This window comes from Anopheles stephensi, unplaced genomic scaffold (genome assembly GCF_013141755.1).
Source record: "Anopheles stephensi strain Indian unplaced genomic scaffold, UCI_ANSTEP_V1.0 ucontig6, whole genome shotgun sequence".
Classification (NCBI taxonomy): Eukaryota; Metazoa; Arthropoda; class Insecta; order Diptera; family Culicidae; genus Anopheles; species Anopheles stephensi.
The window spans coordinates 1-52,055 of record NW_023405427.1 but is presented as its reverse complement, the minus strand read 5'-3'; the positions used below and the strand labels follow the sequence as shown (position 1 = coordinate 52,055).

The window sequence follows — 52,055 nt, the reverse complement described above, 5'->3', positions numbered from 1 at the left end:
TATTTTCTTCAGTGATCGCTTGAAGGTATCCACAAATCGCTCTGCCTGGCCGTTGGACTGTGGATGAAAAGGCGGTGTGCGAACATGGTCGATGCCGTTACACTCACAGAACTCCTTGAAGGCCTCGCTGGAGAACTGGGTACCGTTGTCGCTGACCAATGTAACTGGCGGTCCAAATCTGGCAAATATTCCTCGCAAAATAGATATTGTAGCGAATGAGGTAATACTTGCAGTTTTAATGATTTCCGGCCACTTGGAGTAGGCATCTACCGCAATCAGGAAATAGGCTCCCTCCACAGGTCCAGCGTAATCGATGTGTACGCGGTGCCAAGGCCCAGGTGGCTTCGGCCAACATGATGGTATCTGGGATGGTGGTGATTTCGCCGCAGCCTGGCATGCTTCGCATGAAGCAACTCGATCGGCGATGTCGCTGTCCAATGATGGCCAATACACGAAACTGCGTGCAATCGCCTTCATTCGCTGGATGCCCGGATGCCCTTGATGAAGCTGTCTAAGGCATCTCTGCTGCAAAGCTGCGGGAATCACAATCCTCTCTCCGAAGAGGATACAGTCGCCAACGGTCGTCAGTGCTTCCCTTCTGTTGTGGAATTGGGCCAATTCCGCACCATAACTGACCTTGCCTGGCCAACCCGATTGGACGTAGCGGTACACTTCGCGCAGTAGAGGGTCCTTTTCCGTAGCTGCTGCAACTTCTTCGCGATCATGTACTCCTGCTCCGGTTTCGCGTGCTTGCTGATGAGCCGCGACAGCAGGTCTGCATTGCCGAATTTATCCGTGGGTATGTACTCGATTTCGAAGTCGTATAGCTGCAGCGCTAGAGCGAACCGCTGCAGCGGTTGGCAGTATACACAGGAATTCCTTTTTTGATCCAAAGATGCGCAGCAATGGCTTGTGGTCGGTTTGGAGGCGGAAATGCCTGCCATAAAGCATCTTGTGGAATCGGGTTACTGCAAAGATGATAGCCAGTCCTTCGCGGTCAATCTGGCTGTACCCCTCTTCTGCTTTCGTTAGAGCCCGTGACGCGTGCTGCACCCCTTTATTGATCCATCCGGAAACTTGTGGCTAATGGTGGCTCCGAGCCCAACCGATGAGGCGTCTGCGGCTACTATAATTTCAGCCGTAGGGTCATAATGTGTCAGAAGCAGATCAGACTTTAATATTTCCTTGAACTTTCTGAAGGCCTCTCCGCACTGCTTCGTCCATACAAACTGATTGCCATCTTTCAACAAGTTATCCAGGGGGTATCTCAATTCCGCATGTTAGGCACAAATTTCCGTAGTAATTAATGGCACCCAAAAACGAGCGGACTTCATTCACATTTGATGGCTGGTAGGTTTACAATAGCATAAATTTTCTTTGGATTCGGTCTAAGGCCAGTACGATCAATTATGTGCCCGAGTACTCTATCTGATGCGTCTTAAAAGCACACTTCTCAGCTTTGATAGTAAACCCAAATTCTTTAATACGCTGAAGCACCTTGTTGAGATTTTCATCGTGCTCTTCTTCAGTTCTTCCCCCGACAACAACGTCGTCCAGATAGCCAGAAGTGTAACACAATCCGGCGAGCATCGCATCCATTATCTGCTGGAACGCGGCTGGCGCAACCTTTAATCCAGGAGGCAGACGATTGTAAAGGTAAAGACCTCGATGCGTGTTGATCGTTAAAAGGGGCCTGTAACGCTCTTCAATCTCAACTTGCAAAATGCGTCTGACAAATCCACTTTGCTAAAAAATTTGCAATGGGCCAATCTTGCAAAAATATCATCGGGGAGCGGTAACGGATATTCATGCGGACGCAACGCATCGTTCAACCCCGTCGAATAATCGCCGCAGATTCGAATAGCTCCACTGCTTTTGCGTACGACGACTATTGGTGTCGCCCATTCCGAGTAATCAACAGGTGTGATCACATTCATCTTGACCGGCGATCGAGCTCTTCCTCTACTGTAGCCTGCATTGCGTATGCAACCGGTCGCTTCGGGCGGAACACTGGACGGCAATTATCCTTAAGCTGCAGCTTGATCTGCGCTTTCGTGCAAAGCCCTGTGCCACGAAAACTTCCGGAAAACGGCTCTGCAACTCCTTGCAGAGAATCTGAATCTGTGCGGTCGTCGAAACTTTGGCGCAAAACACATCCATTGGAACGGCGCTAAGAGCAAAAAGGTCAATCAAGTCTGCTCCCAGTAACAATAAATCGACTTGAGCCACACGGATGATCGCCGGCTTTGTAGCATTGCAAATGGCAACCTCTGCTCTAAACTCGCCAAGTAGCTCCAGCCTTTCATTAGAGGCAGTCTTTGCGCAAACGGTAGGCTGCACCAATGACGGCTTCCCTACTTTCTCCCACGCTGAACGACCTATGACCGATATATCTGAACCCGTATCTAGCTGCAACCGGATGCCAACTCCATTGATGGAAACTTCCACAAACTTGCGACTAGCCCGTACGCTGCACACCGTGACGGTTTTAGCAAATCGCGTTGGGCGATAAAACTTTCGGGCCAGCCCGATGCTTCTGCTTGCGGCAGCGTTCCTCCAGATGACCAACTTCACCGCATTCACGACACTTATGGTTAGTATGCGGACAATCTCCCCATGCAAAGCTCCACAGAACCAACAAGGGTTACTTGGTTTTCCCGACCGGTCATCACGATGTATGGGACGCGAGCGCAATCCTTTGCCGCGAAACCCATGATGGCTACGGCGCGCGCCATTTTGAATTGCCAACACTCGCTCCTCTTTTTCTCCAATGATCATCGCATTTGCTTCTTTAATGCCACCAGACGACTACACTCCGCCGATAATTGCTCGAGGGTGATTTCAGCATGTTCCTCGATACGCCGAGAGCAGCTTTACCCGAAAATCTCTATCCGTGTCTTCTTTCAGCCCACATACAAAAATCAGACACTTGAGCTGTCTTCACCCATGCGGTTCAGCTCAAAATCAACACATGCCCGATTGACCTCGACATGCGTAGGCCAAAAAATCCTCAGCTTTCGTTTTGACGATTTGCATGCATTTGTAGCGTTTAGTTAAAAGGGATTCTGCCTTGCCGAAAATGGCCTTCAATTTTTCCACGGTAGCCTCAAATGTTAAATCGGCGGGGATTACGGGGTAAAATGTAATTCACGTACCTCTCATGCTCCATTGATCTAGCTTCCGCATAAGCATTCGTACCTTGGCCGCATCGTCAATCCTGGCTGCATCACTGACGAACAGATCCTCGTAGCGCGAGTACCACGCCTCGAACGTTAGACCGGCTTCAGCCTCGAAGCGGAATTCGGTGATGTTTCTCGCCAGCGAGTCCAGGATTTGCTCCGGATTGGCTGGAGCTGACCGATGCTGCTGCTAGCGGTTGCGACGCGATTTCCGATACTAGTGGTTGCTGCTGTGATGCACTTGGCGGATGCACTACTGGTAGCTGCTGCTGCGATGCGTTTGTGGGCAGTGATGCTGGCGGCTGTTGCTCAATTTTGTCATTAATTGGCGTAGAAGCTGCATTATTTGATACATTGTTGGCTCACCGTTTTGTGACACGCCTGGTAGCGATGGCGGGTGCTGCATCGAAGCGGCTGGAGCGAGCGATGGCGGATGAAGGCTTGTGGGCGCTGATGATAGCGATGGCGAAAAATGTACCGGGACGCTTGAGATCCCTGCTGCTCGACCGCTGAGCGTTTGACGGGAGCGGTTGGCCGTATCCGGGTTGTAGTAACGCAGTACCCGGGGTTTCGAACTGCTGCGAGAGACGGCGCTTGCTCTTCCTCCATCGATGAGTCCGTACGACGGCGTTTGCGTGAGGAAGGAATTGTTGCTCTGCGTGTGTATCCACTTTTTTTTACCAAATTTCCTCGCCGCCACTTTTATGTTGGTGATATCGGGGGAGACAATGATGCCGGTACGCGGACGATTGCGGTTTTACAACAAATTAAAACTTATTTATTACATTACACTTATTACACTTATTACACACGCACACACACACACACGCTAAAACTTCGCTCGTCTAACGCGTCCTGTCTCGGCAGCGGCTGGATCAAGAAAGAGGCCGATCGGTCCCGAAGCCCGAACACGAAGGATGAACCGCATGGCACGTCGATCGCTGTCATCCGTTGACAGGACCGAGTAACGGCGTTACGGTCCGGGCCTCCGCTGCTTGGTCGAGTATACACTCAACACATTACGCTAGTTGTCTTCAAGTACAGCTTAGTTTACTCTAATTTACACGACAAATCGTAGTACAATTCTAGCAGTAATAAACTAAAGTAAATACCAAATTACCTAAACAGTGCGCCCAAAACATCATCCTATTAGTGATGTTGATTTCTGTTTACGCACGGCTCCAAACAATCAATCACGGCAATACACATACACCCGTGAAACTATTGCGCGCTATCGCCCAAAACACAACACCGATCGATCGATTGCTGTAAGCTTCACCCTAGACCCCCCTTCCTCGCCCCCCACCCCCCCTTCTCAGTCAACCCTACCCACGCTCCCGACCCAAACTTTTACGGGGTGCGTGCCACATCGGCCCAAAGCCGGCGTACCGGAGCAAACGTAAAACTTTTCCCATTTGCCTACCATAAACACGCCGGAATTACCCTTCGACGCTTCATTTAATGGGATAGTGAGACAAAACGACGGCCGTTGATGAAACGGAACAGGACACACACACACAAACGAAAACAACAACATAAACGGGGTAAGACAAACACGGGCAGCCGCGCTATGATTTCCAATCGGTGAAAACGATAAAAAAAACGGCAAACTATAAAAAAACGAAAGAAAGATCGTGCCAGCTGTGGCAGCAGAACGAACGGAGGGGGGGGCAAAACGCAAATCAACAAACTAACGGTGGTGAAAAGAGGGGGGGGGGGGCAGTATCACCGCTCCTCCTTCCACGAGGGAGTATCTCTTGTATTTTATTATTCCACTCTTATCTGATTGATTCGATACGGACGCTTCAAACTAAAAGATAGCGAAGCGCCGACGCAAGCGTTCGTTTGGCAAGCGATGAGGGACCACCAGGTGAGCTTTGGGCTTTTTTATTTTATTGACAATTTATTACCCTTTGTAAAGGAGTAATACGGTCCTCGCGAGGCGTTCAAAGATGACAAAAAGCATTGGTGTAAGAATTGGATAAAAAACAGGCAAAAATGAATATAAAACAGAGGAACGATGTAAACAATAAAGTAATATGCTAATTAAACCCATGAAGCAAAACGCACAAGGATTTTTACATTAAAGTTTGTACAAATTGATACTGTAAAAAAAAATGTGTGGAGCATCCTTCTAAATTCTAACCTCCATATGAATAATAAAGGCGCTTCAGCACTGTTGTTGAATAATGTATAAAAATATTGCACACACACACTAGGCAACAGATTTTTGTATCGATTTAACTTCCAGATATGCGTGTTTGTTTTTTTTTGTTACACACCGATCGAGACTTTTTTTTTGGTTCTATTCCAACGGATCATCCCCACCAGCACAGCCCATAGCGCGCATAAGTTGCATATGCACACAGTTGCAGCGGCGTGTTAGCATATTTTATTTCGCGCTGTTTGCGCGCTACGCAAACCACGCATTGTCGTCGTGCATTATTTAGCTCGCTAACCAGCAATAAACCGACCTGCACATGCAGGAGAGCTAAGGTTTCACACTGCAAACCACCAGCTATCGTGGTGCGGGCCAAGGCAAACCAACCAAAACGGACGACGGTGACGAGAGCGCGTGTGGCTAGTCGGTGGTTTTGTTCGACTGGTGGGTACACTCTGTTGCGCTTAGGACCGGAAATGGGGTCCGGGTTGTCTGTTTGTGTTTTTTTTTTTTTTTTTTTTTGACAAGCAACAAGTTCAACCGGGAATAGAATATTAGCGACCAGCACGATCGATGGTTGTATTCATGAGAAAATATGCTCACGTGTTTTAATGCGAAAAACTAGGAATTGGATTGGAATTTTATTAAAATACTTAAAAGTCGTATATGCGAGGTTCACTTATTTGATCAACCTTAGTTAGAGATTTCAATTTTTATTTCAAATAAGTAAGCGAACACGGGGTGGTCCTAGGCGATAGTGGCGCCGGTATTCACTATCCTTACAATCCTCGAAACCGCTCACGATCCAGCGCCTGCCAATCCATTATCTCGGCCGTTCTGGCGGGCGCTTCAACACCATCATTCCATCACAGTTTGGGCCTACCACGCCAACTCTTTCTGTGTGGACGGCCTAAAAGAACTTTACGGGCTGGGTCGTCCGGTGTCATTCTCATGACATGGCCAGCCCACCGGAGCCTGGTGAGTCTAATTCGCTGCACGATGGTGAGATCATCGTACAGCTCGTAGAGCTCGTCGCTGTAGCAGCTCCAAATTCCTTCAGAGCATCTTCCACTCGAACGCGGCTAAGATGGTTTTGGTCAGTTTTGGTCAGAGTCCGTATCGGCGTATGTGAGCAGTGGGGCTATAAATGTCGTGGATAAAATCGAATCAGAGAGTCGAGGATCTAGAACAAGATCCGCAAGGTCCATCCATTATGCTGGCCAGCTTCTGATAATAGGAACGGTAAATAAAAAAAACTCAGAACAAATCAGCTCCATTGACCCTTACCTGGATCGCTATACTGGTTGGTAAAGATAAAATCGTTCCCTGCAGAAAAAAGTATTATAATAATACAGTTAATGATAAAATGAACCTTTGATTAACACTCTGACAACGCATACTCTGATTAATTTCCGAAGGATGTGTTCAAATTCTGAAGAAACCCCTAAAGGAATCTTATACATTCATGTGGTCAAAATAATTATTTACTTCTCATACGTACGATTCTCAGAGGATCTCATAAGTAAATATAAAAGTCATGTTGTAGCTGACCGTTGCTACATTAGAAGCCACATCGATCGATCGTTGTACACGATCCTTCCTGTTAAACATAAGTACAGCACATAGTTCACCAACACAAACAACACTAGAAGCACCAGGTGTATGTGGCTAGAAACGAATCGCAAACTTACAAAAGTTTACGACAAAAAAACCTCCCAAAAAAGATCGAAATTGCCTCCGAAGTGGACCAATAAAATGGAAAGGTAAAGGTAAGGCAATTCGTGGTACGCTAAGAGCGTACGTCACCGAGGCACATCTTCATCCAATGCATTCCGCTAATGAACTAATTAAGCCCATTCGGTCTGCGTAGCCTTAATCCGGTTTGCGGAAAGGATTTGCGCCTTACGGTACGGTACGGTATAGAATATCATACATCAGCTTCCTACCACCGTTACCTTTTTCGGGACCGGCGGGGTCTGTTCCGTGCTTCCCACATCTCGGACATGTCATCTCGTTTTTTCACGTTACACACTTTAATTGGATTTTGAAGAGGTCGTTAGGCAATTAAAAGTTTTCTCGTGACTTTTTCATATCACTCGCAACAAAAAAAAAAACAGAACAGATCCATGGCTACCTAACCTACGAACATCGAACGTATGGCACATTAAACGGGACGGATGGAAAGATTTGTCTTGCTCAGAGAGAAGTGATGACCATGAAATAAAATCTGACTCTGACTTGTCTTTTGCTTTCTGTCTGACTTTTAAAGCTGTATGCCTCACTGTAAGTTCATCAATAACTTGTATCATTTACGTAAAATATCTCACAGCATCCCATCTCATTTTACCAGCGTACCTTGAGCGAAAAGTTTTAATGATTGTCGCCAGCGCACGCCGGTCGAAAACTATCGCGCAGCAGGCAACTAAATCGAACCCGTCAGCAACACAACAACGTACACACCATGGTCCAGAATTTGTTGATGAATAATAGCTTCTTGATCCAACGCTGGCGGCCATTGTTCATCCAGCTCGCCCATTTCCAGCGCCCAGTTTCGGATGGATGGATGGCGCCCGTTCATGCTGGCGAACATCGGGTATCTAATTTCGATTAACCGTCGTCTATAGCGAACCTCATTAAGAGTTTCCTGATCAAACACAGGGAACGTGAACTAGCGAGGTAATAGATATCTTGCATTAGCTCCTGTACCGGGCCGGTGCTACACGTGCCAAAAGGAAGCATAGGGAGTAGTGGAGTACCGTGGCTCAAACTTACCGCAGGAGCGAAACTGTTACTCTACTCGTTGATGGTAAAGTTACTTCATCGTGGTGGTTGTCAAAATAAAACTTTTATTTACACTTTACAGTACGTGGCGTTTAGCTGTTGTACTCGTAAAATGTTCTTCTAAAGCAGCTGGCTAACTGCCGCGTAATTCTAGCTTTTAAAATATTCACCTCAATTTAAAACGCTATCCGCCTAAATGTAGGCAAGCTCCGAACAGCCATCTCCCTGGCAACGCGTCACCATCCTTAGCTTAGCTTAGCAACAGAAAATTTCATTCCACAGTCAATCAATTTAAGTGAAGGAAAAACAGCTTCAAATTGTTAGCAAATTATTCCCGCCAACGTTTATTAAATCACAATCAAATGCCGTTTTTTTTTCTTCTTTGGGAGTGGGGGGACTCAAAAGCCATGGCTGTGTCACCCAGCAACACTAGTCGCTGCGCTCATTAGGCAGAAGCAAATCATCATTCCGTTATAACTTCCGGATCGGCTGTTGCCGATCGTTCAGCGTACTCGCTATTTATCAGCTCATCATCACCACGACCGATCTTAACCCTAGCCGGTTGATGAATACTCAAGCTTCCATCTAAAACCACTTACCAGAACTGCTCTGCTGTCCGCGCGCTCGAGCCGTGGAGCACGCGAATCAAATCCAATTTCGCCACAAAATCACACGAATCTGTGCCGGAGGAGATGAAATCGAAAAGAGGATTAGCGATGAGGTAAGCGACTTTTGGTAATGTTTCCTTTAGATTTGAGCGACAGATTGGCCCATTTCATCGGTAGTTTTTCGTTAACAATTTAAAATACTTATTTTTCCCCACGATAGACCGATAGAGAGCTTTCATTCCGATGAAACAGACCACCGTACAAACCCGTGTCGGCGAAACGGGCACTCTTTCTTGGAAGAACTATTTTTACCATCACCGACTCATCGGTTGAAGTTTCCACGTTTTTTCCCCGTTTTTCGGTGTAGGCTACATAAATATCTCAAGATGCAATACGCCCCTCGTGGGCTTCGGGGCGTGAGTGGGTTTTTCTCCTTGTGTGTGTGTGCCATCCCATCTTCAGCTGCAAAATCCTCTTTGCAAGCCGTGGAAGGTCGTGTGCGCGGAACCGGGGCGAGAAACGCAGAAACACTGCACCAAACAGAACGCTCCCCATGGACCAACCGATTGCCCGACGATTAATTATTAAACCGCACTTCAGCGAAGATTTGCTTTGCTTACGCCGGCAAACCGCAAAGCTTCTTACGGTTCCTTATTGTCCGCGAACGTCTCTCGTTTACCACGCGCCCCGACCCGGCCACGGTACGGTGAAAGCAGTTTTCTTTCCGAAACCGAAAAAACTGGCCATAACAACCTTCCCCAAACCGAGGAAGCTAATCACACAACGGACGGCAAGGCATGAGATGGGAGGAAAAAGGAAGACCGCGGGTGTATGATTACTTGCCACCATTCAGCCTCCCGACTGTCCGACGGGCCCGAGAAGTGTTTGCGAATGATGATTCTGCTCATCATCAGCGGCAAGCAGCGGACCTCGGAAAGGCCACGAACCGCCAGACAAAAACCCGGTGGTGTGCTCGTGGTGGTCATCAAACGTTTGGCTTGATTTCCGTGGGGATTTTGCTGGGTTTTTTGCTTTGACCGTTGTCTTTCTCTCACTTTCTTAACAGTCATCTTGAGGCTCGGCTGCGAGCTACCACCTACCACCCTTCGGGGTTTTCGGCCCTCGGTGTGGTTTCTCTTTTCAGGTACCGAGAGTGAAGTAGGTTTAATTTATTGACTCGAGGTTGGCTTCATTTTTCGCGCTAAATTCCAACCTTTCCTCCCATTGCGACGGCGAATCTGCCAGTCATGATCAAAGCGGCGACGAACTGTTGTGCTGCTCCCGCTCGGCTTTTATACTTGAAACGAATATCGTTCTAGATTGGGTAGCTGAAATGGGGCAAAGAAGAAAAAGAAATCATAATTGATAATGAAACACGTGGGCAGAAGAAGGCTCCCGCTTTGGTTGGGAAACTATTTGTACCTCATTTACCGTCAACTAGGTGGACGACACGGAAATTTTAGATAGAGAAATGTGTTTAATATACCAGGATCGTTTCCAAAACTTATCAGGGGAATAAAGAACCGTAAACATTACAAATATGAATTCAAGCTTATACAGAGTTTCTCAACTTATTTAGAATTATTGCTGAAGCGAATAGGTCGACGTCAGAGACGTAATCGACTCGACAAGCAGCTTCTAGAGGGATCCTAATAACTTAATGATACTCCCATTTTCGTTAGAAAATTTTGATAAAGCTCTATTTTAAGTATTAAATCAGCAAAAGTGTGTCACGGAAGTTTAGCTTCCAGAAATCATCTTTCCCATCTCACCTGAAATCAAATAAACGTCAGGGTGTTGGGAACTTTCGAAGCTGTTTCCTACTGAAGATAGCAATTCGATTTTAGCTTATGCTTATTTCATGAGCCTGTCATCTCATTTCAGCCAAGAAAGCCCTTAATTCGGTAGAAATATTTACTCATTGAAAATTCAGAAGAATTTAAGGTTGACCAATTCCTGAGAAACACGGGTAAGAATATAATCCAATCATCCAATGTTGAATTTGGATAATTAGTATAATTAATTAATTTGCATGAAAATATTTTGAATTGTTATTGCATGAAAAATAAACAACACTTGACAACACTACGAGCAGAGAGTATAAACCAGACGCCAATGTAAGAAAAGTGAACTAGAGTAATTGAATTATGTACAAATCTGACGGTTGAATAAACATTACAAAAGCAACTTCCAAACGCATAACACATATTCAATTATCCGCTCCAGTTTTAGAAATTCCCAAATATCACAAGTTTCCTCCCTTCACGACCGGTGTAATTTATACATTTGGTCCTTCGAACCGGATCGGTGAAAGGAAGCATTACGTGCAGTGAAACTTGCAGCAGGACACTACGTGTTCACAGATTTGGGAATAAACGGAACTACGTACCGTTTATGTACAGTGGTGATTCAAAGTGTGATATTTCTCCGTTTAAACCCGTTGTGTTTTTCATTTCCTTTGGTTGCCCCGCTATCACGGGCAAAGGAGACGTTTGTGAAGTGTTCGTGAAGATTACATCGTGTCACGAACAAGGAACAGAAAAGCGAGTGTGTAGTTCGATCGGAACGCGTAAGAAAACCGACGCCACCCACGCCATTTCAAATTTGGCACCCATAACTGCAACGACACCCATTGCGTTTTCAAATTTGCGCCATTCGAAATTTGGTTTTGCGTACAAGTTGCATCCAAGTTACAGTGAGATTATCCTACGCGCCAAAAATTCAAAGAGAAAATGGCGAAACAATTAAAAGCGTTTCAACTGAAAAAACGCCAAGCTGCCGAGCTAATTAAAACCGTGGAACAGTTCACCAGTGAATATACCGATGATAGAGTGAGTGAAGTATCAGTGTGTCTAGACCAGCTGGAAAGGTATTACGAAGATTTTCTCCAGGCAAGCGCGAAAGTTTCGGAGCTAGATGAGGATGGGGCGGAAACGTATGTGGCGGAACGTTGCGAAATGGACACGCGTTACCGACGCGTGAAGGGTTTCCTTCTACGAAGGCAACCCTCGAACCCGGGTGTGAGTGATTCGGTGTTGATCGCGAATTCAACGATGAATACTACGGGACGATCGAGTGCTGTGAATGTGCGTCTGCCGAAAATCGAATTACCTACGTTTGATGGTGATTCTACCAAGTGGCTTACTTTCCGGGACCGATTTGTAGCTATGATTGATTCTTCCGCGGACATTCCTAACATCATGAAGCTGCAATATCTGCTGTCGTCGTTAAAGGGTGATGCTGGATTGCTCTTCGAGCATACCACCTTAACAGCAGATAATTACGACGTGACGTGGACTGCCTTGCTGAAGCGATACGACAACCCGCGTACGCTTGTTCGCGAGTACTACCGGAAGATTCATCACCTACCGACAGTGAGCCGTGAAAGGGTGGATGAATTGGCGCAGCTCGTGGATGAATTCACGCGGCACGTGAACGGGCTGAAGAAACTCGACGAGCCCGTTGAGTACTGGGATACGCCGCTCGCCAACCTCTTGCTGATGAAACTGGACACGGCGACCATCTTGGCTTGGGAAAACCATTCAGCACAGCACACGAAAGATAAGTACAAGGAGTTAGTAGATTTCCTTCATAGTCGTGTCCGAATCCTTAAGTCAACGCGTGAGTTTTCCCATACTGAACTAAATACGAGAATGGTGGCCGGTAGCAAAAAAATATTCGAACATAGACCAAGGTTGGTGGGTAACACAGCGACGGCAGGAAGAGCAATACCGCATATGTCAGCGCCACAGCCACCACAACCACCGTGCATTTTTGGTTGCACGGAGGCTCACCATTTGCGGGTTTGTCCGGAATTCGCAAATAAGGACGTACCCCAACGGCGGGAAATCGCAACACGAGAACGGCTGTGTTGGAATTGCCTGAATCGTCATCACCAAGTGAGGGATTGCCGCTCGTCGTACCGGTGCACTACGTGCAAGGCACGACACCATTCACTACTACATGTGAATTCAGCGGTGACCATGGCTGCGCAATCCGATGAGGAAATGGTTCTTCTGGAAACGGTCCTTCTCCAGCTCGTGGATGATCACGGCAACACGTATGATGCGCGGGCACTTCTCGATTCGGGATCGATGTGCAATTTCGTTTCCGAAACCATGGCGCAGCGATTGCTAACACCGTTGTCAAAGGTAGACGTTGCCATATCTGGTATAGGGCAACAGATGCAGCACGTCAAGGGTTCCATTACAGCGGCCGTTCAATCGAAAGGGGCTGACTTCTCTACAACAATGGAATTTCTTGTACTAAAGACTCCGTCGGCAGATCTTCCAACCACACCGATAAACGTAGAGTCGTGGTTCCTCCCGAATATAAAATTGGCTGATCCTACTTTCCACGTCCCCGGAAAGGTAGATGTGGTTATTGGCGGTGATACATTTTGGGAACTACACACTGGAAGGAAGCGGTCACTGGGCGAAGGAAAACCATGGTTGTTGGAGACACCGTTTGGATGGGCGATCTCTGGGAATACTTCCCGTTGTTCTGGGCCCAATTTGCGGTTGTGTCACCTGGCAACCAATGAAGGTGACATTGCAGCTTCGCTACAACGGTTCTGGGAGGCTGAGAGCATTTTAGAAGGCCCTGCGTTGTCTTTGGAAGAAGACCTGTGTGAGAAGTATTATGCTTCCACGACTACGCGAAATGCTCAAGGTCGCTATGTCGTGTCGTTGCCGCGAAATGCCAAACCGGAGAAAGTCCTGGGTTTGTCAACCCGGCAAACAATTCGGGTCAGTTTGTAGGTGAGGGGTATGTAGAAATCGTGCGAAAATGGGTGAAACTCGTGGGGGGGCAATCTCGCTCGGGCGAACTAGCTGTTTTGCTCGTTGCAGCGCATGCGCTGTGCTGTCTTTGAATGTGTGCGTGCGTCAAAAGCGAGCAAAACGCCGCTGTGTCAAAAAATGTGTAAACAAACTCAGTTGGAGTTCAGAAAGTAAACATGCGCAATCCGCTTGGTTATGTGCAAAAATTCGTGAAATAATCTAAATATTCTTTATTTTGAACACATCGAAGCTATTACCGATATGTGCAGTGCCGTGGAATAACAAAAATTGCTTCAAAAAAGCTGTGTGTGTGGCTGATACTCCAGCATCTTCCCAATATGTGTGTAAACAACGCCAAGAGTATTACTGTTTTGTGATCATCATATTTGATTCGGATTGCACATTACCGGGCAGAAAAAGGTAACGTATTGTTTTCCATACTACTGTGTTCATAGCAACGCCTACTGTTATTTCATTTGCGCTCATATTACACCTTGTTTAACCTATTTTTTTCCTACCTCCACCCATAGCTTCAAGCAACCAATTTTGTACAGCATCCGCACGCTGTATGAAGGTGTAAAACAAATTTTCATCTGTAAGATGCTCTTCAAACCTGTCCAGTGACTCTTCATTGCTTATATATTGCATCGGGATGGTTTAAGCATTGCGTCGCACGCCTTTCATCGGGTGTATTGTGGCCACTACATCCAGTTTTAATAATGAACATTGTGAACAAAAATCGTGCCCAGGACAAGTTCTTTTTGCTTGAATTAACTCTGTGTTCTTATTTACATGAATAGATACGGTGGACGGATGAATGCTGCTTGCTGACGACTGCTCTTCGTGAAATGTTGATCCCGGTGATGAAACACACGGTTCCGGTGTCATGCTTGGTGACGGCTGACGGGAACCTTGATGCACGACAGTCGTTTTTGCCGGTCGCGCAAAGTCATGCGCGCATGAACCAGCAGCTGAAGCAACAGACGATTTCGGCGTCGCACTTGTAGTTGGCTGCGATCCTTGCATTTGTTCGTCAAACGATCCTAACGATCACGGAATGCCATCCACGGATCCAGCCGCACGCACTTGTGGTCAGCTGCGATCCATGCGAACGCTTTAACGACATTGTCGCTAGTGGAGCAACACGCACGGAACTAGCAGGCACAAGTATCGCTTTCGTTGAGGGCTGCGATCCTCGCTTTTGTTCCATCGATCCTGCCGGACGCGTAGCGATATCCACGGAACCAGCAGTGAGAGCAGTAGAAGATTCCGACGTCGCAGACGATCCTGCCGGCCGCGGAATGACACGCATGGAACCTGCAGCGGGAACAAATGCCGATCCTCGCTTTTGTTCCACCGATCCTGCCTGCGTAGCGATATCCATGGAACCAGCATCGGGGGCAAGAGACGGTTCCGGCGTCGGTCTTGATGACGTTCGCGGTCCAAAAACACGGACGATCGCTCCTGTGGAGCATAACACAGCCGAAGGCAGTTGTTGCAGTGCAAAAAGGCGCCCTTTCTTTGGTGGTTCCGACATTATATTTTGGCTGAAATAATCAATCGTTTTATTATTTTTTATGTAAGTATGATAATAATTTGATTCATTGTCATGCACTTAATCTTACTTACTTTTATTTATTTATTTTCCAGGTGAAACTGCTGAGTTGAATTTGAATGCTGCACGCTGAGTGTTTATGTTTTCAGCTGTGACTTTGAATAAAGGGTAACAATCACACGCACAATGCCACATTCATGCTAGATGACACGCACACACAGAAAGAAATCGCGACGAAACAGCCAAGGGGCGAAATGGAAGAAATGGGCGAAAAGCTGTCGAAATTTGAAAATCGTCATAAAACGCGTCTAAGTGATGGCTTTTATGACGGATTTTTGCTTCGGGATTTTTCCCCCATTTCGCTCGATTTCTACATACCCCTGGCCCTCAATCGTGCTAGCCGGGAAGGGATATAGCAGATCGGCGTTTGTTGGGAGTTGAACGGCGGCTAAAGGCCAATCCGGTAAAAGACTCGAGAAGGCCCCCCCTAGAATCTTTTGTGTGCAGCACTGTGGCCTGTCATTTTTGTTGTACAGTGGAATTTCTGTATGGTCAAAACCCATTTGATGTAAACATTGTGCATTGTTCCTTAATTCTGTTAATAGACAGCGAGTAGAACTTGATAAAATACATTGTAACAAGTGATTTGAGATTACGATATTCTTATGCTTCCTCTTTTGCTGAATATCAATGCAAGGTAACAAGTATTCATCGAATTACTGTTCCGTTACCGTCCGAGAACGCCTTGCATGTTTTAGGCCCGATTGTTCACCCCTAGTGCGACTGAAAACTAGTACGAAGCCCCTGTAACCCAAAATGAATGGTAGGGTTAGCGAAGAGGGGATTTTAATCATATAATAACAATATTTTATTCGACTTTCTTCAATCAATTTTGACCACACTGAAAGCACACTGAAAGCTCACTGTGAAGCTCTCGCAACGTGTACTGCGGATTGCATACCTTTAGGCGTAAATCCTACAGCGCCTAACAAATTTTGTCAGGGGGGGGCCTTCTCGAGTCTTTTACCATTAAATCATCTAATTCATTGCTAAGATTTAAGTCATTCACTCACTTCTGCCTCAATTTGCTCATCACTACTTTCGACTATTAGTTTAGGAACTGCCGGTGCCGTCTACACGAGGAAGGTGCTATTTTTGTTAAGAGTTACCTTTAGTAAGACAAAAACTTAAGAAACAGTAACATCTATCCTGGTGTTTTATTTGACCGTACTTTTCCTTCCACTAGTGATGAAAACAGTTAAATAAGATCGCGCGATAGGATCACCCAATTTCGTCCAATTTAGGGCAACATTCGGAGGTGTTTTCAATAAAAGTGTTTTGCTTGTTTCGGCATTCTTCTGCGTTGGAATGTGTTTACTAATGAACTCATAAAACTATCCACAAAATAACTTATAACACGCTATACCGAACAAATCAACCACGCGAAGGAAAACGCGAACCAAACATAGGAGAGAATATGAAACACGTTCCCATCCCCCATAACGCTGTCGGGATCTAACACTTTTCGACCGTGTCCGACCGACCAAGCAGCGTGTCCGTTCGCCCAGCTAATACTTCCGTCCCGGGTTTAGCACTTTGCAGAAATGCGGTAACGTGACGTGACAATCGACCTGCGTCCCGGGCCCACCGCCACTGCTGTTGGGCGAGGGCCGGGTCGAACGGGTGGGTCATTGGTGGGCCGGCTGCTCTGCCTCCCGGATGTAGTCCTGATGCCGGCGGACCACATCCGCCACGATCGGTTCCTCGATCTCCAGCCCGGACAGGGCCTGATCCTTCGTCAGCACGATCTCATAGTTGGTGCTGGGCGTCACGAACACGACACGGTTCTTGCGCGTCTGCAGTATGTTGGCGATCACCAGCTTGTGCTTGTACTTGTTCAGACTTTCGCGCGACTTGGCAATCAGCAGCGCTTCGTCCGTTTCCAGCTTGAACGACACGACGTACGCGTGCGGCACCCAGAGGCTGGCGAGCGGGGCCAGCATCTTCGGCACCAGCTGGAGCGATATCGTCGGCGCACCGTGACCGGACTGTATCTTGTGCGTGGGCATTTCGTCCTGCGGCACGTAAAAGTCGGAAACGGCCGCGGCCAGAAACAGTACCGCGTTCCGCTCGAACGGTGCCAACGATTCGCAGGCCGCCCGCAGCAGCCACATGTAGTCGACCACGCTGGTGAAGGTGATGTACAGCATCCGGTGCGTTTCTTGGGCATTCTTGTACTTGTCCAGTACCGGCGCCAGCACATCGACCGAGTCCGGTTTCACTGTAAATAATGTAATGGGGGCGGTGGGTTTGGAAAGTCCATAAGTAGTATGAATATTGAGTATTTCAGGCAGCATTACCGATCGGATGGTCGGATGTGCAGAAATAGCAATGAAGGAAAGCTTCATTAACGAGGCTGCTTCTTTGTGCGGAAAATACGCAAGAAAGGATGTTAAAAGAGTAAGGACATCGAGTAGACAAACTCAACAAGACTTTTTTCCCCTTATTCCATGTACTGTACGATAAACTTTAAATGCAAAACCCTCTCTCGCACATTCCTTTAGCATCTGCCATTAGTTTGTACCTAATAAACGTTGAGAAATACTCACTTGCTAGAAGTGCATTTTCCTACCGAGACAAACGGGAAATCAAACTTACCGGTGATTGTGGTGCTCATTCCTTCCTCGTGCAATTCCAGCATATCGAGCAGCTGCTGGCCGGTGAAGTGGCGCGAAAATGGCTCCAGTGATTTGGTTCGATGCATAAAGATAACGGCATACCCATGTTCCAGAAAGTACTCGGCCGAGGCGGATCCACGATTGCCGGCACTGAAGTTATCCACGAAGCGCACCGTATTGTGCTCCAATGGAACAGTCGTACCGCCGGACTGTAGCAGCACACAGGAGGATACCACGGAATAGGCGGAATAAAGTAGAAAAGAAAACAGAAAGGAAAATTATAATGACAGGGGTTTCAAAATACTTTAATGTTTTATATATGTTTTAAAGGTCCAACCACATTAATCGCAATGAAACGTATTTAAGAACAATTCAATGAAAGATTATTATTATTCTTCTTTGACCTAACGACCTCTCAGGAAATGCCTGCCATTTCTGGGTTACCCCGGTTAGAAGAAGGAATAATGAATCTATTAAAATTAAGCGAAATGTTTCTTCTTTTAAACTACAGAAAATAGAGCAAAGAAAGTAATATGAAAGGAAAAGATTTAAAAGTGAAATATTTTCGGTATTCCTATATGTAATGGATTGTGTTCAAACTTTCGTATATTTTTTAATCTTTGATTTTTGAAATTCACGACGCACTGAAAGCAATTTTTATCTCCAAAAAAGACTATTTTTCGTTACATTTATTTAGCTCCTGCATATGTTAGAGACACTGCACCAGAGATGTATATACATATATTGAAAGGCTTCATATTTAAAAAAATGACACCACCAGAAGCGCATGAAAAAAAACTAAAACTAAAACCAAATTTAAGAAATTTGGCATAATAACTCTAAAAATAGCATAATAAGGGCTAATTAAACATTTATCAAAAATCATTTTTACGTTATTTAGGAACTTTAGAACTACCTGTAGTTTTTACTGAATTTTCAAATGGTGATTTTCATGATAAACGATTGATTTTCGTAAGAGGCTTTGTAGTTAGGTTACATGAAGCAATTTTCTTCTTCTTCTTCTTCTTCTTCCTTGGCACTACAACCTCAAGAGGTCTTGGGCCTGCCATTTCTGGCTTTCTGTGACTTAATTTTACCCGCAGTAAAGTAGTCAGTTTTACGTCTGTATGGGATTTGAACCCCGGCCGGCGCCCCAAGCAATTTTTAACCCTATGAAAAAATAAGTTCTCTACAATTTTGCAGCAGATCATATTTGCCTATGTTTTAAACTTTTATAGTTATCTAAAAAAAACTAGAGGCCTTATTGTTCATTTACGCACTGTATCATTCCGATCAAGCGTAAGCTATTGAGAAATCATTTTACTAATAATCGATTTGCGTATGAAAATGTATGTAAATATACGAAAAAAAAATTAGCCATACGACCAGGCCGTCCTAAACGAATTAAAAAAATAAAATAAAATAATACAGTCGACAAATAGAGGAAGAAACACCTTTCAGCGTTTCTAAATGTCTGGAAGACCCCCCAACTTAAGTCCAGATCTCAGACCCCATCGAAAACTTATGAACATTTTCGATGCTGACGATGTTGGCAACACTAGAACTTATTGTTTGAGAAGATTTTTTTTGTTTGACCAAGGATACGAAAGCGCTCGCTGCAAATCATTACGTCCAAAGACCACTTCATATGAATGATTTAAGTGCTATTAGAATTGTTAAATGAATTTGTTTGTTTGAGTGTTAAAAAGTTGGCTTTTTTGTTTTGATTTGATAATTTAAACTCAACTATTTTTCTTAAAAACAAGCAAGTTTATTGGATAATTGTTGTTGTAACAGTGAAAAGTTGAAATATTCCGGTAAATGATTCAAACACATTCTCAAAACCCTGTATTACGCCCTAACGTTCACTAAAAGTAACGAACTAACTAAAAAAATAGTCAGAACGTCGAAAAACAAATCGATAAGAAAATAGGAAAGAATTCAAGTTCAACAGTCCATCCATCTACCGCAGCTAACCAAACCAGCCATCTGTCTAACCGAAGACACCTGTCCGCTAACTTGCCAACTGAATCGACAGGACTCGAGCGAGAGGTGGCAAACGTATCGACAGGAAACCGGATTGCAGTAAAAGCATTGCAACGTGCCGGACACAAGCCACACCACCAGGAAAACTTACGCGCCACACACACACACAAACTGTCCAACTGATGCAAAAGTTTTCCCTCCCTTTGCTAGTTACTAGTGTGTTTCTCGAGCGAAGAAGCAGAATGGCTTAATGCTTCATTTGGAAGTCAAATTAAGTTTCTACTAAGATGTTACTACGAAGGTAGGGGAAGATTTTCCACAGATTTTCTTTTTGGAAATTTCCACCACAACTGCCCAATTTTCTTACCCGACACAGTTAAGTAAACTGTATCGCCTGTACAAAGGTGCAAACCATTTTCCTTGCGCAATAGTTCGATAACATTACTCGTTCATCCTCCGGTCGAATGCGGTTCCTTTGGCCTGATGTATTGACAGAAATCCTTACCAATGAGCTGCCAAGCAGCAGAGCAGAAGGTATAATTTTCTTCAGCCGCACACCACCTGTCCCGAGCTACACCTGTCCTTTTCGTTCGCTTTTCGAGTCTCGAGTTGTTTAGTGCCAACGGCCAACGGCGCCACGGACAGAAAGGGACTGCCCTTAATGTGCCGCAATGAAAGTGAAGTGCTCGACAGGGAAGCTAACTTTATGTTTTATGCATAACACGGAACCGCCTACCAAAAATGGAAGAAACACGAAAATCTAATAAATCGAGCACTGTGGTGGGAAGGCTTCTCGCTTGGAAAATCGGAACAGTGCCACGAAAAAGATCAGCCAGACCCGGGAGTTGACTGGAAAAGGATTGGAACGCTATAAATCTAAAGATTTGGAAGTTTGCAAGGAAAACGCGATCCTTGTGTATTCATTAAAGTTCCACATTAACTGGTGCAGTTCTGGACACGGAAACCAAAGATCTAATTCGTGGACAGGGTCTCTATCTCTCTTATTGGCCCAACGACCTCTTAGGTCATGCCTGCTAGAGGATCTGGAGGATTACTAGACTTACTGATACCACATAGTTGAATAGTCAGTCCTCACTACGGATTTATGTCCATAAGACTACATGATACAGCCAATAGGTCCTCATTTTTGCCGAATTATCCTTCAGATTCGTTTGACCTTTGATTGGAGGCGTTAAAACATGACTTTCCATTTAGTCTTGAAGATTGAAGAAGACATTTTCCGGCCTTTGTGATCCCAAATATATAGATTATACATATATAACATTCTTCGGTGTAAAAAATAATGGCTGTGAAGGAAATGACTTTATAGTCCAGCCTTACCTAGGCTTAGATGGACATCCTGAATGTCCCCAACAATTGTTCGATTTCAAGGGGATTTTCGATTTTCGTTTGCTGCGCTGTGTATATTAATATTCAAATTTGCCTTCTGCTTCCTGACAATCATCATACTGCTGCATGCCATCAAAGTCAGAACAACAGCGTGATGGTTATTTCACCACCGACACCACCACCTGTTGATGTGAGCAATCGAAAAATGAATGTAGCCAAGGAGGACTCTTGATATAATTCAGTTACTGATTTTTTATGCAGATTGGCTCCCATCGCCATGATTATGGAAACACGATTAGTATGCTACATGCTATATGTAGGTAATTCGATTCTTTTACTTATTCGTGTACAGATGAGAATGTTACTATTAAAAAGGTCTCGTTTTCTTATTAGATTCATAATTTCTGCGTGTTACTGTGTAATGGACTGACAGTATCTCCATCAATCCATCATTGTTTGGTGGCCCCTCATTCCTTATGCAAGAACAATTAAGCCATTGCTACCTTATTCCACAATGCATAACACACCGCCATAGCTTAGCTTTGTGTTCTACAAAGCAAAGGGCGAAAGAACATTTAAAGCGCATTGATAATTACCGTAACCAGCACGATGTGGCTCTTGAGTTTGTAGTGTCGGTCGCAGAATTCCTTCAGCAGGGATCGATTGTCCTCGAAGCAGTTCGGCGGCAGATGTGTAGCATAAAAATCCTCCCAGTGCGACGTCATGGTCATGTGCCAGGTGATTTGGTTTTGTTGCTGTTGCACTAGCGTAGAAGAAAGGGTACAGCAGGTGTCGGCAGATTACTGTCGCGCGTCCGATAGAGCAGGAATCACAATATGGATAGGTGCTGGGCAGGCCTCTTTCCCCACGTTTGATACTATTTGCCGTGCGAGTTATGTTAACTACTGTTTACGCCTTTGCACATCCCCGTTTGTACTTTGCACCTTCTCTGTGCAAACCATTTCCTTTTCCAACACACGTCTCCCAACGGGGGAGTGCCTGAATCGCTCTAGGTCACTGGGTATCGTACCATGGGACAATATCGCCGGATTAGCAGCCCAACTATTAAGTGCTTCCAAGTACTAGCTTTTATGCACTCCGCTGCAACTCACGCACCGTTTGCAATCAATTATGTGTCCAGCAGGTGAGTGATGTTATGCTGACTGACTGGTTGGGCGCACACACACCATCCCTCAAGGTACAGCTGCAGCCGGGCGTAGCGTTATCGACGGTAACCGTGTATGCTAGCAATGCTCACCACACAACAACCGAAACATTTCACAATTCTCACAATAATCCACAGTTTCCACAGCGTGCACGGTCCTTCTTCCGTCCGGTGCTATTACATTTTTTACACTGCACTTACGATATTGCCGTATACATTACATGAGGCCGTGGTGTAGCGCATCGCGGAAGAATATTTTTGACAGCCGCCGTATGTGTCAATCATACGAACACAAACACATGTTTAAAGTGTGTGTGTGTTTTTGCTGTTTATGAACGAATTGTGTAATGTTTTAACACCATAAAGCTAATTAGCTGCAGTTTCCGGACTTTTCGCTCACAATTAAATAACATTGAGCAAAGAGATATGCATCTACTGCATTCGATATGACCACAGCTGCACAACGTGATCCAAAATGCCGCCAACTGTCAAAACAAGCTCAATTTTGACAACCGAACCATTTCATTGTGCTCCAATTCAGCACAATTTCAAAATGACCGTTTAGAAAGAAATATTTGAAATAAAATCGACAAAGAAAATCAAAGCGCACAACATCTCGTCATCGATGAAGTATTAATTCTGTAGCCAGCTTTTAGCTTACGTTTCTTCTTAAGACGAGTAACTCTTCTCACAGTAGTTTATTGCCGTACATGATAATGATCTTTGATGTCGTGTGGATCTTGATTCTTCCTCGAAACTTTCGCCATTGATCGAGCGTTTGAAGATAATGAACTGATTGATTGCGAATTTTATGATAAAATGTCCCAAAAAACTGCCTTCTCGCTCAAACTAACACCACCAATAATACATTATTCACAGGGTTTCTCCTTGTTTGTAGCAATGAGCCACAAAGTGACTTATTAGAGCGTGTATTGTAAGTCCCCACTTTTCGAAGCGCTGACGCGGAACTTCTGATGGAAGCTCGTAATTTAAAATACTTAACCACCGGTGGTTTTGCTTGCTCCTTTTACATGATTTTTGTTTTTTATTTCGTAGCAAGGAAAATGTACATACAAATGGAGAAATTAAACGAACATAAACGAACCTACAAACTACTTCAACCTCGCGCGCAGAGTGGGTGGTGCGGTGCAACAGCAACAGCATAAGGAAAAAGTCAACTACCCAACGCGGATGATAGACGACAATAAGGAGAACAAACTCAGGCAACGACCCATTTCGCGCAAAGCAAGCATCCTTAAGGTGTTCGCAGTGAGAGCATTGGAGCGAGGATGATCACAAGGCAAGCAACAGACTAAAGAAGTAAATGGAAAAGAAAATATTGTAGGAATAAAACCCATTCCGGACACACTCTTGTTTGAAGTAATAGATAGCTCAGTCACTAGGATGTGTTCCCGCATTATCCTCTCCCCCGTGTGCTAAGGGTGTAGCTTTCTGTCGCTTTATTTCGCTTTAATAACATCAGATGTAAATCACACGCACGCAAACGATTTTTATCGCTTCTCCTCCTTCAATCTGTTTCCTCCGTTGCTGTGTGTCAACATGGTTGCAAATCATTACAATTCCATTATCATTGCTCTTTCTAATAAGGAGGGTTTGCCGAATTTAAAAAAATTCTGCCTGCGTTTCTCCCAACAGCTCGCAAGCAGCTCCTCGCTTTACACGATGGTTGGTGGTGGAAGCACTGTATTTGTGTGTTCTCTCCTTACTACACAATCATCCTTGCAGCTTCCTCCCTCACACTAAGGGATCACTCTCCCCTGCTCTCTCTCTCCTCAACTATAAGTATCCGTTGGCGCTATTTGATGAGCGAGACTAAGGACGATACGCAATTTAAACAGATGCGCAGAGACAGGTGGCAGTGTATGAGTATGTGGTGTGTGTGTATGTATGTATTTTTTAAACAATACTTTCTTTATAAGTAGCTTTTTTGCTTCATTTAGCTGTCAGTTTTAACAATAAAGATGGCCTTTACAAGGCGCGCTAAATTAAGCTCAAACAGAACGCAAGCGCGTGGCGGCGCAAACGACCACTTCAAAACGCATTCCCGTATTTTTTTTTATAAATTGGATTGTTTCGCTGCAATCTTTCCGCACACACACTTCTGTTAAACCATTTTCGGTAGCAACAACAACAATAACACGACGGTTGAAAATGGTACACACAACAGCACGAGCGAATAGTTCGCAAGCGAGAAGGCAGTCAGGTTTGGGGCAGAGCCTGTAGAGAAAAATGCGTTGTTGAGAAGAAAAAAACAACACGAGAATATCATAATCCGAACCGTGCGAAAGCATCTAACCGAAACTATCCAAATTATAAAACAAAACCAACTGTAAGCTGCCTTTAAGTTCGTCCTTCCGATTGTTTTCCGACAACAAACACTATTGAAGTCACGGAATCGTTACACATTTCAATTCGTTTCGCAGAGCTTTGTAGAACAAATTGTAACAATCATGGTAATAATTTTTATACAAAAAAAAAAACAAACATTTAAACAAATTTTTACAACAAAAAAACAGACGTTAATGTATCATCGTAATAAAGCAAAATTTGTGCACGATTGCTTTATCATGATTTACATATATCATCAAAGAAACGGGCAACAGAATTGATGCAGGGTTTGATCGCGCGAATTTCACCCACCGCATTTGCTGAATAAGTCTTCACTCCGTTTTCCACCACCTAATATCGGAAAGTATGGGTTTAAATCATGGTTTAAAACCCAGAGACCCCGGGTGTATTATCCAACTATTTCGCCAACCTCCCGTCGAGCGGTGGTAGTTACAGTTAGTCCAACCTATTCGCACTTAGCAGTGTAAGGGGTGGGGGGAGCCGTATACGAAGTATGTATGCATTCTTTGTTGATTATAACATATTATAACTATCCAAAAAATAAACGGGCACCCACGGTAAATGGGTAAACACATTTAGCAAAGGAGCTAAATAGAGTCCTGCCTGCCTATTTCACCCCGATATACATACACGCGTACGATCCCATAGGCTGCGGGATCCATCATGCTGCATCCTTCTTTTTTTGCCTAATACAATTTCGACCGTGGAAAGAATCAAATTTTCTTACACGTTTTTGCAGACATTATTAAAAATAAAAAAAAAAACCCAATCGGAAATGGGAAAACATAACCACACCTGCTCACATTTACTTTTGGGGGATTCGGGGAGGGGGGGAGGTGGTGGTGGTTCGCCCGCCGCCGTTTCTGCTTGCTTTTTGTCTCTTTCGCGCACACACACACACACACACGTTCGTTTATACACACACGCATGTTGTATATTGTTTGATGTTTTTTTGTTGTTCTTGTTATCACTCTCTCTCTCTCTCTCTCTCTCTCTGGCTCACACTGTATCGAGATGATCCTTTACACATTATCGCCATAGTCTCGTTCGCCAACGTTCAGTCGATCCGGCGCAGCCGTAACGGAGAAGCCCAAAATTCGGCTATCGAGTTTCATCATCTTGTTTTTTTTCACCTTCTTATTTTTACCCTGCAAACAAAGAAGAATAAAGGAAGCACCATTATTATCTTGCCCATCTTGCTCAACGCTTTGCATGAAAATTGCCAGTGTTTTACGGCTCAATGCAAGGGTTTTTTGCGGAACGAAGTCAGGATGAAGTGGATTATTGGCAGGCAGAACTAGAATATGTCACCGTTTCTGCCAGAAACGTGATGTGCAAACTGAATCAGAATGAGTGAATGACTTAAATCTTAGCAATGAATTAGATGATTTAAATCATCACGAAGAGTTATTTCAACTCACCTTTGATTTAACTCTTCGTGCCGAATAACCACTTACTCACTGCGTTTTAACTCACTCATGAGTTAAATAACTCATTGGTGATTTAACTCTCCGTGCCGACTAACCACTCACCTACCTTGTTTTTACTCACTAGAGAGTTAAATATCGTATTGGCATATCGCATTGGTCACGATCACACGATGATTTAAGAAAATACAATAAGGTAACGAGCCGTAAGGATAGAGTGTTCATAAAAAAATATTTTAAAAGGGACATGTAGAACTTTCGCTTGTGTGTACGACCGCACTCAAATTTTCAACTATACTGGTCGTCAGTTGTTATATGATATCGAAGCGATCTTTGGGCAAAACCTTGTTAATGCATCGCAAAATGTTAATGAAGCAAAACAAAAATGTTAGTGAGCATCGGAATGAACTCGCGATATGCCAATACGATATTTAACTCTCTAGTGAGTAGAAACGAGGTGAGTGAGTGAAAACGAGGTGAGTGAGTTAAAACAAGGTGAGTGAGTGGATAGTCGGCACGGAGAGCTAAATCACCAATGAGTTATTTAACTCATGAGTGAGTAAAAACGCAGTGAGTGAGTGGTTAGTCGGCACGGAGAGTTAAGTTATTATTCAAGAATAAACTCTTAAAGAGTGAGTATAAGATGTAACTCACCATTATAACTCATTCACTCTGATTTAATTCACGCTACTGAGTGGTTATTCCCATCACTAGTTTCTGGACAAACGTCAGCTTAAGCTAGACTCTTGCTAGGGTGGAGGTCGAAAAGCCAGGCTACATGATGCGATATGCCAAAAAGATTTCTCTTAAAAGGGGCGCGCGAATTTTTTCCATCAAAATCATCTTGGTTCATCTAGCCGCGTTCATGCTATCTCTTTCTCTCTTCAACAGAAAACTACTATGGCAACGCATGGAAAGTGACAGAGAGGGCTAGAGAGAAGCGAAATCTTTCGGAGATTTCAGAGCTCAAGGAGGCGAAATCTTTTTGATGGACCCCCCTTTTTGGCGAAATCTTTTTGGCATCTCGCATCTTGTAGCTTTTTCCATAAGTCCTTCACAAAAACAAAAATTTGCTCACGACATTTCGAATGGAGCCGTGTAATACCCTGCAAATAATGCACCACCCCGAATAGTGGGTCCTTTTTGATGTTGCGCAAATGACTTTTGATGGGTTAATTTAATGGCAGCAGCCCCGCCGCTCGCTTACCTTGGTTTCTTGGAAATCATTAGACGATGGGTTTATAGCCGGTGCCGGTTTGCACATATCGTCGATGTGGGCATTCTTTTGGCGCTGCTGATTTTTGTACTTCGAGCGTCTTTCGAGGAACTGCTTCGCAAATTCCGAACACTCTTTGTTTTCACCTAAACAAAAACACAGTTAGAACCGTTTTCCACCACAATCGGAAGCCCTTGCGCGTTTGCTTACCTAAGTATAAGCGGATGTAATCCTTCACCTCGAACGGTGATTCGATGTCCTGTAGAAATCCGACAAATGTTGGAACTGAAACGAGATTGAGCAAAGCAGTGATGGTGAGAGCTTGTGGCGCAAGCAAGGTTTATCCTCGGGGCGGGAAAAGGCCACACTTACTGTCGACGTTGCTGTTTAATGAGCTGAGGGCGCGAGTACACCAGTCGGTAAATTCATTGGTCGGCTGCTGCTGCTCGTTCGGATGCTTCCGTTCGTCCTTTCGATCATTGTTGCCAGTCGCATTGCCATTTTTGCCGGCCGATTTACCACCGGCGGCGTTTGATGCGCTACCTCCTTTCGTTGCGCCCTGCTGCTGCTTCTGTTGCTTGGCGGCGGTCACAGTCGAGGATGAGCTCGTGGAAATGCTGCCCATCGTTTTACTCTTGCTCAGAAGCTGCTGCTGCTGCTGCTGCTGCTGTTTGCCTCCGGACGATGCGGTCACACCGGACGACTGCTTTCGGGCACCGGCGGCGCTAGCTTTACCGGCGGCAGCGACAATTGAAGCAGCAGTCACAACACTGGGCTGCGTCGGTTCCTCCCAGAAGCCTCCGGAGCTAACGCTATTGCTCAGCCCGGCACTTCCCCCACCGAGGATGCCGCTCGTATCGCCATCCCACGCTTTAGTCGACTTGAAGTACAGCATGTTGCTGGTGCTGCTGCTGCTGCTGCCGCCACCGCGCACCTGCCACACAGCCGAACCGGCAGCACTGCCAGACCCACCACCGCCCAGCAGGCTGGCCAAACTGTCCTCCTTCTTGGCGCCTCCGCCCTTGACCGTGCCCTGCGCCGCAATCGCTGCCACCGTCAAACCGGACGCGTTTGCATGCTTCTCGCGAGCGCGCTCGGCCGCCGCCGCCTCCTCCGCCTGTATCTCGGCCAACGGTTTCACCTTGGCCGGCAGCAGGTTCTGCGCATTCCACTTCAGCCTACCATCGAGCAGCTGCGACTGCATCTCGAGCAACTGCTGCTGCTCCTGCTGCTCCCGCAGGCTGTGCTCGCGGCGTGCCAGCAGCGCCCGCTCCGTTTTCTGGATCTCCGTCAGGCTGAGCTTGCTGTTGGCAATCTCAGCCATCGCGGCGGACCACGGTGCCGGCACTGCCTTCGGGACGGAGCGTTGCTGCTGCTGTTGCTGCTGCTGCTCCTGAATTTTCATCGCCTCGCGGCGCTGGGACTCTAGCAGCTTGGCCCGCTTCTGTGCTTCGAGCTCCTCGAGCACCTTTTTCTCCTCGGCCAGCTTCCGCTTCTGCTCCTCCTGCTGCTGCTTCTTCAGCTCCTTCTGGCGCTTCTTCTCCTCCATCTCTTTCTTCACGATGATAAACTCACTCTCCTCCTCGCTGGTGATCGTAGTAGCCTGACCGTTGCTACTGTTGCTACTGCCGCCCGTCCCTGCCTGACTGTTCTTCTGCTGCTTTTTCGCCGCCTTTTGACCTTGCTGCTGCTGCTGCTGCTGCTGTTGGCTGGTGCCAGTTTTGTCCTCCGCACCGTCAGCATGATTGTTCACTTGCTGCTGCTGCTGCTGCGGGGGCTGCTGCTTGTTGGTTTGCTTTTTAGCATTGCCGGACTGTTGCTGCGGCAATTCTATGGCAGTGCTGCTCTCCTTTTTTTGATTCTCTTTCACTTGCTTTTGCTGATTTTGTTGCTGCTGTTGTTGCTGCTGCTGCTGCTGCTGCACTTGCTGTTGCTGAATTTGTTGCTGCTGCTGCTGCTGCTGTTGCTGCTGCTGCTGTGTTGGTTGTTGTAATTGCAGTGGTTGCTGCTCTTGCTGCTGCTGCTGCTGCAATTGTTGCATTTGCTGTTGTTGTTGCATTTGCTGCATATGTTGATGCTGCTGCTGTACATTCTCCTGCACATGTTGTGATTGTTGCTGCAGTTGTTGCTGCTTTTGCTGCGCTAGCACATTCTCTTGGTGCATTTGTTGTTGCAGCTGTTGCTGTTGCAACAGCTGTTGTTGCTGCTGCTGTTGCTGCTGTTCTTTCTCGATTTGCTGCTGCTTCTCCGCTTGCTGGTGGTGCTTGAAGAGCGAAACAACCGACGGTGCCTGTGGTTCATTGGATCCATCATTCATTGGTCCACTGCCACCCAGCAGCAGCGGATGATGGCCGGCGAGTGCCATGTGAGGTTGCTGCTGTTGTTGCTGCTGCTGCATTATGGACGCAAACGAGGCACTCGTGGGAGGTGGCAGATCGCCCCAGCCGGAAGCCGCACCAACCATCGGACCACGCGGCACTAACCCAGCCAGCCCACCGGCGGTGGCCGTACCAGCGTTCGCGCCTTGCGGTTGTCCCGTTTGCATCCAGCCGGCCGGTGCACCCATCATGTCCGATTTTGGCGCTGGCTGATGATTTGGCAGCTGCTGCTGCTGGGACGCTTGCTGATTTTTGTGCAATGACAATTGCATGAACAGTGACTGTATGGGATCTTCTCCGCCCGGTTTGCCCGCCGCTGGATGCGGTTGTTGCGGCAGTGGTTGTTGCTGAGCAGGACCGCCTGCCCCCAGCAATCCACCGCGGTTCAGTAGAAGATTGTTCGGCCCTAGCGGACCAATGTTTTGTCCCGCCGCCTGATGGTTAAACCCAATGCCGTGCATCAACTGACTCGAGGCAGCCGCAGCCACAGCCGCTGCAGTCGTCGGATCAACGTTCATGTTACCTGCAAAAAAATGATACAGACAAATGCAAAGTTAATGCTTACGCCAGCCGTTTCCCCCTTGCTCCACCGCTAATCGGTCACTTACCTAACATTGGCCGCACACCGGCAGCTGGTGCTTGAGACACCTGATTAAATTCTGGCAAGTGCAGCTTCAAGAACGCATTGCTGTGCTGGTTGCCGGGTACCGATTTTTGCAGCTGCTCCATCATAACGTGTGCCGGCGGTGGTTGTTGCTGCTGCGGTTGTCCCTGCTGCTGCTGCTGCTGCATTTCCCGGAGCTTCAAGTTTACCAGCGCATCGGGCCCGGATGGCATACCACCGGCTGCTGATCCTCCACCACTGAAAATGCCAGCACCGGCCTGCTGCTGCTGCTGCTGCTGATGATGCTGGTTCGTTCCACCGGCGCTACTTGACCCCGCTGAGGGCGATATCATCCCGAGGCGTGTGGCTGCCTCCGAGCTTAGCAGCTGGTTCATTTGCTGCGTAATGATCATGTTTTGCTGCTCGGGTGAGAGCAGGTTCCAGCCTTCCAAGTTTTGCAGCTTCTGCAGCACTATACTTTGCTGGCGCAACAAATGGATGCTGGGCACGACGTTTGGCCCACCACCACCACCGCTTGCTCCACCAGCAGATGCTTGGCCGCTCTGCTGGCCCGGTCCTTGCTGACCGGCCGGTTGTTGCTGCTGCTGTTGGTTCGGTGAAGGCATCACGGTGTTTCCATTGGCGCCGGGAGCAATCTGCTGCTTCTGCTGACCACCCTGCGACGCCGACGCGTTGGGCTGTGGTGTTTGCTGCTGCAGCTGCTGTTGCTGCTGTTGCTGCGGCGAATGTTTCGCACCGTTCGCAGGCGCTTTGAACGGTTGTATGACGGACGAGTTAAGGAACGGCATACCACCGCAAAGCGCAACCAGCGTGCCGAGCGTGTTGTACACCTCGTCGCATTCTCGCCGCACCGATAGCGACTCGTCAAAGTACCCGGCCCGATACCATTCGGTCATTTCCGCGGCCTGAAACGGTCCCTGCACCTTGCCCTGCGGGTCACAGTAGTACCAGATGTCCATGCCGCGCGGCGGTCCCATTAGATGGTGCAGCTGCGCCATAGGATTCACGCCAGCGGCAGCAGCCGCAGCCGCTGCTGCCATCGCGGCCCGATTAGCCGCCACCGGATCGGAAAGCAGCAGCGGATTGACGCGCGACATGTTGCCGTTGCCGAACAGCTGCTGCATCGGTTGCAGCGCTTTCGGCAGCACCATGTTCATTGGCAGCCCTCCGGCGGAGGTCATCGACGTTGCTGCTGGGCCAGATGGACCACCACCACCGGCCGCAGACATGCCAAAGACCGGTGATTTGCCTACCAATCCACCGGTGCCGCTGGCAGCGATGGAAGAAATCACCGACGGATCGCCGTCCGTCGCGAGAAACTCATCATCCATAATTAGTTGAGCGACCATATCGTCGGCCACTTCCTGCATTCGATCGACACTCGTGCTTGAGGGCGACTTTTTCGGTTCATTCCGCTTCTCGTGCTGAGCAGGATGGTGGTGTTTTGCACCGTCGTTGGGATCGATGATTTCATTGCCAGTCTCGCGTCGTTCACCCGGCGCTGACGGCACCCGGTGCTGGTGGTCCGGAGTGTTTTTGGAGGAGGCTGACACTTCGTTGCCCTTTTGCCACGACGGAGAATTTTGTCGACCATCCCCACCGTCGGATGCGGTCGCGGCAGCAGCATTACCGGCTGCCGTTCCGCTGACCGTGGAGGAAACGGACGATTCGATCGACTCCCGGGAGGAAGATATTCCTTTCGTCGAATTCGATTGCGCGTTTGGCGCGGGTTCGCTCGGAGCTACCGTCGATTCGGAAGGCACAACACCCGACACCTGGTTTCCACCGTCTTTGCCCCCTCCGGCCTGTCGTTTGATTCGTTGCTGCTTCTGCTGTTGCGACGAATCGATCGCCCCCGTCGACGGCAGATTCTCGTCATCGTTCGGTTCGTTTCTATCAGCTAGGGACTCTTCCTCGGCTCGGCTGCTACCACTGCCGCCACCACCACCACCAACATGATTCATACCTTTTCCCGGCGTTTCCCCCCTTCCCTTGCCGGAGGCCACCGCAGCTCCCTCGCTTCTATTTCTGCCCAACGCCTCATCCGATCCGCCCCTACGCGATTCGATTGCTTCCCCGTCCTCCGCACGGCGTCGCATGTCTTTCAATCGATCATCATCCTTCGCATGATTAGTTGTCTTGGTACCGCCGTTCGTCTCATTACTAGCGTCGCCGCCGTATCGGTTAGCAACGTTGCCACCACTCTCGCCATCATTATCGGAATCATGAAATGCGCCGGTCGCATCGAAGCTGCCCCCAAAGTCGGACGGGTTCTCGGTTGCCCACTCGGGCAGCTCGTCGGTGTCCCAGTTCGGGCGACGCATACCGCCCGGACCTCCCATCGAGTGGCCGCCGGAACTCAAATCACCAATACCGCCGACGACGCCACCGCTACCGAGCCCACTGCCAGACGAAAGGCGCGATTTGTACGGTGGAATCATCCGGTCGCCTCCACCACCGCTGTTCAGTCCACGGTCAAGCCCGTGATGGGCGGCGCCGCTGTCCTCGTCGCGCCAGCTCGTCGATCTGGTCCACTTTTCGCGCACCAGACCCGTAATACTGCCCGGCGCGCCACCACCCGATCGCCAATCACCGACCCCCCCGTTGCTGATCACCCCACCGACACTCTCCTCGTCCGTGCGGGAACGACGCCAGCTTTCCATCGTGCTGCCGCCGGTTCGAATCACGCGCGTTCCGTACTCCTTCCGGGGACTGGACGATGAGTTATTCCACTCGATGTCGCCTCCAATGCCACCGGTTCCATTACGCTCCAGCCACGGTCGTTCGCCCTGGGTGAAGGGAACACAGAAAAACCTTGGTTAGCTTGAGGGTTCTTTTAAAAATACAACAACAACAAAAACGGATCGCCCCACTTACCCTTCCTACGCCCCTGGATTCATCTTCGTAGAAAGAGGACGACCGTTGGTAGCTGGTGTACAGACCTCGACCACGTCCACGGCCGCGATCGACTGATCCACCGCGTGCGCCACGGCCAGGAATACCGAGCGAAACACTTCTCGAGGGCCAAGGGCGCTACGGGACAAAATAAAACAGAAAATCTGTATTCTAGACAATCATCAAACAATCCACACTGCTTCTTACCCGTGATTCCGGTTCGACGATCAGCTCTTCCTCGGGGCAGGGCGTCAGCGCAAGCGGTGGTTGCGGTTTTTCCACAAACAGACGCTTATATTGCACCAATATTTCCGGCGCTTTAACCGTTCGCCCGTCGAACAGGGCCAGCATCTCCTCGCGCCCGTACCGAAACTCGGCCAACGGGTACCGAATCGCGGTAGCAGTGGTGGTGGTGGCGGTGGCGCTGTTGGCAGTCCCCGGCCCGGTTCCACCATTGTTAGCAAGCACGCTGCCACCGGCAAACGAACTATTGGAAAGGCCGCCACCGCCCGTACCACCGTTGCCACCACCGGCGACGCTACTACCACTGCCGCTCTGCGACAGACTATGCAGCGAGTGGTACGCAGAAGAGTGCGACGACGGCGACTGGTGATGATGCTGGTGATGCAATCCGACGCCGCCACCACCGCCAGCATTGTTGACGATGGTGGTGCTGCCACCGCCGCCGCCACCGCTATTGCTGTTCAGCATCGTATGGCTGCTGCTGGTGTGGTGACTGCTGCTGGCACTACTGTTCGTACTGTGATGGTTACTAGCGGTGTTACTATCGGACGATACCTTGCGTAACCAGGCGGGCCCAAAGTTGATTGCGTCACCCATCCTTGCGCGCGGACACACCGACGATACACACACGGCGGAGAACAAACCCCGGCTGGAACACCGAAGAGCGGCTTGTTTAGCTGGGCTGAGTGAGCGTGTAGTTTATGACCGCACAACCCCACACGGTTGCTAGCTTCTTGATTGATGGTTCAACAGCAGCAGGCAAGACTTTTCCCGTCAGACAGGAATACGCTCCTTTAAATCACTTCCGGATTCCGGTGTCAGAGACAGCGAGCGAGAGAGAGAGAGGGAGGGGAAGATGGCAATTTCCGTAGCGGTAACGGGAGCTGTTCCTTTACTGGTTAATTTTTGATTGCGGTCCGCGCCAACTGTAGCTATCAAAAGGATTCATGCATAGGAGAGAAAAGAGAGAGAGAGAGAGAGAAAGAGAGAGAGAAAACATACAATAAATATAAGTACAGCAATGTAGGTTCATTTAATTAAACTCTATTAAAATTTTGTTCCCCGATAGAATAGCTCTAGAACTCCAGAACGGTCAACCAAGCCGCCGCCAGCCAGCCAATCCACCATTGATCCCATTTCTTCAACCCAATAATTACGAAATCGAAAGAAAAGGGAGTAAGTGTGTGTGTGTGTGGCCCCCCCTCCACATCATCATCAGAACCTAATAGCCAGACTTCAACTCGACATAAATTACCACGACCGATTCCACCACACAGTCGACCGGCAAACCAATCAATTGAATGCAATTGTAAACATTAACATACTCGATCGCGTGATCGGTGGCGCTCTGTCCTAATAGAAAAGCGCAGCACACATTCAACGCACATCGGCCTGTGCGCACTACTCCACCCATTCTGCGCGGGGGGTTACACTTCAGCAATAAAATCGGGGACGTTGATATATTGAGGGGTTCAGAGACACTTACGACGACAAAAAAAGCCACGTTTCGGTTACACGTCTTTTTCACACGGTTTAAGTTAGAGGCAATGAGTTTATGTATTTTTATTTGTAAGTATACAATTTTAATGAACACACATGAAAACCCATTTCGTTGTTGGTCTATAAACATGCATCCAGTTTTGATTGGTCGTACTGTGTTACAAGTTCCTAGGCGACATGTTTCTTTTGCACATGGATTTGTTGGTGAACATAGGTGTTGTGTGCATTACTGCAAAACTTAGGGAGGTTTGCGTTTTGAACAAGCAATTTTTGAGCCTTTTCTGAATTCAATGCTCTACTCCATAGGGGCCAGAGCGAAAGCGGCGCCAGTCTTGGCAAGCACCAGAGTTCAAATACCATCAGAATAAAATCGGTAAAAGATCCCTCCCTGACAAAATTTGTTAGCCACTGTAGGATTTACGCCTGAATGTATGCAATCCGCTCCTCACGTTGCGAAAGCTTCACAGTGTGTTTTCAGTGTGGTCAAAAATGATTGAATTAAGTCGAATGAAATATTGCTCATTATTCATGCTCTACTCGCTGTCCAGTAACAGTATGGGGGTAACAATGCACAATGTTTATATCAAACGAGTTATGACCATACAAAAATCCCACTGTGCAATAAAAATGACAGGCCACAGTGCTGCACACAAAAGATTCTAGGAGGGGGCCTTCTCGAGTCTTTTACCGTAAAATCAATCACAGTACGGCAGAAATGGTTAGGCCAAGACCATTCGAGATTGTAGTGCCAAGGAAGAAGAAAATACTCTAGTCAGTATGATGTAGACCATATTCTCAGATAAAACTGGATTCTGGATTGGGCCATTCCTGAGACCTTTCGAGCTGAAGTAGAATCTTTAAGTCCATTTCTTGGTATTGAGGTGATCCTCTGGTGGCCGATGCGACATCGTCGCCAGTCTTCACACGGCCGAACCAGGGTTCAAATCCCATCCAGACCGCCTCCCCCCGTATGCAGAAGAGCGGTGACTACTTTGCTACAGGTTAAATTAAGTCACAGAAAGCCAGAAATGTGGCAGGTCGAGACCTCTGGAACTTGTAGTTCCAAGGAAGAAGAAGATTGCTGGAGTACCAGAAATTTCTGAAGAGATCCCCACTCTATTTTTAATGATGCCGAAAGTAAGTGCAACAGAGTCCAGTTCTACCTGGAAAGGGTCGATTAACAGAGTCCAGTCCAATCAAGGCTTAAACACAGCTTGTTCATCCGGAAAACCTGTGTCATGTTTTAAAAGTAAGGTTATACGTGTACAATTAAACACAAAATGCCTCTTCCCTTCATTTTCCGTCCTACATTCTAAAACTTACACATCGATGACTATTTCCTAACTAGGTAATAATGAACTCAAAATTACAATACAAACTAAGCCTTTATATGTAGTACCTCTCTCATACTATACTCGTAGAACTTACTGAACGATTTAGCCACGTTACATAGTACTGGGTGAAGTGTTTGATATCGTTTCACAGCTGGTTCTCTTCTGTTGTGGCTCTACCCACCGGCATTTGTTGCCAACGTCTGATACGGCATCAAGTAATGAAGTTTCACTGCCTTATCGAATGATTGAGTAGTCCCACAGCAGGCTGCAGCACACAAAAAGGAAACAATACACCACCCGCGAGCAATGATGTTGCGATAAAGCTGCTACTTGTGAGCAATTTTGTTTGCATACAAACGATTTCTCATCATCTTTCCCAAGTTTGAGGGCGATCCGTTCCGTGCATCCGCAGCTATCTCTAGCTAACCTTAGCTTAAAGTATGGTTTGTTTTTGTAAATTTATGGAATGTATTATCAGCTTTCAATGTATAGAGTTTCTTATACTACTTTCCCTTTGAGTCGAATAGTACTAACCCTCCCCCCTTTTGTATGTCAATCATTGCAAGCATCCAGGAAGTGCCGGCACAGTGAGCAGTCTTCGCTTATTTGAAACAAAGAATCTTTTGTAATGTAAACCCCCCCTTCAGCAATTAACGCACATGATCTTCCGCTAAGAAAGAGGTGCATTTGTCACGGGGTTTCTCTTATTTCATCGGCTGAACGAGTTGTTGTTGCTGTTGCAATATTAAAGAGTCTTTGGGCCAACTTGGATCTCTTGGTAGGATGGTGCGATGGTGCAGGAATAGGGATGAAGGACAGGTTGGGAGAGTTGAGGCTTTCTACTTTAGAAGTATCAGACTGTTTGAGGTAGTTGAGTCTACTTCTAACTAAGTATTTAAGTAGTTGATCTGATTGAATTGAGTAGGGGCGGTCCGGTGGCCGAGGCAATAACGGCGTCAGTCTTCACGCGGCAGGACCGGGGTTTAAATCCCATCCAGACCGCGCCTCGCCGTACGCAAGGCTGTGACCACTTTGCTGACGGGTAAATCACAAGTCACAGAAAGCCAGAAAATGGCAGGCCGAGGCCTCTCGAGATTGGTAGTGCCAAGGAAGAATAAGGAAGGTCAGATTGAATTAGCTTGATCAGTTAACACCGATGACCTTTTTTAATGGTGATCCCGATTCGGGCCTTAGCAAATGTCGAGTTGAACATTATTCAAAATTTGTTAGCAGCACCATAAAGGTGTTACAAATCCGCACACACACACATCCATCAGTCGCAGACGTGTACAAAAATAGTTTTCTCGAATTATGTCAACGGCACACAGATGGCGCGTCTAAAGAGTCACGTGAAAAAAATGTCTCTCCTCTTTTCACCAAAAAAAACCCGATCAGCCAAGCGTTAAGCCGAAGCAAACATGTGTGTTATATATGGGCCACATGATTACGGGAGTGTTTTTTTCTCACATCCCAAGTGTGTACAGCACCACATATTTGAATGCACTGCTGCTCTCCATTCATATGTAATCGGGTTTCCCCGTTTATTGTGCCGGAGGAGAGCCTATTCGACGACAGTGATTTTCAGTGGCGCGTACTAGAAAAAAAGACATCTGGGGCACTATAATAAACCAACTACAAAAGAATTGTCTGTTGCCCAAAAAGGAAAAACTTTGCTTCTATCTCACCCAATGTTGTTTAGAATATAGAGAAAACAAATCGATGATCGACTATAGGAGGATGATCTCGCTTTGGCATTGTAAACTGTTCGTTCATGTGCGTGATCCCTCGGGGTGCGGGGCCGAGTAGCTGCCCCCACTATCGGTTAGATGACTTTAAATAAAGGGCAGCGCAACCTTGCAAGCAATCATAAGCAAGGGAAGGGTGATAAGTAATCCTGTCCTTATAGAAGCTTCTCATTGGAGATGTTTGACTCTGTTCAGTTGCACTAATCCACTTGGCGGTTAGGACTTAACTTAATTACATTAACGATGCTAGAACGTAAGGGATTTGACACACATTAAAGAGCCAGTAGAGCACTACAACTGGAGTCCCTATTTTGGGCTGCTGAAACCTTACAAACGGTTGTCTACAAAAAACATTCACCTCTCGGGACCGAAATATGCTGCTTGTCCTTCAATAGTTTCTGCGTATAAGTACACGTGGCTGTTAACGTCAGTTTGGCATAAAAATGTAAATCGGTTTAACATGCCCGAAAAAGAGGATGCCACATCAGAAAGAAAATCTTCAATTTAATACCTCCCGCCAGTTCTCACGCGTGATTGGACACGACCAGCAAACAAAGATCGCCCTCCGTTCGTTCCTCCATCTTCCGCTACTCCCTCTGTCTCCCGAAAAAGGAGTTATTACTGACATCTTGCTCTCCTCAGCCTAATTATGAATTATGAACGATTAAAGAAAAGGATGCAAAACACACCACGTACACCTGGTGTGGTGGTGGAATGTATGAAGTCCCTCCTGCTGTGTGTGTATGCTCCGCACGAAGATCACCGCTAAATAAGGGTAGAGAAGATAATAAGTACGATTGTGAGATGATGAAGCGTTGGCATGAAGTTTTCCTGAGAATTCAACCTCTACAGGATTCGCTTCGCCAGGTCTCTGTCAGGCCAGGTCAGCTCTGTCACAAGCTGTGCATCATCTTTTTTCATGTTTAAGCTCCATTGCTCTTATGCCTTAACGTGCCCTCCTCTATGCACCGCTGCGAAGTCTTTGTTCGTTGATAAGGGCATATTCCTGTCGTTCACTTTTTATCATATTATTAGCATACTTTTATCCTGTGTTACATGTAAGCGCTTTTATATGGTCGGTTTCTCTCTCTCTTCCCAATTCAATTTAATGCGATTATTAAGCTTCTTAAGATGATTTTGTCCATTACTATACTATCAGAGTTGTATATAAAACCTCCTCTACCAATTTTCTTGCTACGAGTGTTTTCAATACTTTTTCTTGGCATCTTCGGCCGCTCCTTCCTTCAAAGCACCGGTAGCAATATCTTCTTCGCCGCTTTCCATTACGGGTTCCGGTTTTCTAAGCACTTGCAGCTCTTCCGCCGTACGCTCGACGTCACGATCAGTAGCACCACCACCGACGATGCTACCACCACCACCACCACCAGCTCCAGCACCATCTCCGCCCGGTACCGTTTTCCGCTTGCCAAAGTTTTCCCCATCCGCTATCGTTTCCGGCAGCTTTTGGTTGTGCGTTTCCGGCAGCAACAGTGACAGCACACCGCCCACGAATGCGAGCGCACCGAAGATGAGCAGCGGCAACGGTTGCCAGTAGTCACCGAGCAGATTGAAGTACGGTGCCAGGATGCCACCGACACGGGCACTGGTGGACGACGCTCCGAGCGCAACATTGCGGATGACCGTCGGGAACTGTTCGGCCGAGAAAACGTACACCGTACCGTAGCTCGAGGTAATCGCCATCTTCCCGAGCATCGCCAGCACCACGATTAACCACTGCTGCGAGGCAGGCACGATCATCGTCGTCAAGAGCATCGTGCCGGCGAAGATCATACAGCCGCACAGGATCGTACGCCGTCCCCAGCGGTTGAGCGTGAGCAGCAGGAACGAGTAGGCCGGAATTTCCACCGCACCGCTGATGACAAAGTTAAGCAGCGGGTTGCCGCCGAGGTTGTTCGTGTTCCAGGACAGCCCATAGTACGTGAGACTGTTGACGAACCAGTCGAAAAAGATAAGCATCGCTTTCCGGCGCAGGTTGGGATGCTTGAAGATGTCGAGCAGCGAAGGTTTCGGCTCGTTCGTGTCCTCCTGCTGTTGGGCTTTATCCTCTTCGCGCAGCTTTTCGAGCGCCTCCGGCGGTACCGTAACCTTGTTGCAGCGTGCAACCCGCTCGATCAGCGTAATCGCTTCCGCCGGACGTCCGTTCGACAGTAGCCAGCGGGCCGATTCCGGGATGAACAGCCAGTAGCACAGGAACAGTACGCCGGGTACGGTGAGCGCGATCTGAAGCATACGCCAGTCGTGGATGAAGTACGCGAAACCGGCCGTCAGCATGTACCCGACGGAGAAGAACATCATGCACACGACGCCGGCATACAAACGATCGCTGGGGCCCACCATCTCCATCGCGATCACATACGCTACCAAGAACACGCCGGACGTGGTTGCGCCCACCACCATGCGGGCTAGCGTGTAGGTGAAAAACTCGGGCGCAATGCCGGCCAGCACGCCAAAGATTACCTGCAGCACCAGGGAGGCGAAGAAGATGGGCTTCCGGCCGTACTTGTCCGAGAGATAGCCGAACCCGATGCTGCCCAGCATCACACCCACCATGAACAGCGAGTCGGCCGATGCCCGCAGCCAGCTCCGATCGCACACCATGTCCCATTCCGTGACGGTGCTGCTTTCGAACTTGCTGCGATCGTACACCCACCGATGGCAGGCGCGCACACCGGCCGCCGGCGTTCCACCGGCCCAATAGTCCTCGGTAAAGTTCGCATCGAGATAGCTGCACGTCGAGTACCTGCCCGTGAGCGTGTCGATCGGATAGGCCAGCGAGAGCCGCTCGGTCGGTAGCGGGTAGGTAGCGTTCTCCAGCTCGTACGGCAACCGGCACCGGTAGTCCGGTGCGGCAAGCAGAAACACGCCCGCCAACTTGTGGAATGCGCAGGAGATGGCCGGCAGACATAGCAACACGTAGATACGCCGCTGATATCGGCCGAATCCGCCGAGGTACTGCAAAATGTCATCGTAGGCCATTTTTGCCTACTCGCAGTCGCCGCCGCGCCGGGTGTTGTTTCTGATCGTCAAAACCGGGAATGTCAAAATTTGGCGTCGGTCCCCCGATTTCTTCGCCGCTCTGCACCTCTCTTGCTATGCTAACACTCTTATCCCACACCAGAAGCACGTTTTATGGGTACGTTTTTCCGGTTTTTCTCTATACGGCTAACCCCGGTGTGGTAGCCGTTTCTGCGCAGATGCACGACGAGTCTGACAACGTCTCTGACAAGGCTTTTCCGGTCTACACGCACATGGGGTGATTTTCTTCTTCGTTCGAGAGAGCAGCGAAAAGGCATATGGTGGTCAGCGTCTCATCTGTCAGGAAAATGCATTCAGGCGTGTCGTCTGTTCGATGCCACCATTCCATACAGATCACGCCACTACGATTTTCGCGAAATCGTGTGAAAGTTGGTGCCTTCTCTTCAGTTCTTCGCTTTACGCCGTACGGTCCCGAAGAAGCTTTCGGAGTTCGTGCAGTGGATCACTAATGTATCAGACGCTAATGGGGCCCTCCTTCTCTCTATCGTATCTATCGGGACCGGTGTCTTCTTTTTGACTCTTCCAAACTAGACGAAATCACCGGCGTTTGAGAGGCTTTTAGCGGTTTCTGTTGATAACCGTATACACACCACGCGAATCTGGCAGAAAACGTGTCTTGGGCGCCGTGTCTCGTGCGCACACCACTGTGAATGACGTAGGATGACGACTCCTCGGCAGTCCGATGGGGTGTTCCTCTATTTCTGTCGAATCGCGTTCTTGACGTTCACACAAATGTCGTGAGGAGGTAACACTGCACCGTAGCACTGCATAGTTAGTTCCTTATCTCGAATTGAACACTGATACTGATGACTGAAGGCTTGAAATTCGACATCCCCGATCAAAACTATAGGTTCTATGGCGCAGCCAGGGCAAAACTAACTGCCTAACCGCCTTGTAGAAACCTCAACCCCTCTATTCGTGAATGTCCAGGGACGGAGCGCTGCTTCTGTCTGCCTGTAGTTTCGCCGCGTGGTACTGAAATGAGTCGGAAAACTCGCGACTAGCCCTGGGCCCTCCGCTACATCTGCTGTCTTTGGCTCGCGCTATCGAGAGCGTACGATTGACGAACCCGAGAGTAAATGAGAGAATCCGAAGCGGCCACGACTGCTACGCACACACACAGGCAGACAGGCGTGTAGAATTTCGTAAGGGTGGCCGCAACGTCAACGAATATCTCGCTACCTTCGCGGGTTTCGCCCCGTGCGTACGGCCGGCTGTTGCTCGGCGGACCATCATCCGGCTGTGAAAAAGCGCGCACCAATACACGTGCACGTGCCCGTAGGGGGTTGATTTTCTTTAATGCTCGATGCATAATGGTCCCGCGTACAAGAGAGACCATGCGAAAGACATGAGGAAGAAGCCATTATTCTTTCGCGCTATGTCTACTTCCGTCTTGCTGCAGTGTTTGCCCGCCTAATGAAAGCGGTTGGCATTAAAAACGAGATTTTCTGTTGCTTAAAGGCATGTGAGTGGATGAATTTCTCACACGGGTCGGAAATGTTTGCCGATACTTCAAATACTCCCAACACGCGAAGGGATCACACGGACACAGAGACAGAGAGACATACAACAGCGGCAAGAGTATTTGCGCAATCGATTCGCTTCCTACCGCTAACATAGATTCTCTCCCAATAGCTCTAAACACATCAGGGAACAACAATCCTATGTTCCACGTGGATACTGATTGCACTCTAACGATGAGATTTGCCGACAATGTGACAGTTGCAGCTACAACAACAGTGAAAGATTGCACTTTGCACCGAAAAAAAAACGCAAGGAGTTCATCAACACAATTTGATTGTATATAAAATAATATTAAAATATATTGGCAAACCAATTAGTTTGCGATGAATATAAAACTATTTCCGATAGCTTAACGGTCCTCCTTTAATAGTTTGTTGGGCCTTTAGCTATGTTTGCAATGATTTTGTTCTTTCTAGACATTATCGATCATACTATTGTATCCTCCAGCTTGACTAAGGAACGATAAGATTAGTTACTGTGTTACTAATTTAATAATAGTAACTTATTTTTATTAATTTATATTTTTAGTATGACGGACAGACGCCGTATTGTTAATAATAGTAACTAGTGTGATAAGATTAGTTACTATTGTTTAAAAAAAATATTCCCAATTGCCATCGGCATCTTATTTTGAGCGATTGTCACTAGGAGAGTAGTTGTGTAAATCATTGTCTTGTCCAATAAATCCAATGATTTATTTACTGAAAGTATCGGAGTTCTGCATCAATTTCTGTTACAATTTTCGGTCACACTGTACTTGTTTTGTGGCCAGAACATATCATTGTTAAGATGTTTTCTCTCGAAGTGAGAAGATGTAGCAAAATTCAAAACGGTTGCAGTTATTCGTCCGTATTATAATAGCTGCACGATCACCAGGATCATTGTGTAAAAAGTCGTTCAAGTCAATATCTTTTTTAGGTAAAAGTCTCGAGAAGGCCCCCCTGACAACATTTGTTAGGCACTGTAGGAATTATGGCTGAATGTATGCAATCCGCAGTACACGTTGCGAAAGCTTCACAGTGTGCTTTCAGTGTGGTCATAAATGGTTGAATGAAGTCGAATGAAATATTGCTTATTATTCGATTAAATCCCCCTCCCTCTATCCTAACCATTTATATTGGCTTACAGGAGCTACGTAATAATTTTTGGTCACGCTAGTATTGACCAATCAGGCTTACAACAAACACGGTGTTCCCGGACTGTGACGGAACATTGGTTCGATGGATACTTGTTAACGGGCATATATATTCAGAAAAGGAGGAAAAATAAGAATATCAACATTTCAAATCACTTCTTACAATGTACATTATCATGCTCTACTCGCTGTCCAGTAACAGTATTAGGGAACAATGCACAATGTTTATAGAAAAGGAGTTATGACCATACAAAAATCCCGCTGTGCAATAAAAATGACAGGCCACAGTGCTGCACACAAAAAATTCTAGGAGGGGGCCTTCTCGAGTCTTTTACCCTTTTTTAATGCAATACTTCAAACAAATGGTAGCTGTTTGCTAACTCTTACCGTAGAGTTTCAATTTAAATTGTTAGCCAAACTTACAATAAAATCGTTCATCGCCCAAGTTTGACCGAAGAACCCTACATGAAAGAGAGGGTTCTTTCGCTTTCTCTCTCTCTTTTTGATAGCGTTCGCCTTTATGCCCTTACCTTCAAGAGCCCGATTTAGCCCATACACGGAACCTAGCGCCTTTGTCTTATTTTTCTTTAAACATAGAAACATACGGCAATTGCTTGATATGATTGTTTGTTCTTCAAATTATTCTTATCCCTGTGCTGAACAGCGCTCACAGAGTGACACGAATCTGTTATCAGGGCTAACACTTGGCAGAAAGGCAACACTAAACGCAACATTGCATCCCTTATGGTGAAAACGCAACACACAGCACAGTTGCATATGCATTAGGTAAACGAACTGTAAGTTAGTTATCGGCTGAAACGAAACCTTCACATGTGTCCTTATCATTGGCCCATATATTTAAATAGCATCTCGTTCCAATCATTTATCTGCTTATTTGCGTTCTGCATTAAGTGCTTCAAACATCATTTTTGAAGTTTAAATAACATTTTACTGATACAAGCTAAGTTTTCGAAAGCTTGTCTTCTTAAGCTATATGCAGTCAATAGATACAGCAATCCTCGGCCGTTTCAAACACGGAAAATTCAAAACCAAAAGATGCCTGACAGTTGCCTTACGTTCATAAGTTTAAACCTCCCATTTCTGCCTACGAATCTAAACGCTCCGATGGAAGGCATACATGCATGGCACTGAGATAGTTTTGTGATCTATTTAGCACCTTGGTGCAGTATGAAAGATACATTTTTTTATTCACAAATGACGGCCTGGCCTTATTGAAGATATCGTGTTACCTCATATAATGTCCCTATCTACGCATACGGAATGATCAAGCTTATTCAAACAGGAAACTTGGTAAATAAGATCTGCCTCATTCTGTACCGTTAAGTTACTCAGTTGCTTAAGCATTTAATAATGCATCAGATTGAATCATCAATCTTAAATTATATATATCATCACACTTTGCATAAGTACACGTAAGGCACAGCATTCTGGACTAACTGAAAATTGATTTTTATCATCAGGAAAAGATGAATCAAATATAATTTTGATTTTTCCCCCTATTTACATTAACAAACAAGTTACTTAACGACGCTTAGTCGTAATACTTAAAATATAAATAAATAATAACCAAAAAATAACATTAGCTTCCCACACATACACTCATATTAATTTTACTTCCGGATGCCGGAAATCAAGTGCGTAAATCAGTGCGTGTCGTACCCCGTGCCGATACGATACCATCACCAACCATTGGGTATCGATTTTACGCCAAAATACCACGTGGAAACACGGCCTTCCGTTTTGTCCTCAAACTGCACCACAACGCTATCAACAAACTCGCTATAGTAGTTATCGAGAATTTGATTTTTCCACTAAAAACGACAATGTAAACATTGCAAAGAGCTGGCCCCGAAAGAGCGCTTTACTCTATGCGTTGCTGCACAACACAACGAATTATAGATTTACACAATAACTGCATGCAAGTGCACCTATACTTACACAATAGCCAATGGCACTAACAATATTTACCCTAGTAAAACTACATAAACTCACAACAATATTCGACAAATATTGTACATTGGAGCTGTCACGGTCGGGGTTTTGCTTTTGGTCGCGGAATCTATACGCGAGTGATTGGCCATGCCGTTTGAAAGACGTTTAGCGCTGCACACGCACACACGTTCACCGCGTATCAGGTGCGTTTATAACGTCAGATTGAGTTGCTTGAATCAGCTGGCCCCATCAAACTTGGGTAGCGACGACGGGCAATAACATTTCTGCTTACAAAATAATTATTTTCAATCGCTATCATCTGCTCTGCTATTCTCACATCACTTTTTCACAATTGATTATTCATCAATTGTTACAAATCACAAATCTATTGCTTTGGCAAATATTGGCAAAAACTAAAATTTTATGCTACCGATTCATTGTCACTTGATCCATTGTACATGTTCCAGGGCGTGCAACAACTAGTATTCAAGGATCTTGAAATAGTAAAAATCATTCCTACATTGGTTCGTAACACCTGTCCGGATAAGCTATTGGTATTCTATCCGGATTTCAGCAAAGTGATCAATCACGATCATAGAACGCTACAGCACTACACACGATTGTGCATGGATTCTTAAGGCAACGAAATTCATAACCGTTGTTTCCCAACTTCCGTTCCGCACAATATCATAACGCACTCCCTCTATACATCGGGGTCCCTTTTGCGCGGCTAAACGTTGACCGCTTCCTACCATCACATTCGATTCTAGATTCTTTTATACTACATTCTCTGCCATCTGGGGCAGCTTCACGATACGACACGGGCGTTGGTTAAAAATAGAACGCCGCCAGTGGTGGAAAACACAGCCAAATGAAGCGCAAACGACGGATGTGTACGATGCCGTCTCTTCATACCCCAACGGGCGTTGTTGGCCCGGAGCATATGGGAACCAACCGATGTTAAGGACGTTAGTGGCACATACATGTGCATCCATTTTAGAGCGTGCATTCGAGCATTAATGCATTACACATGTCCTACGATCTTCATCACACACAGATTCCAATCACAATTCGCTGTGACGTCACACTACTCTGTCAAGTTTCATCCACGTCCGCGTGAACGTTTGCTTGCACCAAAATTCCTTCATTCGAGAAACATGTGGAAGCCATTGTGCCCCTTAAGCCAATAAATCATGTTCTAGGTAATGCATAGGCAACCGATAGTCCGTATCCATGGACATTACGTTCTTCCAACGACGAATGTGTGTTCTTCTGAGTAGCAAAAAAAACACCGCAAACACAACTTTCGTAACTGCACGACGGTAAGTTTGACGTTTGACTCACCTAAAATGACAGAAGAAAGAAACAATGATGAGAAGGGGGAGAGGGAGAAAAAGAAAGGAAAAGAAACTACGAACGCAATCGTCGGGTGACAGAATATCTGAGGTTATGTGTTTAGCGAGCGGAATGAAATGAAAACGGCCACTGGTTTTTGCACTCTTCTGGGCCACATTCTATGCTTTCGGAACTAATGGGCGAGAGTACATTTTCCTGCACACGGGAATGCTTACTCAATCTGAACGTGGCAGCCAACGATACTAGCAGAAACGCATTTGCCAAGACCCCATCATGATAGAATGCTGGTGTTGGTGTTGGGAGAGCTGCTACACTTAGGGGACAGCAGCACACAACCAACATGGGTTTCTTTTTCCGATCGGAAAGCATACAATCATCACACACTTCGTCTTAACTTCGTCTCGGCTGCCGTCGATGGATCTTGAGACTTCCGGATACGTCGCACGCATCTTTCTGTGATTCTTGAGCATACTTTAACAACATTGTGACAGGCCAGACTCCAACACACATACACACACACCCACGACGTTACGTTTTCTTCTGCTGGCTGCATTATTGCTGCCGAAATTGCAACGTAGTATACGTCGTCTTCCTGAACCGTAGTAGTCTAAAGCAAATGTTGCGTTGGGGCCTTCGTTTTCGTTGCACCATCATTTCAACTCGCTAAAACAGCACCCTTCCGAAAACGACTCCGAGTCCGCACATACGTACCTTTAAAAACCGCCCCGATCTTCTCCCGTTCCACCGACGTTGGGAGGGGGGAGATAGGGGCAAAGAAACCAAGGAGCACCACTATTCGGTCTCTAGACACGGAGGAGGTTTTTGGCCGTAACACTGTTTAAAAAAGCACAACGTTGAACACCACGGTCGACGGAAAACGGATTTCCGCAATTACAGACTCTTTTCGAGAATCGAATTTGCTAGGGAAACGAAATCGCGACCACGATGGGACACACAAAACGACGGACGACGGACGACGACAACGATGATGGCTACCACGAATGGATGAAGAAAGAGAATGAATTCACTATTTGCTGGCTCTTCGGTCTGCTTCACACTTTTCCCTTTCGGAGCGCTATAGCGATACCACACACTCACACACAACATAAGCACACACGCCGTTGAAAACGCACACCAGTGCAGCTCAACAGGAAAAACACAACACATTCACCAACACTTGCGCAGCCGATGGTGTGTACTGCACACGTCGCTACTACGCACACTACGTACCAGCTCGGTTGCTGATGTTGCCTGTTCGTCGCACTTCACACCACTACAGCGAATACGCGCTGCTTTACCGACGTTTTCCTCGAACCACATGCTGAGCTGCTGGTGCTGCTGCACTTCGTTTGCTTTTGACAGCAATTTTTTCCCCGTTGCTTCTTTGCGTGTTTTTTTTTTTTCTTTCTTCAGTGTGCTTTTTCCTTTCCGATGTTCTTGGGAAAACTTGATCGTTGCAATGCATTCGCTAGCATCACTTACGATCGAATAAGAGAGTTGATTGCACCACGTTCTATTATTTAGCCTTGGGAGCCCCCCGGTAGCGTAAACTCAAAATTTGGCATAAAAATCTATAAAAAAGTTTACACTTCGCGAAACCGGGTCTACATAAAACGAAACTTGAAACATCAATTTCAAAGGAATAGTAGTGATCTTTAAAATGAATCGTTCTTAGGTGCCTGACTTGTTTTGCTTTTTTCCTGCTTGAAAATCTAAAGGCCTTCAAAAGTTTACGGTTTTTTTTTACATAATTTGTGTACCTTTCCCGTCCAAACTAAGCGTAAATTTTCCTGTTTACGCTTCGTGAACTCCCGGCTTTACAACAGCTCGCAAAAGATTAGGTAGCCGGGTGTTTCACATTACCAAAAAGGAGCGCACACACACACACTTGGACAGAATCCTACAACTCTTTTTGCGTGTTACCTTCGTGTAGACAGCTCAAATCGAGGAATAGACGTGTGTGGTGAAGATATTTTCTTTTGACTTTCAATATTAATCCATCCCAAAGCAATCAATTACTCTACACACACATAATCGTTGTACTCACCCAGTAACTACGGAGCAGCTACTGGAACCGGAACTACGTTTTCGTAAATTCCTGTAGCCCCGTCGTGTTTTGCACAGCAGCCCCCCAGCCAGTGATATTTCCGCCGTCGCTATTTGATCCCTGCCGTAAACCGCACGATGCGGGATGCCGTACTGGCGTACTACTTCCCGTGCAAACGCGGGGAAATCCGGATTGCGTTCCGTATCAGTCGGATGCCGTCACCGAATGGCACTTGTTTTCGTGCTTTATTGCTTGAAAATTCCGTGTTGCTCGCAGAAAGAAGGTTGAATTATACGCGTTTATTACGAGAGCAGAAAAATCGCCGCCGATTCCGACAACAAAAAACACCCAGAATGAAAAGTCGCAGCTGCACGCTAATGCACGGTTAACACACCGGTGACGTAACGGGGAGTTTGGCACCACTTGCATCGAAGGTTGGAATAGGGATTAAAATATTTTCCGCTGCTTTTCAGGCGAAGTTTTGCAGATTTTTCTGCAGTTGTGTAAGTTTTTCCATTTTATTTACATTTGAATTTTGAAAATGATCGTTCATTGTAGCTTCGTGGCAATTTCAGTAAGGCTGATAAGGTCGTTACTTTTGGCTATACATATCGGTGTGTGTAAACTGTACTTACTCAGTGACAGCACATGAAAGCTGAAGATTGTCAGTTTGGAACGGAGTTTGTTTTCAAAACAAACAAAGGATTTCATTTGTTTTCCTTCAAGTGTGCGGGAATTAGATAAAAAAATTTATTATTCCATTTATCTCTCTCGTGTGCTAGTTTGCGTCAATCTAGCGAAAAAGAAACGTTGATTCAGGAACGACGAGTTGAACGATTTGAGTGCTGACCAAAGTTCGCTACTTCTGAACCACATGGGTACTCATTTCGCAATCCAATTTTACTTACAAAAGTTATAAAGGAACCAATGATTCCACTGTTGGTTGGTACAAAATATCTTACTAACGTTTGTCTCTCTATATTTCATTGCAGTCTAAGCAGACGAAGTCCATGTTTTACCGAGCCAAAAAGCGAAGCACTGTTTGCGTAAATGGCAAGTCAAGCTTGGAGCGATGGGCTAATTCATGCAATAAACAACAAAGGAAAGCAGTTGTTTGTTTCCGATTTGGCCGTAGTCATTAAGGATATATATCCAAAGGCGCTGCACCACTTCTTGTACTTCCCTGGAAGGACATCGATTCTGTTTATGATGTACGTATTCTTGTCTGACTGGATGAAGAACTATGACACCGTATTGTCTGTGTATTATCTTTCAATTGCAGCTTTCGCCGGTAGACGATGCATTGCTGCAGGAGATGTACGATCTTGGGCTAAAAGCAGTCGGCACAAGCGGATTAACAGCCGATCAGTTTGATTACGGTTATCATATGAAACCTTCCATGAGACGCTTACATTTGCATGTCATTTCGAAGGATTACCATTCGCGCTGTCTTTCCCACCGGTACCACTGGAATGCATTTAATACGGAATTTTTAATCAAGCACGAAAGTACTTTAGCGTCATGGGCCTTTTTTAATTGGTTTCCCTGATCTTTAACGGTACTATCTTCCATCCATTTGCAGCTGTGGTAGAAAAACTGCGCGAACAGGGAAGTGTTGAGCGCCCTTCCTTGCATTACATTATGCAGCTGCTCGAGACACCGTTGCGTTGCAACCAATGCACGTTCACGCCGAAAACCTTTGCCGAACTTAAACTACACCTTAAACAACACGTGGAATCTGAGATCGACAGCGCTGCTGCCAGCTGAGAACGATAATGGATACAGGCCCCAAACTTCTCAAACGCTGATTTGATGTTAGGCATTCCGGTTCAGCTTTTCTGCAGAATTCCCTGAGACCGGTACATGATTCTTGCTAGACTGATTCGAGTGCTGGTGAGCGACTCAGGGTGGACAATTACTGTGCAATCGTTATCTAAAAACTGATAATGGGTTTATTCATAAAGGGTTTGGGTCATTTGGCCTCCTTGACTTCGAGAGATCTGAATTTCTTCGTCTATCAGAGGAACAGTTCAACAGGTGCTTGACAAACTGGGCACGAGGAACATCAGCACGAGGAACAAAGCTCGTGCTTATTCTAGTAGATAAAGACACGCAAGTAAACAGCGTAAAATTTATTTCCAGCAGACGATTTTTCCGGAACACATGAGGTGGGAAAGTTCAAAATTCAATCCAAACTAATGCATAACATGCAATAAAATCGCTAGTCACATATGCATTAGCAATATTACTTTGAAATGAACCATTTTGTGGTGTTTGTGTTACATTTTTCAATGATAAAATTAAAATTAACCAATTTGCCTAAACAGTGTTTAGTACCAGTTGTTCAAAGTAAACTTTTTATAACTGAAGACGTTTTCAAACCACCAATCCTACGTTTTAAACTGCCTGTCGTTTTAAATGTCCTGTCAAGCTTACCCAACAAGCAATTCAAAATGGAATGTGTGAACGAGAAACTTTAACATTTTCAGCTGCCCAAAGTGTCTTAAAATACAGTTTTGCTATTTTCTCTGAATATCTTAGTTGAATTCTGTATAGTGCATACAAGAAAACGCTCAAAATCTTAATATTTTCTTCACTCCCACTAAAACGTCAGTTCTGCGATTGTCAAACGCCCAAGTGTGACCTTTCGGTACATTTCGTGATCTCACCTCTCTTTTTTTTGAATTGGTTTTGCTCACCAGCCAGCTCTCTCAGCAACATTAGCAGCATTGGCGTGTGTGTGCGTGCTGGTGAATGGCATCAATCGAAAATAGGTGGTGCGTTGTTTCGCCTGGCGACTGGTGTGTGCTTTTTCAAAGGCTCTTTTCTACGGTCGAGACTACTACGGACGGGTTCGCAATCGTGGTCAACCCGTGCAAGCAGTAGCAGCAGCATCAGTTTCCGTAGGCCGTGTAGTTTCAAGCTGAAGGTAGTAAGCATTAATACGCCAGCAACGAATCTTCCCAGCTCCCAGTGTCATGGCAGTGGTTAGAAAGTTGCACACAC

At 46.5% G+C, this 52,055-nt stretch overlaps 4 protein-coding genes across 11 annotated transcripts; 1 reads left to right on the top strand and 3 right to left on the bottom strand.

Annotated features, from left to right (window-relative positions):
* Positions 1-10,914: 10,914 nt before the first annotated feature.
* On the top strand, positions 10,915-15,252 carry LOC118517180. 4 transcript variants are annotated; one of them, XM_036063092.1, is made up of 5 exons: positions 10,915-13,496; positions 13,761-13,930; positions 14,041-14,084; positions 14,311-15,089; positions 15,161-15,252. In XM_036063092.1, the coding sequence occupies exon 1, from the start codon at positions 11,462-11,464 to the stop codon at positions 13,487-13,489; it is 2,028 nt and encodes a 675-aa protein (XP_035918985.1). In that variant the 5' UTR covers positions 10,915-11,461; the 3' UTR covers positions 13,490-13,496; positions 13,761-13,930; positions 14,041-14,084; positions 14,311-15,089; positions 15,161-15,252. The 4 variants fall into 4 exon arrangements, with proteins under 4 accessions (XP_035918985.1, XP_035918984.1, XP_035918983.1 ...); XM_036063091.1 differs by having other exon boundaries at positions 14,041-14,105; XM_036063090.1 differs by having other exon boundaries at positions 10,915-13,489; positions 14,041-15,089.
* A 1,000-nt stretch (positions 15,253-16,252) lies between these two features.
* Positions 16,253-22,740, bottom strand: LOC118517182 (phosphopantothenate--cysteine ligase-like). Of its 2 annotated transcripts, XM_036063096.1 has the most exons (4): positions 22,110-22,690; positions 21,676-21,842; positions 17,724-17,952; positions 16,253-17,346 (listed from the first exon to the last, which is right to left on the bottom strand). In XM_036063096.1, the coding sequence occupies exons 2-4, from the start codon at positions 21,808-21,810 to the stop codon at positions 16,754-16,756; spliced, it is 957 nt and encodes a 318-aa protein (XP_035918989.1). In that variant the 5' UTR covers positions 21,811-21,842; positions 22,110-22,690; the 3' UTR covers positions 16,253-16,753. The 2 variants fall into 2 exon arrangements, with proteins under 2 accessions (XP_035918989.1, XP_035918987.1); XM_036063094.1 differs by having other exon boundaries at positions 21,676-22,740.
* Positions 22,741-23,615: 875 nt separating this feature from the next.
* LOC118517179 (GIGYF family protein CG11148-like) lies at positions 23,616-49,388 on the bottom strand. Of its 4 annotated transcripts, none has more exons than XM_036063087.1 (9): positions 49,050-49,388; positions 47,714-47,994; positions 33,363-34,330; positions 33,138-33,293; positions 30,244-33,049; positions 27,630-30,158; positions 27,468-27,542; positions 27,249-27,403; positions 23,616-25,762 (listed from the first exon to the last, which is right to left on the bottom strand). In XM_036063087.1, the coding sequence occupies exons 3-9, from the start codon at positions 33,993-33,995 to the stop codon at positions 25,637-25,639; spliced, it is 6,480 nt and encodes a 2,159-aa protein (XP_035918980.1). In that variant the 5' UTR covers positions 33,996-34,330; positions 47,714-47,994; positions 49,050-49,388; the 3' UTR covers positions 23,616-25,636. The 4 variants fall into 4 exon arrangements, with proteins under 4 accessions (XP_035918980.1, XP_035918977.1, XP_035918979.1 ...); XM_036063084.1 differs by having other exon boundaries at positions 33,363-34,324; XM_036063086.1 differs by lacking the exon at positions 47,714-47,994.
* LOC118517181 (organic cation transporter protein-like) lies at positions 37,448-43,558 on the bottom strand. The gene has a single exon (XM_036063093.1). The coding sequence runs from the start codon at positions 40,972-40,974 to the stop codon at positions 39,184-39,186; it is 1,791 nt and encodes a 596-aa protein (XP_035918986.1). The 5' UTR covers positions 40,975-43,558; the 3' UTR covers positions 37,448-39,183.
* Positions 49,389-52,055: the final 2,667 nt, after the last annotated feature.

Coding starts and splice junctions, on each gene's coding strand:
- LOC118517179 (XM_036063087.1), bottom strand. CDS start 33,995: ATGGGTGACGCAATCAACTTTGGGCCCGCCTGGTTACGCAAGGTATCG. Junction 33,050..33,137: donor AATCCAGGGGCGTAGGAAGG/GTAAGTGGGGCG, acceptor CCCTTCACCCAG/GGCGAACGACCGTGGCTGGA. Junction 27,404..27,467: donor TTACATCCGCTTATACTTAG/GTAAGCAAACGC, acceptor GTTTTTGTTTAG/GTGAAAACAAAGAGTGTTCG.
- LOC118517181 (XM_036063093.1), bottom strand. CDS start 40,974: ATGGCCTACGATGACATTTTGCAGTACCTCGGCGGATTCGGCCGATAT.
- LOC118517180 (XM_036063090.1), top strand. CDS start 11,462: ATGGCGAAACAATTAAAAGCGTTTCAACTGAAAAAACGCCAAGCTGCC.
- LOC118517182 (XM_036063094.1), bottom strand. CDS start 21,810: ATGACCATGACGTCGCACTGGGAGGATTTTTATGCTACACATCTGCCG. Junction 17,953..21,675: donor GCCACATCGTGCTGGTTACG/GTAATTATCAAT, acceptor GTGCTGCTACAG/TCCGGCGGTACGACTGTTCC. Junction 17,347..17,723: donor AATGAGCACCACAATCACCG/GTAAGTTTGATT, acceptor CATTATTTACAG/TGAAACCGGACTCGGTCGAT.